Here is a 70,393-nt window from a genome sequence, read left to right as displayed (position 1 = left end):
GCCATTATCATTGTAACAGTTTCTCCTGTGTTTTGTTTTCTGATTTTCTGTGAATCCAAGCGTGTCTGACATTAATACAATAACCTTTGTTTTCTTGTTGCTTGTATTTGCATGTATTGAATTTGTTTTTCTTGTCTATTTTTTCCTACTCTTTTGCTTTCAATCTCTCTGAGAAATGCTATTTTAGATGTCTGTCTTGCACATGGCACTAGCTGGCTTTCATTTTGTGACTCGATGAGCTGTGTCTAAAGGGTGAAATTACCAGGTCAAGGTTAAAGAAAGCTTTTACAGCTCTTGGCCCCCTTTTGTAGCTCTTGTGCTTTTTCACTAGTTGGACCACTTTATCCTGTCACCAGCCCTTTAGAAGAAACTATCGCCCCACCATTGCCAGCACGGCTATTACACTGCTGCTTGAATTTTTAATAGGTGAAAACGGGACCTCATTGTTCTTTCATTTGCTTTTCTTGGCTTCATCAAATTCTACTTTAAGTAGATAAAGATGGAAGAAAGAAGAGGTCAAAACAAAACATTCCTTTTGGGAAATCTCCAGTGAGATTAAGATGGGTGGTGGCATTTCTTATTCCAGGTTCCCATCACATTGGACCCATCCCTTCCCACAGGCTCCTCAGCTCAGCCCTTGGATCTTCCCAGGAGAAACTGCCTAGGTTCCTTCCTCACAACCCCAAAACTTTGTTTCCTTTCCTTCTGTGGTGAATAGGCAATACAACATAATAGGAAGATAGAGGGTCTGGAGCTAGACTGAATGGATTTAAATCCTAGCTCCATCTTTGCCATTTACTAATTGTGTGACCTATCAGAGTTACTTTCCTTCTCTGTGCCTTGGTTGCCTGAGGTAGTAATTCCCAAGGGTGGTAATGATTACAATAGTAACACCTATTAGGGCTGTGGTGTGGAATAGTTAATTTATGCAAAGGGCTCATGCAGGATTATTATTGCTGGCTCTGCCTCTGGGAAACACTCCTTTTCCACTCCAGCTATGAGGTTTTGGTGGAAACTTTTTCCTTCTTACGAGACCCTGCTTCCTTAGCCACTGCCTTTAGTCTTAGACCAGAGGCAGGCTCCTGACACGAGCAAAGCCAATCAGAGTCCTTTCCTGGGATCTGAAATTGGGACACGAGAAAGGCAGCCTTTGGTGCCTCTCAGATTTGAGACCCAGGCTACTGGCAGTCATGCTTCCAGCCTGTGGAGAGAAGCAGACATTACAGATGGAAAGAGTCTGGCGTTGCTGAAATCCTTGGTTCTTGCTGTCCCCAAATGCACCTTATGAGCCTATAAAAATCCTGTTTTCTCTAAACTCACTTGCGTTGAGTTTCTTTCACTCACAACCAAAAAAGAGTTTTAATACACCTCCTAAGGCACTTTGGGACGGTACAGACGGTGAGGTCTCCCGTCTGTCCACCTCTCTCTGAAAAGCCAAAAGCTCTTGCAAACCCCTCCCTAAGACACACACACACACACACACACACACACACACACAGGGTCAAGTCAATGCCCAGCGTCTTGGAGTGAGCTGTGGTTCTGGCCCTGCCCACACCGCCTGCACACATCCCCTCTTTTCCCCACACACCAGAAGACAGCTGCGCCAATGCCCTGTCCTGGGGAACTGCACTTCTAAACAGGATGTCATCCCGGATCTCTGTGCCCTTCTCTGTACAACACTTGTCTTTTTTTCATTGCCCTATTCAGTAACTCCACAAATATATAATGAGCACCTGCCAAGAGCCATGTCAGGCCAGGGGCCCCAGAGAGGCAGCAGACGGTTCCTGCTGTCCAGGAACCCGCAGGCTGGTGGGGCCATCAGGCTGTCGAAAGACAACTCCAAGAGAGACAGGGGGATGAGTGTGGAACAGATGTCAGTGCCAAGTGCTGCAGGCACTCAGAGGAGGCTCCCTCGCTTGTTGCCTGGGACCGTGGTCTGGCCGGTCTACCCGCCTCCAGCTTATCCCCGCCCCAGCTCCCCCTGCCCACTGCTGCCCGGCTGACTTCCTGCACACAGCTCAGCTGTGCCACTGCCTCCTGCTTGCAGGATTGACCCCACATTCCTTAGCCTGGCGAGATCCTAATCCAGATATTGCCTCACCCTGCTTTCTCAGCCACACTGTCCGCTGTTCCCCATTCACGACCTCACCCACAAGTCTAACCAGCCCACTCACTTTTTACGTGTGCCTGCAGCGTTTTCCCACCGCTGCACCTCTCCTCACGCTGTTCCTTCTGTCTTCCAGGGCTGCATGTCTCAACTGTACACACCCTCCAAGGGGTGGGGTAGCAAATGTGTTTCATCCTTCATGCGTCTGCTCGGCTTGTCTGGCTGTGTTGCTGTGTCGAGAAGGATTCTGGGGACATCCCTGGGCTCAGTGAAAGAGTGAAGGGATCAGTTAGCAAAATCTGCCATGGACACCAAAGTGGGTGCACGTTGGGGGGACAGCACACTTAGGGGGCATCTGGACACTTTGTTCCAGGTCCAGGTCTATTGTCACCCCCCCAACCTCCTGAAGACTTCCTTATTCCTCCAAGTGAAATGAACCTCTCTTTTCTGAACTTTTATATCCTTCTCATTAGACCTCTGTGAGAGCCATAGATGGCTTCTTCCTTTTTATGGGCACATCTGTTTTTTTCCGTTTGAAGGGACACATGGCATCCTGTGGAGTGTGGCACAAGACAGGGATTCAAAACGTGTTAACCAAATGGATAGAACAACGTGGAACGCCATTGCCATTTGGCAGGCTGGGTGCAGAGCTGCTGAAGAGCCTCCAGGGGCCCACCCTGAGGCGCTGGCTTTCCCTACAGGGGTCTGCACAGTGCAGACTCTGAGGATAGGGCTACTGTGGCCGCGTTCTTGCTCCTGAACTGATGTCCCGCATTGTTACCTCTGTCTGACCTGTCATTTGCCTTCTTCTTGTGAGTCTGGGGGCACTGAAGTCTGAGCTCCCAGCCTCTCTCAGTCATCCCTTTACCCGTGAAGCGTTATCGATGCCTCCCCAGTGGCCAGCTCTGTGATCGCTGGCAGGACCATAGGGGTGATGCTTGCTTTCAAGCTGATCACCGACTTGGGGATGGCGGGGTAGGGGTCTGAGAAAAGTGTGAGACCTGAGGAATAGGAATCAAGGAGAAGTGATGTGGCCCCAAAGGAAGAGCGGGAGATGCTGAGGGAGAACAGCAGAAGCTTCTAAGGTGGGAAATGAGGGGTGGGGGTGGAGGTTCTTGACACACCCACACTCACCAAATTTCCTCTTCCTCTATACTCCTCAGCACCTCCTAACTGGGTCACCCAATTGCCACGACTGCAAGCTCTGTCCTCCCCAGTCCCAGGACCTGTATAGATGGAGTCAGGGAACACTTCAACAGCCTCTGTATATCCTACCCCCACACCCAGACCCCACCCCGGGCAGACACGCAAACCTCAAGAGCCCAGCAGCAGCACCCTTCCAGACTGGGGGCCTCATGCTACCCACTGGACTCCTTGAGTCTGCTTTGCTTCAGTTCCCACCTGGGGCTCTGGGCCAGGGGACCACCCCGGCTCCTGAGCTGCATGGGGCCCTGGTTTTCTTGTCCCCAGGTCTGGGTGACCACAGTGGGCATCTGTGGTGTCCCCAAATTATTATAGGGGCTCCAGAACTATTGGCAGATTTGCTAAGGCCGCTCTATTCCTCTGTCCCTCTGGGTCTCTGGTCCCTCCACAAGCACCTCCCCCGCTCCTACCCACCCCCCTCTCCCCGACCCATGAACACGCTTGGGCTGCAGCCCCAGCTGCAGAGCTGCAGAGCCCTGCTGGCAGGAGCCGGCTGGCTCCAGAGAGCCGGCTGGAGGGGAATGCCGCGGATCACATTTCTCCAGCTTGCGCCAGATATTATTCAGACGTCGCTTTTCAGACGGACACAAATTGGTCATCCAACAAACACAGAAGGGCTAATCCCAGGACATTTATCAGAGTGGGGAAAGATGAGAGAAAGGATAGTCATGGGAGGCCTTTGAGAGCTGGCCCGGTGTGGCCGGCCTGCGGGGAGGTGGTGAGACTTCCAAGCCCTCCTGGGGTTGTCTCCTCAGAGGGCCTGAAACCCAGCACCGTGGCTCGGGGATTCGCTTTCAGAGTGACATGCGAAGCCTGCTCGAAGCCTGCGTTGCTGCTCACTCTCCCCCGGGTGCACAGTGAGGAAGCAATCTACACGGGCCAGGGTGCCTTTGTGGGCAGACAGACCTCGCCTCAGGTGTCAACGGTCAGGTGTCAATGGTCAGCTGCGGGGACTTCCTCCGCCTCCTGCCTCCTCTGCTGTGCACACACAAAATGCCCTCAAGGCATTCTGTGTTTGTTTGCAGAGTTCTCAGGAGACATCCCTCCTGGCCTGGAATCTCTCACTTCTGGCTGACAGGTGTGAGAGCATGGCTACTGAGAAAGCAGGGCGAGAGACCAGGCTGACCACTCGGCAGGGGACCAGAGGCACGGGGGTCCTCCGTCCACACCAGAGGGCTGGCCAAGCCATTGACGTCTTGGCCAGCCCCTTTCTGCTAGGCCCTTCTAATGGAACCGAGGAGCTTTCTCCTTCAGGGATTCAGCCCAGAAATGAAAGGAACCAGGCCCTGCTCTGAGGCCCAACCTTGGAGGCCGCGGAGAGGAGGACCAGGTGAAGCGTCCAGAGAAGCCTGGGCCTCCACTGCCCTACGCCAGGGTCTGCACCACACAGCAGGAAGGGGAAACCTGGGGGAGGGTGCCTGTTGGCGGGAGGAGGCAATGGCTGGGTCAGGGTAAGGACATGACAATACTCACCGTCTTTTCTATGATCAGGCTCTGTTCTTACTTTTCCCACAACACCACCATGAGCTGGCTGTGCTATTATTGGTACCACTTCTCTGGTGAGGCCCTGAGAGGTTAGATAACTCAGCCAAGCTCACCTAGTTAGTGAATGGGAGGTTTGCGAATCCAGGCTCTTAATGTGACTCCGTCATCCTTGCCTCAGGCCTGTGGAGAGAGGGGCTGGTGTCAGAAATTCCAGTTGTGTGGGAATCCTTGGAGGGTTTGGAGGTCTGCAGTCCCCAGACCTGGGGTGATGGCTGTGAGGCACAGCACCAAGGGAGGACCTGGGGGCTCTATAATTAGGGTGACTAACTCTCCCAGTTTCCCTGGATCTGAGAGGGTTCCTGGGATGTGGGATGTGTAGGTTTAAAACTGGGACAGTCCTGAGCAAACAGGGATAAGTTGATCATCCTATCTGTCACAAAAGGGCTGGGCACGGATCACTGCCGTGGGCTGCAGGACCCACCTGTGTGCCAAGCCCCTCCTCACACCTCGCAGGCTAGGGACTCACAGAGTGGCCTGTGATTGGGACGATGGGCAGAGCAGTAACCACCTGGCAGCAGCTCTTCCCAGATGCTTGGGCGGGGCAGGCTATACCATCAGGTGGCAATAGAGCAGGGACACTGTGGCCCTCAGAGCTTAGTGGGACAAAGGCACCCTCTGGCGTGGCCACTCCTAACACTGTCAGGAAGATTGAGGGGAATTCCCAGGTGAGGACAGCCAGGCAGCAGCAACCTGTTGGCCTCAAATGGAGCCCGAGACAGGGCCGAACCCACTCTGACGGCGGGGAGGAAGTAAACTTTTGGTTTCTGAAGCTCGGTTCCTGCCAGGAATGGCCTCCCCTCTACCCACCTGCCCAGTGAACCTACACTGACCTGCCTTCCTAGGCCTTCTGCCTCTCTGACTCCCTCCACCCCAGCTGGCTGTGTGACTGCGTCTATTTGTCAGTCTCTTTGGTTGTGAAGATCTGACCTCTCTGGTGTAACACCCTGGAAGATTTCCATATAAGGAGACTGGGTTCTGAGGCACAGAATCTGTGGGCAGAAATGCTCCTAGGCCTTGGGAGGGACGGGAATGGGGCAAGAAGCCTCAGGACTGCAGGCAGCGCTCTGCCTTCACTTCTAGGTCCGTTTCTCTTTGTGGTCTGTTGATTCTCCCACCTTCCTTTGCTTCTGTACGTATTGGCAGAACGTGGAATGCTTACATAATTTCAGTTCCAGCCACACCCAAGGACTGACTGACTGTCCTGAATCTTGAATCCAAATTCTCAGGAGAGACTGTCTGATTGGCCCAGCTTGGGTCCGGTGTTCACCTCCGGTCCAAATAGCTGTGGCTGGTGGGTCGGGTCAAGCAGTACAAAAATGGCTACAGAGGACCCATCCCAGGAAGGCCAAGTTTTTAGAAAAAGGAGTCACGATGAGCTAGCTAGACCCTTTCACCCTCCATTATATGGGTTTCTTGGAACTGCCAGGTAACCGGCCTTCTCTTCCCAGAGTTTCTAAAATTTCTTTTGTGGCTCCCTCAGTGCTTGGTTCAATGTTACTCTCCCTCTGGAATACTTTAAAAATCAATTTGGGTAACTGTGGTAAGCTATTCAAAAGCCAGTTCTTAAGCCCTGTGACCCATCTCCTCTTCCTTACATAGCACCCTGTTGCTTTTTTCCTTTGCCTTTCGGCTTAGGGCCTGGCAACTCAAAGTGAGATCCGCAGACCAGCAGCGTTGATACCACCCAGAGCTTGTCAGAACTGCAGAATTCCCCGCCTCCTCCCACCTGTTCAAGCTGCATCTGCAACACGACCTCCCCGGTGAATTACACTGAGGTTTGGCAAGCCCTGGAGGTGCTTCTTGTCTTCTCTCCCACTAGGCAGAACATCCTGAGGGCGGGGCCTCTATTCTCAAATGTCACTTGTACGCTTTCTACGTGCAAAGTATTTGCTTCGTTTTGCAAGGGACAGAACTCCTCAAATGCAGCGACGAGAGGATTTAAAGCTCAGAATAGTGGTTGAAGAGGATAAATTAGTTATATGGCATCCGAGCTTTGTTTTAACATAATCCTGCAAGAGGCAGAGGGAAGGTGGGGGTATAGATGAAGCGAATGTAGGGGGACAGAAACATGAGGATTCATTATACTATTCTCTCTACTTTTGCATATTTTTGAAACTTTCCATAATAAAAATTAAAGGTAGGAATACGGTGGAAGACACTGTAAGAGATCACATAGCTGCTCAAAATAAATTTGTTTCCTGGCCAAATGAAGTGAATCCAAGGCACTGAGAGGACTTCCAAGTGAGATTGCTCAATCCCTGTCTGAAACTTGGAGGACGGGTACAGTAGGAAGAAGTGTGGAACATTGGCCATGTGCAAATGATTTTCTAATTTTGCCAAAGGAAGGGTGGTAGCAGTTTCTTTTTGTTACTTCAAACTGAGTTAAGGAAAAAAAGAAGGGAGGAGGGATTTGCCGGTTCACATGACTGGTAAGTCCAGGAGGAGTCAGATACGGCCGCCCCCCTGCCTCCAGGCTGGCTTCATTCTCAGGCAGGCTGTTGCCACGTGATAGCTGTAGGGGGTTGAATAGTGTACCCCCAAAATTCACGTCCACCCAAAACCTCAGAATGGACCTTATTTGGAACGAGGGTCTTTGCAGATGTAATTAACTCAAAATGAGGTCATACTGGATTAAGGTGGGCCCTATTTCTAGTGATTGGTGTCCTAATAAGAGAAGAGGACACACGGACAGGAGAAGATATACAGAGAGAAGGCGGCCATGTGAAGGCGGAGGCCGATTGGAGCGATGCAGCTACAAGCCTAGGGATGCCAAGGCTGCTGGGAGCCTCCAGAAGATAGGAGAGGCAAGGAAAGGGTCTTCCCCAAAGCTTCCAGAAGGAGCATGGCCCTGCTGACATCTTGATTCCGGACTTCTAGCTTCTAGAATTGCGGGAAAAGAAATTTCTGTTGCTTTAAGCCGTGAAGCATGTTGCGATTTGTTATACAGGTCCTAGAAAGCTACAACATCCTCGGCAACTCCAGGCTGGCCACCCCAGAGGAAAGGAAGGGTTTTTTTTTGTTTTTTGTTTTTCCCAACATTTGCAGCAGAAGTCCTGGGGGAAGAGAGGACCTTTGCTTCTTGGCCCCCTTGGGCCATGTGTTGATCCCTGAACCAATCACTGTGGCCAGAGGGAAACAGTGCTCCGATTGGCCAGATCTGAGTCATGTGTCCGTTGAGGAGCCAGTGATGAGGTTAGCCTATCCCAACCATTGGGAAGAGTGGGCTCTCTTACCAGGAGGAATGAATACAGGACAGACAAAATTAACACCTGTGCTGGACAGGGGAAAAAGTTGATTCCGCCAACTATATTCTCCTTCAAGAATAGATTTTTTAAAGATATAAAGGAAGTGGAGATTGCTCAGAACAAGTCACGGCAAGGACAATCAAATTTCCTTTTTTGACCGGTCTCTGAACTGACAGATCGCAGAGCTGCCCTTGATAGTCTGTTGGCAAACTGGGTCTTCAGCGAGGCCTTTAACAATCTCTGCTGTGATATTCTTGCGGATAAAGTGGGAAATATGGGTTGGATGATAGTATGATTGAGAGGAAAGGAAACCTGATAAATGACTGGAGTGCACCTTTGCCATTATATCCGTCCACTCAGCATGCAACCCCCATCTTATTTTTCAAGAATTTTTAAATAATAGTAATATAGTCCTGGAGGGCTCTAGTGCCCTGGCTCCCACCATGGAAGCAGAAAGGGTAAGATCCTCCTTTCTACTTCCTGGCAGCTAGGGCTCAGGCATGTGAACTGGGCTCAGCCACTCCCATCCAGGACTTTGAATCTTTAGAGGCTGATGCTAAGAGGCAGGGGTCATGGCAACAGCAGCAGCAGCTTGAACAGTCCTGACCTGGTGGTATGGAGTGCTCACTGGCAGTGGTGGCCACAGCAGAGCAGTGTGGTAATTGACTGTTTTGCAGTCAAAAATCCTGATTGGTACAATGACTGTATTTAAGGGATCCAAGTCAATGTGTAGCAGTGTTTCCACTGTTCCAGGATTCTGTCTTCAGCCCTGTCTTTTAGTTTAACATGAACATCAAAAAGTGAATGTTGGGGCCGGCCCCATGGCCGAGTGGTTAAGTTCACGTGCTCTGCTTCGGTGGCCCATGGTTTCGCCAGTTCAGATCCTGGGCGTGGACATGGCACTGCTCATCAAGCCATGGTGAGACGGCATCCCACATGCTACAACTAGAAGGACTCACGACTAAAAATATACAACTATGTACTGGTGGGCTTTGGGGAGAAAAAGGAAAAAATAAAATCTTAAAAAAAAAAGTGAATGTTGTGGGGCTGGCCTGGTGGTATAGTGGTTAAGCTCATGTGCTCCGCTTCAGTGGACCAGGGTTTGCAGGTTCAGATCCTGGGTGTGGACCTACATACCGCTCATCAAGCCATGCTGTGGCAGGATCCCACATACAAAACAGAGGAAGATTGGCACAGATATTAGCTCAACAACAATCTTCCTCAAGCGAAAAAGGAGGAAAATTGGCAATGGATGTTAGCTCAGGGCCAGTCTCCCTCACCAAAATAATAATAATAATAATAATAATAATAATAATGATAATAAAAAGTTAAAAAAAAGTGAATGTTGCATTAGAAGGCATTGAAGAAAACATGACTTTTGGGACTATGGAGGTGGTCAATGGTCCTGCTCTGTTCTGTTGCTCAGACCCCAGCTGGAATGCTGCATTCAGTCCTGGGCACTGCTCTTTTATGAAGGAAAGAGACAGACTGGAGCCTGGCCAAAGAAGAGTGAACCAGACAGAGAAGGAACTCGACCATGAAGCATGAAGAACAGTAGAAGTGATAGGTATTAGTCAGCCTAGAGAGGAGTGGTCTTCAGGCTGGGAGAAGGCACACGTCCGATCTTTTTAAATAACTGAAACCATCAAGTGAAAGAGGACTCAGTTTATTCTCGCTGGCTCCAAGGAACATAGCTAGCTGGCATCACTGCTACTGGTGAGTTTCAGCTTCACAAAGAACATCTTAATTCTTGGGTCAGTGATAGCCACAACAGAACAGGCTATAGGGAGCTCCCTATCACTGGAGGTGTGCATGCAAAACCGGATGAACTCTCAGACAGTATACTGTGTGTGGCAATCATTCACTGGATGAAAGAGGTGGTGTCCTTCTAGGTTCCCTCCAATGCTGAAATCTGACCAAGTCCATAGGGCAGATTGGGAAGGGCAGGAAGCCAGAGGTGGGGAGACCAGAGGAATTGCAAATTGTGAGCTGTTCTGGAGCACAGTTCCCAGCAACCATCCTAGCTCCAGAAAAAAAAAAATGGAATGGAAGATTGCATTTTTCTCATTTCTTCACCACTCCTTCCATCCAATCCCCTTGCCATGTGACTTTGAAGTTCCTCCCGCTAGAGGCAGAATGCATTTTCCTGCCCTGCTGATGTTGGGTTGGTCAAGTGACTTGCTTTGTCTCACAGAATGTGAATAGAAGTGGCCACTCCAAGCACAGTCCCTAAAAGGCATTGGCTTTCTTTGCTCCCCCATCTTGTGGTTTTGCCATCACCATGTGAAAAACATGCCCGTGGGAGGCGTCACAGAAGAGAGACACGTGGAGTAGACTGACCTAGCCAACCTTGAGACCTACAGCCTTAAGCAGAGCTGCCCCAGCCAACCCATGGACACATGAGAGAGGAATAAATGCTTTATTGTTGTCTGGCTCTTGGATTAGGCGGTTATTTGCTATGTAGCATTATTTGGCAATAACTTACTAAGACAGAGGGCATATTCCAACAGACTCAGATACAGTATTGAAGGCAGTTCCCAGGCTTCTGCACTTGAGGCAAAGAACTCATCTCAAGAGATTGTGAGCATATCATGTCCTGGGTGTAGATGTTGCTAGGAATGCATGGCCAAGGTCACCGTGTGGGGCCTAGACCCAGAGATAGAGGCACTTTGTGGGGATTGGGGTAAAGAGGTGAGAGGAGGAGTCTGATTTCACTTCAGGTCACAGGAAGAATTTCAGCTGGGTACTTGGAGCAAAGTGTGGATGGGAGTAGCATCCTGACAAGCAGCTTATTTGTGTTGTGTTGGGTTAAAAATGGCTACCAATTCTTTACCACATCTCTCATCAATAGGTGAAGTCTATTTCCCCTCCTCTTAAATCTGAGCTGGCCCCGTAACTTGTTCTTACTGACAAAATGTGGCAGATGTGTCATTGTATAATGTCCAAGACTTAGCCTTGGATCTTCCACTCCCTCCTATGCATTTGGAATACTCCTTCTTAGAATCTGGCTGCCATGCTGTAAAGAAGCCCAAGCAGCCATGTGGAGAGGCCCACATGGAGGAGAACTGAGACCTTCGGGTACTGACCAATGGGCTCACCCCACTCAGCACGATCTGAGCCAATTAATCACAATGAGTTAGAGATCGAGAAAGGAAGTTTAATGAGATTAGCCGGCTAATCAGAAGACCAGTGACTAATGTCTCAAAAACTCATCTTCGAGGATTTCAGAATCTTGAGGCAGTTATACAGGGAAAATGGGCAGTAAGGAGGGGTCCAGGGATGTTGGTCTCCAGGCATGACAGGCTCCAGGTATCACACTGTTCCATTCTTCTGCGAGCTACGATGGATGCCTTGTAGGTGTGTTTTCCACCTGTGGTCAGCCTGTTCCTGGAGAAAAACTCATAGAACATAGTTTTAATTTTTTTTTTTAAAGATCAGCACCTAAGCTAACATCTGTTGCCAGTCTTTTTTTTTTTTTTCTTCATCTCCCCAAAGCCCTCCAGTACATAGTTGTGTATTCTAGTTGCAGGTCCTTTTAGTTGTGGCATGTGAGATGCCGCCCCAGCATGGCCTGTTGAGCGGCATCATGTCTGCGCCCAGGATCCGAACCGGAGAAACCCTGGGCTGCCAAAGCGGATAGCACAAACCTAACCACTTGGCCACGGGGGCTGCCCCCAAAGTTTTAATTTATCAAGGTATCAGGGAGTACATACGTAAGCGGAGGCCATAAATCAGGAGAGCATGTGAATTTTTTAAAGTACATGCAGAGCAGCGAGTAGTCACACAGAGGAGAAGCTGGGGCCATTTAGCAAAACAAGATGGCCTCACTTTTACTAACTTACACTTCAGCTAACAGCTACAGCTGAATTCCCAGTCAGCAATCAGCACCAACTTTCAGCTATGTGCGGGAGGCCATTTGTACGTTCCAGACATTCTGTTAACTCAGGCAACACTATATGAAGCAGAAAACCACCTAGTTAATACACAGAATTTTAAGAAATACTAAATTGTTGTTATTTTAAGAAATTCATCTTTGGGTAGTTTTTTGAATAGCAGGAGTTGGCAAACTTTGTCTATAAAAGATTAGTTATTTTTTTTTTAGGTTTTGCAGGCAATTTGGTCTCTGTTGCACTACTCAACTCTGCCACTGTAGCACAAAAGCAAACACAGACAATAGGAAGACATATGAACATGGCTGATTTCTAAAAATTTTTCTTTACATAAACAGGTGGAGGGCTGGATATGGCTTATGGAACCTGGTTTGCCAACTCCTGCAATAGGTAATTGAAACAGAAATTGGCACCTGGAAGTGGGGAGCTTCCATAAGAAAAACCTAAAACATAGAGCATTCACTTTGGAACCCAGAAGCTTGCAGAGTCCCAAAGAGTAGCAAAGGAGGATGCAAGCACAGTAAGGAAACCGTCACTGTAGGTTACTGCGGACCTAAGTTCCATACTAGCAACATGCAGTAACATGGATGAGACAAAATGTATCAAATAAACTTGTGGGCTTGCTATGGAGATTTCCAGGCAAAATGTTCAAAGTTCCAGTTGACTCCCTTTAGCAGCCTATGAAAAAATACAGAAAGAAAAAACTCTTGTTTCAAGCAGAATTTAGAGAAACTACAGAGGGCCCAGGACAGTCTCTACAACCAGCAAAAGATACTCAGAGTAAACTAAAACTTAGAGCGAAAAATTAATTCCAGGACACTTCCAGTAAAATTTGGCCTAAACGTCAAGGATATGACTGTATGACTCTTTAAAAATCTCAGAAAGATTTCAAGCAGTGCCTCCTAGACCTCTCAGCTAGACCAAAGTGCTTCTAAGAATCTTAAGGATTTGTCCCATGGCAGCCACCCTGACAGCCTAAAGAAGGGAGGAGCTTATCTGGAGATTTGGGGGTATGGTTTTTGTCTAATCGAGTGAAACTCAGTAAGATTCATGGGAAACTCACAAAGTTTTCTGCTTTTTCCTAAGAGAATTGTACTAGCATAAGTATCACTGACTTGCACTAAAATAGACACAGTTTAAAATGAAATGAAGACACTGGACACCCAGGGAAGCAGCCTGAACGTGTTACCCTGCTGCACAAGGGCTATTTCTTATGGAAAAGGAGGAATAACTCAAAGGATGGAGCCAAGAGCCCAGAGGGTAGAGGTAAGAGCCACCTGGAGCAGGGGGACTTGGTGTCCTGTGTGCTACTGGATCTCAGATTTCCTAAGGACTAGTGACTGTTATGTACCTTTCGTTATCCTCTTTCCAAGTGGGAGTATCTATTGTGATTTTCCTGTCCCTGTCTTCCCATTGTATGTTGGATATGGGGGAGGGGGGTGTGGAGATAATTTACAGTTGCAAGTTTAGTACAAATATTTCTTTGGACTATTTGAGAGTAAGTTTCTGACATGATGCCATACTACGCCAAAATGTTATACGCATATTTCTAACATAACCACAAGCCAACCATCGAAATCAGGAAATTAACATCGATGCATTATTATCATCTTATCCTTAGGCCCCATTCACACTTCACTGGTCGTCCTCAAAATATCCTCTACGGCAGAAGAATCCACTTCAGAATCATGGTGTTGCATGTCATTTTTCTTTAGTCTCTTTCAATGGGGAACAGTTCCTCAGTCTTTCCTTGACTATCATAACCTTGACATTTTTTAAGATTTCAGGATGGTTATTTTGTAGAATGTTTCACAATTTGCATTTCTCTAACGTCTCCCTTTGAAATTACAAGTATTTTGTGGGGTAGGTACCTTGAACTTATGTAAATATTTCATTACTCATCAAACTTTCATGTCTCTTTTATCAGTATGAACTCATGGTTTCCTATTTTATTCAATTAGTTGTAAACTGCTCCTATCAATATTTATTTTAATGCTCAAATAGTTTCATATTTGGCCAATGGGAGCCCCTTCAAACTGATTTCTATGTTCATTTGACATATCCTTATCATTCTTCAAGCTCTTTCTTACTTTCTGGAACAAGATTTTCCAGGCTCATCTTGTAATATCCCTGGTCTATCCCTGAAATCAGCCTTTTCTCCAAGAATATCTAGTTCTTTCTATTGGAAAACAGTGTTTAGAAATCAAGATTTGGGTGCTAGCTGTGCTCATTGCTATTGGCAAGTTTCTGCTCCTAGGCCCGCTCCCAGATATTCACTCATATTCATGTACAAACACACACATCTCTATTTATTTCATTATCGATACATTGAAAGCCATGAATTCACACCGATTTCTCCAATTCCAATAAAGTTTCAAAGAGTTCATTTTAGTTTTCTCCTTTCTATATTTGTAACTCCCTTCTCTGACAGTCAGAAAGTTGGGTAACTCTCATCATCCATATATATAGTTACTTTTTATCAGTCTTTCTGTCTTTAACAATCTCCTTGTCTACCTTGGGCTTCAACATCCTGCACTGGGCTGCCCCACCTCACAGAAGCCCCTAATACCCTAATACCCCATTCGCATTTACTCTTTACTCTGCTTGCATTTTGACACCCTGTGCTGGGCTGCCACCCTCCCCACCTCTCACTCCACGCCCCCCTCCTCATTTGTGTGGGCGTTGACACACTGTCTATGCCCTTTGGCCTCCCACCTTATTCTCCCTACCTAATGGCTTTTGGACTGAATTCCTCAAGAAGAGGAGGAGGGAGAAGGTACCTTGTTTTGTAGTTCATAGGTCCCTGAAGCTGAGGAACCATACCTGGACCTGATTTGGATGATTAGACTCTGGACCTAGAGCCTGAGCCTGAAGTCAAGTTTTAATGGGATGAGCCTTTGGGAGATCTTGGGAGATTAATGCATTTTACACGTGGGAAGAATCCAAATAATTTGTGGCCAGTGGGCAAACCATGGAAGACCTAAAAAGATGGCTGCCAATTCCTTACCCCTCCTCCTCTTGAATCCGGCCTGCCCTGTAACTTGTTTTAGCTAAAATTTCCACGGAAGTGACCTTAAGGCTGGGCCCTAAGAGATCTGCATCTTCTTACTTTGCTCTGGAAATGCTCCTTAGAGGTCCACGTGGAGAAGAAGCAAGGCCCCTGACCCACGACCCATTCTGACCCAGCCCCCAGCCAGCACCAACTGCCAGCCATGTGAATGAGGCCATTTGGAACCTCCAGCTGTGCCAGAGCCCAACTGACTCTAGGTGAAGCTGAACCTACACGACTGTGAGAAATTGTTAGTTTTAATACGCTAAGTTTTCAGGCAGGGGTCGGTGGGGGGAGGTTATGCAGAAGTAGATAAATGAAATAACTGTCTACCCCATGCCAGGCACTATTCTATGCCCTTCTGATCTACTAGGGTGAAGCAGAAATGTGAACTGGGAGGTACATACAAAAGTGCCGTCAGAGGGCAGAGGAAATTCCGCTAACCAGCTGAAGGCGGCCGGCAGGGAGAGGCAGAGAGCTGAGTGATTCCGGGCAGATAAGCCCTGGACGGCCCAGTCAGCACCCCGCCTTCCTTCTCCAGGTGTCTCCGATGGGACGAAGTTTTCACCTGACAGAATTGAGAGCGGAAAGAGCTGAAGGAAGTTTCTTTGGGTCTGTCTCTCTAACACCAGTTCATGTTTGCACAGCTGGATGATGTTATCAAGCAGGTTTCTGACCTGGACCTTTCTGAAGCGAGAAATTTACTGATTCTAGGTACCTCTGGATGGGGGGGCTGGTGAGCCTGGTGTTCAAGATTCTGTGGACTCTGCATGTTCCCAAGGGATAGACAGTTTGCAAGTGTTGTTCCTTTTCCTAGCTTCCTTGCCACAAAGAGGGCCCCAGGATACACCTGGGACCCTAACCTCCCCTCAGCCCTGTCTCCTGGCCATAATCTGAACATATGGAAGACACATCAGCATTCCCCACCCCCTCCTTTTTCAGATGAGGGACTGTTCTGACCCTTCCTCACTCATTGGCCTGACATTTTCTTCTTGGCATAGGTGGTTGGCGTCAGCTTCACCCTCACCAGCTCCCTGGTGGAAAAACTTTTGACTTTTGTGTTCTAAAATAGCTTAGCGATAGTTCTTGCCTTCTCCCCTTCCCACATTAGCAAGACGATCATAAGCATTCATTTAACAGGTGTTTTAACAAATATTTATTCAGTGCCAACTCTGTGCTAGGTTCAGTTCTAGGAGCTGAGGATTCAGTAGTGAACAAGAGAGAAAGTTCCTGCACTCACGGAACTAATTTTCTAATGAGGGAGACAGACAACAACAAATAAATGTATAAGTGTATAATGTTGAGTAGTGAAACCTGTCCTGAAAATAATCAATCAGGTTAAACAGATTTGAGTGGGGGACAGTTCTGAAATCTCTCTCATAAAGTGACATTTGAGAGATCTGAACAAAATACGGGGGAAGAGTATTTCAGGCTAAGTGAACAGCAAGTACAAAGGCCCTGAGGCAGGAAGAAACAGGGCAAATGGAAGGAATAGCAATTAGGTTAGTGTGGCTAAAGCAGGGAAAGCATGGTAGAGGGTGATGGATGAGGATGGGGAAGAGAGATGGGAACCAGATTAGATAGGACGTCTACAGATGGGGATTGTGTTATGAGGATAAATGGCACGATCTGATTTGTGCTTACAAAGACCTCCCTAGAGGTGATTTGGACAATAGACTGGGAGAGCGCATGGAAGAGGTGGAAGCAGGGAGAGCAATTAGGAGGCTACTGTATAACCCAGGGCACGACGATGGTGGCTTGGTCCAGGAGGGTTACAGCAGAGTTGGGGGTGGTTAATTCTGATGGTTTGAAGCTAGAGCTGACAAGACTCGCTGAGAGACTGGAAAAGGCATTTGAGAAGAAGAGCAGCACATGGAGGACACCTTTTGGGTTTTGGGCTCAGGGAACTGAACACTGGTACGATTCTCTGACACAGGTAAGCATGGGAGCGGAGTATGGGGAATAGGTTTTGGGGGCCAGGTGTGTTGAGTTTGATAGACAGTTGAACGTGAGTCTGGAGGTCTAGGCTGGAGATGGAAATTTTGCAGTCATCAACACATAGGTATTGGAAATCACCCCTGGGGGGCCAGCCCAGTGGCGCAGCGGTTAAGTGCGCACGATCCACTTCAGTGGCCTGGGGTTCACCGGTTTGGATCCCGGGTGAGGACATGGCACTGCTTGGCAAGCCATGCTGTGGCAGGCGTCCCACATAGAAAGTAGAGGAAGATGGGCACGGATGTTAGCTCAGGGCCAGTCTTCCTCAGCAAAAAGAGGAGGATTGGCAGTGGATGTTAGCTCAGGGCCAGTCTTCCTCAGCAAAAATAAAAATAAAAATAAATAAAAAATATTTAAAAAAAAAATCACTCCGAGGGAGTCAGTATGGACAGGAAAGAGCACTGCAGACTATGGCTTGGGGCCTACAGCAACTGGCGGATAGAAGGAGCAGCCCACAGGGAAGACAGAAGCAGCCAGAGAAGTGAGGGAGATCAGGAAAGCCTGGCGTCCAGGAAGCCAAGCGAAGAAAGTAGATTCTGTATGATCACAACCAAGTGTCAACTTCTGAGCCTCAGTTTCCTCATCTGTGAAATGGAGACAGTCACAACTGCCTACTTCACAGAGTTGTTAGGCTTGTGTCCTGCTGGCATATAGTAAACTCCCGGTCTATTGTTAGCATCCCCCCATAGCAGCGGTGGCTGCCAGAGCCCTCAGCTCCTCCATCCAGACAAACGGCAGCACCTCGGTGACTCTTCCTCAGGAGTGAGGTGTCCCTGCTCACTCAGGCAGCAGGTGGGCCTGAGGAGTGGCCTCTGGGCCAAATCTGAACCAAGAGACCTCAGCGCCTAAGCCTCTCATCCACACAGCCTCCAGCCTTTTACCTGTAAATCAGAAAGGGGAAAACTTGGTAAATAAAGGTTTTGGAGTCCGAATTCTGCCTCTGCCTCTCACCAGCTGTGGGGTCTTACGCAAGCTTCTTCTCTTCGTGAGCCTTGAACTCTTTACCTATGAGATGGGGACAACTCCCACTTTACAGGATTGTGTCCAGGCCGGTGCAGATGGCAAAAAGGCGCCTTCTCTCCTGCTTGCGGGCCCGCGAGTTAGCGAGGCTCCCTGCCACCCTCCCACTTAGGGCATGTAACCTCGCGAGGCAGGATGCACTAGGAGAGGCACCCCCCCAACACACCCAACACACCGCGCCCTCTGCGGTCCCCCAGCCTGGGCTAGAGGAGAGAAGCGGGGCCTCATGCACTTTCTTTTCCGCAGGGCGCCGGGGAAGGCCCATCTTTCGGCTGGGCCCCCGCAATGGCAGTGGGGCCTAGGGGTAGGAGGGACGGGGCACCGAACGTCCCAGAGAATCCTCCGCCGCTGTCCCACCCTCCACGGGCGTCGAAGCCCATTTCCTGGGCAACCTTTCTCCGCCCCTCCCCCCCGGCCACCAGGCTGGAACGCCGCGGCGGCCCCCAACCCTCAGGACAACCCGCCTGCTCTCCTCTCTGCCCTCTGCTCCGCCGCCGCGCTGCAGGCCCAGCCCGCACCCCAGCCCCGAGCATCCGAGGAAGTGGCGGCGCATCTCGAGGTCGGCTAGCAGGGGGGAGAGGGGGCGCGGCTTTCCAGCGACCGAAGTCCCACGCGAAGACCCAGGAGAGGGGCGGTGCGCCGCCGGGCGGTGGATCCGGAGGCGGAGCCTCCCCTGGAGACGGCCCCGCCCCTGCAGCCCCCAGGGCGGAGGCCCCGCCCCGCGCCCGGGGCCAGAAAAACTCCGCTCCGGCCCCGCCCCGCCGGCGGCCCCGCCCCTGCAGCCCCCTCCCGGCCCTGCAGCCCCACCCGAGGCCCCGCCCCTGCAGCCCCCTCCCACCCCTGCAGCCCCTCCCGAGGCCCCGCCCCTGCAGCCCCCTCCCACCCCTGCAGCCCCCTCCCGAGGTCCCGCCCCTGCAGCCCCTCCCAAGACCCCGCCCCTCTCCCCGCCCCTCCGCCCGCGCCCAGCAGCCCCGCCCCGCGCCCCGGTCCAGAAAACCCCGCTCCGGCCCCGCCCCGCCGGCGCCCCCGCCCCGCCCCGCCCGCGCCTCGGGCGCTCTGCTCCCCGCTCGGTGGCTGGGCAGCCCGAGTCTCCGCGTCCTGCCGCCCGCCCGCCCGCCCGCCGGCCGACGCCGCGCTCCTGCCTGCGCTCCGGCCCCTCCCCCGAGCCCCGTGGTCCGGCAGCTCCTGGCCGGGGGCCCGCGGGCGGGCCGCCCTCCCCGCCGCTGCCCACCCCCCTCTTAAAGCGGCGGCGGGAAGATGAAGCTTCGGGAGTCGCTCCTGGGCGGCAGCGCCGCGATGCCGGGCGCGTCCCTGCAGCGGGCCTGCCGCCTGCTCGTGGCCGTCTGCGCGCTGCACCTTGGCGTCACCCTCGTCTACTACCTGGCCGGCCGCGACCTGAGCCGCCTGCCCCAGCTGGTGGGAGTCTCCACCTCGCTGCAGGGCGGCTCGAACGGCGCCGCCGCCATCGGGCAGCCCTCCAGGGAGCTCCGACCGCCGGGCGCTCCGCCACCGCTGCCTTGGGGCGCCTCCTTCCAGCCGCGTCCGGGTCGTGACTCCAGCCCGGACGCAGACTCCCGTCCCGGCCCCGCGCGCAACTTGACTTTGGCCGCGCTGTCTCCCGGCACAGCAGTGTCGCTGCCCGCTTGCCCCGAGGAGTCCCCGCTGCTCGGTAAGGACCCGGGTCGGCGCCAGTCCGAGGACTGGGACTCCCCTGGATTTCCCCGACAGGGTCCCCCGGACGTTCGCCCGTGCCCTGTTTCGCGACAGCCAGCCTCCCTAATTCCGGATCAGAGTCCCTAATCCCACACGGGTCCCGGAACGGGTGAGGGTGAGAGGTTGGGAGGTAAGTCCCCTTGGATTCCTGTTGGAAGCTGAGGCGGGGGCGAGTAGGGAAGCCGCAGGCCCCTCTGGCCTCAGAACCCGAGAAGGCCTTGGAGACTTCCTCGCTCTGGTCCAAACCTCAAGAAGTTTTGGAGTTTGAGTCGGCTGAAGGCTTGGAGCCGCTTTCACCCTGCTGACCCTGGTAGGGACCAGGAGGCACCTCCGAGTGACTCGCTGCGGTTTGGAGGACTGACTGATGGTGAGGCCTCCAGTGGGGAAGGGAGCTGAGCTCCCAGTTCACATCTCTTGTCTTCCCGTAGCGCCGCTCTCTCCTGAGTGTGGGTTGACTTTCTTCCGGAGCTTTTGGGCAAATGACATCTCCCTAAGCCTCTGGTTTCTCACCTCTTAAATGGGGATAATAAATGGTAACTGTTTCAGGCAGTTGTTTTGGAAGATTAAATGAAACATTGTAAACAAGGGTTTACATTAAGGAGGGTAAGCCCTCAGTAGATTGTCACTGTTGTGTTCAGTTCCTCCTCGGGGTAGATCCCTGCCCTGGGGCCCTCCTCCCCTGCTTCCTGCCCTGGTAGGTTCCCCAAACCTAAGTGAGCAGGGCCCTCCCAGGGGCGGGTGGTGTTTGTAGGAGTACAATGTGTGTACCCTGGGAGCTGGAGTGCTAAACTGGAACCAGTTAGCACCCAGTTGTCCCTTCCCTGGAGCAGCCTGGTTATCTTGCCCAGATGATGTGGACCGTGGCCTCCAGCCTCTCTTTAGGCATGGGCTGGGAGCTTGGGTGGGTGGCTCTGCGTTCCTTACCTCAGGAGGCGGCTGAGCCCCTGCCTGCCCAGACCTTTCCTTGACCTGTAATCCACAGGCGGTCAGACTCTCGGCAGCCACAGGTTGCTCCCGAGGGTACCTGACAGGTGGCTGCTCCTTTTTAGTGCCAGGGTTTAGAGAATGTGGTTCCCAGTGAGGGGCCCTGGCGGGAGGGCAGGCATCCTGCCCGTGGGAACTCTGTCACTTTTCTGCAATGCCTGGCAGACCAGGCCTCCTACACGCTCTTGCTCAATTTCTCCAGTAACTCCTTCAATATTTTCAGACCAAGTTTGGGAGGAAGCTCTTGGAAGTGGTCAGGCAAGAATTGTGGTGTTAAGGGGGACTTTTAATTAAAGCAGAAAGTTGGAGTCCTTTGGACTGGATGGTCAGTCTGAGAAGCAGGCTCATCCTGTAAAATGAAGACAAATCTTTGTCCTGCTGCTGAGTCTTGTACGTCAGGCGTGTCGGAGAGTTTCTCAGAATCTCTTCCTCATGTGGGAAATGGGGTTGTCGATGCTTAACTCACAGGGTTATTTTTAGGACTGAATGAGATTGTGTATGTTAAGTACGTGTAGGCAAATAGGACTTGAAGTTCCATTTTCTCAGACTCCGGTGGAGATAGCTCTGAACAGCAGAGAGAAGAGGGAACAGAGAGTCCCCAGACCCCAGAGAGGCTAGGTTTTGTCCTTTTTGTTTTTAATTGTTGCCTGGACACTGTGCAGAAAGAAAGATAAATTATTTAGCAAATTAAAGTACCCCAAAGTTCATTTGGGGTATGGGATCTTCTCGATGAAGCGTGGGAGGCCCTGGTCACCCTTCCCTGCTTTGTTTTGTTGTCTAATGGTGGGAGCCCTTACTGGCATTTCAGAGGTGATTCTGAATTGGCAGCATGAAAGGACTTCCTGAGAGATAACGTTTGGGAGGGTGAGGAGAGAGGCCCTGGGGCTTCTCTAGCATGGCTGCCTTCGTGTGACGTGCGTGCGGGAGACCATGACGGTTAGGCTGCCGCTGAGGGAGCCCCAGAAAGTGAGGGCTGAGCATTTTTCTGGAGCCCTTAGGTTTGAGTGGTTGCGTGCAGCTCTGGGAGCAGAGGCTCCTGGCCCGGAGGGGCCTTGGAGAAAGCTGAAAGTCACCCTGGGAGAGTGTGGGCTGGGGGATCGAGCCCATCTGTTCGGCTGGGCAGGTGTCAACCGAAGCCCTTGGAGGGTGGTTTTGAGGTTGCTGGGAGAAAGCATCTGCGGGGTTTAGAGCGGTGGCCTTTTCACTACTTGCAGTTCCTTTCTGCGACTCGGCTCTGCTTTCTGGTGTCCAGTGGTCTGGACCAGGTGCTGCGATTCCTCCCAGCTGGCAGGTGGTGACCAACGGGCATGCCTTTCCCCGAAGGAGCCAGGCACCGGGCTGGGCTGCCGGCGGGTCACTGTTTGAGCTGTCCCGGGTTCTTGGAGCCATGGGGTGGACTCCAGATAGACCTGAGCTTGAATCCTGCCTCTGTCTCCCCTATGTGTGTGCTGGAGGAGAGGTGGCAGGGTTTGGAGCCATAGTGGGCCCTGCCCCGGGCACCCCGTCAGGCTGGTGGGAGGCCTTTGGGAGTGCGGGCTGCAGGGGGAAGGTGGGCCTTGCCTGAGGCTTCCCACAAGTTCCGGGGAGTTCTCTGGGGGTTCAGGCCTGCAGCCGCTGTCCTCTTGGCCCTTGGGGTCCGGGCAGCCTCCGCTCGGGGAACATGGCGGTGAGGCTGTCTCCTGGCCGCCTGGGTGTCTGCCTGAGATGTAGTCAGCCTGGGAGGAGCAGCGGCATTGCCGTGCGTTTCTTTTCTCGGAATGTTTATCTCTGCTCAGATTTGGCGGCAGCTCAGCGTGACTTGACTGGCGCTGGCACCGCCAGCCCAGAGAGGGGCTGGGTGGGGGGCAGGCAGTACCTGAGGTTGCACTGCTCAGGGTGGTCGGGGCTGACCTGGGGGCTCAACTGTGGCCCGGGACGGTTGGTGTAGTCCCCTCAAAGGTGCATGGGGGGGTGAGCACAGGACGACTTAGACCCCAGAGGCCCCTCTTGCTCAGTTGTGCTTTGAGAAGATCCTTTTTGTCTGTTCGAAAGAGGACCCTGGTCTGGAGGTGGGCACCAGAGAGTCGTGGGCACCTGGGCCAGCAAACAGCGGCCCTGGGAGAGCAGTGGTCTGTGAGCCGATTTCCCCAGCTTTCGGGGGGGGGGGGGGGGGAGGGGAGGGGGCTGTCAGCCGAGCCTCTGTCTCCCTTCGTGCCCTTGGGCAGAAAAAACACTAGCTGGGTCTCTGCTGGCCTCTTGCTCTCAGGTGTTTCTCCACCAGCACGTGGCCTCCGCCGCCTTCCCCCATGAGCACACATGTGGACATGCAGGCTGTCCTTGACAGAGCATGTTTTGAGGACATCTGTCCTGGCCTTGGCTTGGGAGCGGGCTCTCTCTCTTCTTTGGGGGTGAGTCTTGGAGCCTCATCCTGGGGATTGGGGGAGGCACAGGGAGCCTTGCCTGGGTCCAGATCTTTAAGCTCTGGGAGTGTGGGTAACTAGTCCTTTAAACCAGTTTTGTCCTGTTGCTTTTCCTGGGGAAAATAGTGTACGGCTTCTTGTCTAACAGTCTGAGATTGAGAAATACCCTCCATGCCTCTCTGACTCGCTTTCTTCCACTCGGCCTGGTGGTGGCAGAAGTGATTCCTACTGCTCTGGTTCGTCCCAGACTCTCAGCCGGCGCGGGTGCCTCCACCTGATGAACCAAATGGAGCAAGAGCCACATGTGGGACTGGACTCAAACTGCACCATCCCGGCATGGGACTCTCCAGTTCCCAGGTCCCCATCCCTCATTGTGCTAGAGGCGAGAGGGGTCTTGCCTCGGGCCACACAGCCAGGGAGTGGCCCTCTGGGGCTGGAACCCAGGTATCCTGCTGCCCACTCAGTGCTCTTCCTGGAGGCTGTTGCCGAGTAGACATTTAGTACAGAGGCTCAGGGCCACCTGATGTGGCCTCGAGTTTGGGAAGATCCCTGCTAGGTGTGTCTGTGGGTCGGTCCGTAAGGTCTTGCGTGGTGGCAGCTTGCCTGGATGTCCTTGATGGCTAAGGTATCTGGTGACTTCGTTCCTCCAGTTCCGACTATGTGCCTGTCCTGTGCTGGGCCCCAGAGCTCCAGAGAGGGAGACGACCAGATACCTTCTCTTCAGGAACTCACGATTGAGGCAGAGGAGGCATACCTAGACCGCGCTGATGTCATTTAGGGAAACCAGAGCCTGTGCGTGTGTGTTTAGTCTCTCCGTCTCCTTCTCGCTCTCCATCCCTCTTTTTCTTCTTTTCTTGTTTCTTTCTCTTATTCAGAAACCCAGTGTTGATATCAAAGCTCTCTAGTTCTGGTCTGTATTCGACTGTGTGAAAATGTTCCTCTAATTCCTGAAACCTCGCATGAGCTCTGCTGGGTAATCGTTAACTTGCCGCTTTACGATGACTCTAATGAGACATCAGCAGCCATATGGCCGGGTGTTGCAGTCTCTGGGTAGCAGGTTCCCAGGCTGGGACGAGGCTAATTTACGGGTTGGGAATGACAGAACAGTTAATGTCGAGGCCGTCCCAGCCCTTCCCTGGATTCCACCCTGGGGACCTTCCAGACTTTGGGGGCTCCGCTGGGCTCTGCCCAGTCATCCTGTGATCGAGTCCAACCTGGTGATTTCTCCCGCCACCCAGCACCTCCTCCGCCTTGTTCCCTACTCAGTGTCCGCTCCCTCTTCTGATAAGAAGCAGAGACTGGGATTTTGCTTCAAGCCAGGTCCACCTGGAAATTCCAGTTAAGCAGCAATCCAGTTTTAGGACAAATAGTCCACCCTTTGGGCTTAAATCCTTTGAGGGCCTGGCCCTGTGGCCATTTTACATTTGGCTCTGGCATTGCCCAGGGTGGTCTCCGGGCAAGGAGGTCACTGTGGGGGCCAGCCAGCCAGACCCTGACTCCTGTGGGAACTAACAAGGCGTGGGTTTGGACTTGGTGATCTCCCCAGGGCCCCTCCTGTCCCTTCCTTGGCTAGGGTTCCTGGGAGCCAGGCTGTGGCTGTAATTGCAGAGGCCTCCATGGTGGGAGCCTCTGTGTTTACTTGGGCCCACGCAGGCCACCAGCTTGGGGAGAGATCTCGGACCCTGTTCTAAAGGTCGGAGACTGCCGGGTTGGAAGGTTGTGGTGGCTTGGGGGTAGGGGACAGAGTCTGGCTGGGAGCTGGTTCTGGGTGAACGTGGCCTAAAGGGATTTGTCCTTAGACAGCAGAGGGGCTGACTCAGTCACTCAGTGTTTCAAGTTCCATTTTTCAGCCTGGCCTCGGCCCGCCCCTTCCCTGCACAAATGAAGGCCAGGGGCTGTATAATTGGCTGATGCTGAATTCTTCGGCAGTGATTTTAATGCCTGGTCTGGGTGTGTTACGTAGCTCCTTCTCTATCCCCCTGCCGTCCCTCTGAAGCCCCTTAGAAAGCCCAGGCAGAGAGGGGAGAAGGATTTGCCTCCCTGGGATGCTGGAGGCTGGGGCTGTGGGTCTCTGCTTTTGCCTGTTTTTTTGGGGAGTGGGTAATCTCTTCCTCCTTTTTATAAAAAGTAATGCAGGCTCGTTGAAAATAATCTGAAAAGTTAAAAAGAGGTGTAAAAGCACACCTGTAGTCTATCACCGTATGAAACGTGTCGGGCATCTTTCCTGCTCGTCTTTTTTCTTGTACGTGTTTAAGAAAGTAGCTGATCCTTTATAGATGGACAGAGGGATTGGCATAGATAGGTACGGGTGACCTGGTTGCCCAGCATTTGTCACTTAAGATTTTTGTCACAAACTTAGTCCTACACCTTTAAAAACCACAAAGGCTGTATCGTTGTCAGCCGAATGTGCCGGAACTTTCTTTTATCATTCAACTGTTGTTGGACAAACACACACGCAGAGTTTTTGTTTTTCCTTAGAGGGCCACTGAGGCTCACGCGTAAGGCTTTATGTACTTTTTGTAAGGCTTTATGTACTTTTTGGTTTGTTTCCATAGGAGAGTATTCTGAAAAGGAAAAGGAGTGAATGCGTTTTGAGAAGGGCAAGGTTTTCAAACCAGTCATCCTAAAGGGTAGGCCCGTTGAAAATTAGAGGTTTACTGTGTGCTGGCAGATGAGTATCATTTATTGCTAAATGAAGGATGTGTCTAGAATTCTGATTAAAAAGGAAAGTAGGCACAGGAAGCGCCTGGGGCAGGGGCAGAGGGCCAGGCGGGAGGACAGGCTCTTGGGATGAGGCTGAGCAGAAGTCTGCTGGCAGCAGAAGCGGGAGGTGGCGGGGTGATGCCCCAGGAGTCAGCTTTCTCTGTGACTTCTCCATTTGTCTCCCTGGCAGTTAAGTCCCTGGGCTGGGCCTGTGTGGGCTGTGGCACTGAGGCCGTGGTCCCAGGGGAACCCCAGTTCGCTAACCCAGTGCTGCTGACACACTGAGATGTGACTGTTGCCACAGGAGGAGTGGGAACGAGCCAGCAAACCAGACTGAAACATGTAGCAGGCTCTCCCCCCTGCGGGGGTCCTCAAGTCTGGGGAGGGGCCATGAACTGAGACCCCATAGGTTTCCAGGAGTTCCTTTCAGGAGAACCCTCGGGGACCAGCAGAGCCTGACCCTCTGTTTTGGGGTTTGTCCGGGTGGGTTAGAGCAATGTAGCCTCAGGCCAGTATGCCAGGCTCTTCCCAAAGGGTCTATTTTGAAGTTATTCCAGTTTGAATGTCCTCACTGGGGCTAAATTCTCCTCTTCTGAGGGACACTTTGGGTTTGGGAATCTTCCAGGGGCCATTTGGCACAAGCCCAAGGGTCAGGGGGAGGCTCTGTGAGGGAAGGGGCAGGGTTATGTCAGACCAGCGTGACCAGTGTGGTGTGAGGTCAGGCTCCTTCCTGCACCACCACATGGCTCTGGGAGTCATGGAGGGGGGCCCTGGCAGGCGGTTCCATAATTGCCTGGCCCCATGACAGGGTGCGTTCTAAAAATGTCTTTAAAAATTTCTTCAAAAGTTTCTTCCTGTTTTGCATAATGTCCTTTTGCCTTTGACATCCTGAAACCACAGAGCTGTCGTTGGTGTTTCAGGACACTGCCAGCTTGAAAAAACAGGAAAGGACTCCATGTTCAGGGTGGACCTAGGAACCTGGTCTTTGCATTATAGGAGCTCGGGGGGCTTGACGGTGAGGTGTAGCCTTCAGAGGAGCACTTCAGGAAGCCTAGACAGGGTCCCTGCCTGGCTGAGAATGGGTAGACTTGAGTCTTCACCCCAAATTCAGGAGGGGCCCCAAGGAAGAGGATGAATGGAGACTCATTTGCTCATCCAGTGAACTTTTATTGGTAACTACACTGTACAAAGCACAGGAGATGCACATGGACAAGAGCCGGCCTCCGCTCTTGGGGAGCCCCTCAGCAGTGGACAGACCCTGGCAATATGGTGTCAGAGAGAGGAAGCGTGGGTGCTCCCAGGGCGCTGAGGAGGTGCACCGAGCCAGATGTGTGGTCTGGGCCAGGGCCAGAGGCAAAATGAAGGGCCTCGCTTCTGAACACCGATTTTAGCATCCCTGTCTCTCGGCATGTTTGAACAGTCTCCCTGCTTGGGAAGGGCAGGGGCCTGCTGTAATTTGTCTAGTTGCTGTCACATGGGGAGAATGCCATAGCCGAGATCCCAGCTGTTGCATACACTCCCCAGCAGGGCAGGAGAAGACAGGACGCGGAGGCAGGGTGAAGGGAACATGATGAAAGAGGGAAGCTGGTGCTGGACAGTGGGAGGCTGAGGATAGCTAGACTGAGGGACCGAAGGAAGGAAGGTGAATGGGAGAGAGAGACAGAAAGAGGGGCTTCATGGTCTGCGGAGGGAGGGCCAAGCCTTGAAGGCCACTGGAGTGAGGATCCCAAGGTCTGGTTCTTCTCTAACCCATTACATCATTTTGGGCAAGTCCCGACTCTGCTGGTCCCTTCTCCTCTCTCTGATGTTTGAGTGGGCTGGACCTGGTGGTCTTAACTCCCTTCCTTCTCTTCCTCCTGGAGTCTGCGTTGCTGTAGGGGGACATCCTGGTCATATCTGCAGCATGAAAGGTCTCTGAAATTCCCTACTCAATTCCCATGTCAGGGCTCTTGGGGTGAGGCTTCTGCTGAGGATATGTCATCTCTGCCTAAGCAGGCATAAAGATTTCAGCAGGTGGATGACCTTTGAAACTGACTCAGCATGTTTCCGCCTGTCACGCTGGCTAGCTGATATGAGAAAGTTGTTATCCTCTCTGTGCCTCAGTGTTCTCCCCTGTAAAATGGAGATAATAATAGTTTCTATCTCATCAACGTTGTGAAATTTAGGTAGTAGCCCTGAAAAGGCCTAGAACAGACCCTGACACAGAAAAAGTTCTGAATATATGTCTATTATTGGTAGTACTAATAGTTATTATTTTTGAAGGTTTTGGCTTTTGCTATGTAGGATTTATTCCTTTTTTTCTTTTAGTTGAAAATACAATGTTACCACATTAAATGTTTTTTAAAAAATGTGATTCTCGTACCTACCATTGTAACAAAATGTGCACCTACCGCTGTAACAAAACTTGCCATTGCTTTCCAAACGCCCACATATTTTACTCTATTGCAATGAGAGTGTGAAACTGTTTTGCATTCTGCTATTTTTGTCCATCGTTGTCTTGGAACTGTCATGTGATTTATAATTATCCTAATTATCTTTTGTAGCTGCTGTCTAAAATTCTTACGGATAATCCCTTAGCATTCAACATTCCAGTTTTCACCGCTGTAGATAATCTTGGACGTTTCTGCTGTATGTAGCTCTTTGCTTTGGTTGGATTATTTCCTTGGGATAAATTCCTGGAGAGGAATTTCTAGGCCAGAGAGTATGGTCATCTTGATGACACTGGTTCACATTGCCTCTTGGCTTTCCAGGAGGGTTGGAATACTCCACAGGCTCTAAATTGTAAATTCCTGCACCAAGGATATTGGCTTTTAAAGAGTGTGGATTCCTAGGGAGAGTCAGATATATCTGGGATCTCACACTTAGACTCCCAGCCCTTGTGCATGCCCTGCATGTGTGTATGAGAGAGAGAGACAGTTTGCTATGTAGGACACTATGGCTGCTCAGGACCTGGACGCTCTGGACCTGGACGGGAAGCTTTTCCTATAAGCCATCGCCTTTGGGCATTTCCTGCTGAGGTTCTCGGTATCCACAAAGGAGCCTTATTGGTGGCTCTTTCAACACCTCAAACACCTTTGCCACAAGATAAGAACCTTTCCTTCTTCCTTTACTTGTGAAGCCAAACCTGTAGAATGAGGGCAGATTCTGGCTTTAAAAGCTTGGCTTAAAAATGGTGTTGATCTAAAACTTTCTGTGTTGGTTGCTGGAAACACTGCACGCAGCCATCCACAGAAACTGTGCTAGGTTTTGGTGGGCTAGCCTGGGTACCTGACAATTTAACCCAAGTGGACGAACTCTGATCTGACAGCCCTGATTTGTGGGTTCCAGAAACGGGGCCCAAATGAAGAAATGCTTTTAAATTATATTGAGTGAAAATAAGTTGTTCAATAGTGCAAGGTCTACAAATGTGAATTGCCGCTTCTGTCCCTATAGCCACCCCCTAGGCGCATGCCTCTTCTTTAGATAACCAGGCGCCTGCAGACTTGCGTAAATGGTGGAAGGACTTTAGAGCTAGTGATTCCAGTGACCCAGTTTACAAGGCCAGCAGTCAGGGTGCATTCTACTTGTGACAGCTGCTCCCTTCATCTTATAGCCCCTCCATGTGTCCTTTCTTCTGCATTCCACAGCAGTCAGCTGTGACTTAGAGTACTCTCTGGGTCTCTTTGGAATCAGACCAGAGCTGCTGTCCAGCATATCATTCCTGGGGGACCCGGGGCAAGACTTTCTTTTTGTGTGAGATGGGGAGATAATTCTTAGCTCAAACTGTTGATAAGAGGTTTAAATGAGAATGGGGTATGTGGTAATATCAGTACTCTGCCTTTTCATCAGTACCTAACCCATCCCCTTGGGCACAGAAGGTATACGTTCCACACAGGAGGCTGCAGAGTAAACTTTCCTCCAAATGCAGGTTTTTCACCCCCCATGGGGGCAGCCTTAAGAGGAGGAGGGAGAGGTGTGAGGCTGTAATGACAGCTTAGGGATATGGTGTAGCCTGGAGCCAGGGTTTGTTGGAGTCTGTGGCCTGGGTTATATGAAGAGACCTACCCCAGGCCACAGGGAGAAGGCCTCCATCTTGTGAATCCACAGCATGGGCACCTGGAGTGTGTGTTGCCCTGTGTCAGGTGTGCCAGGATTCTGTGGTGATCCACAGCCTTCTCTTCCCCATTGGCCATTGTTTGTCAGTGTCCTGAGGAGTGGCCATCGTAGACTACAGATAGCTGAGAGGTCAGGAGGAGGAGCTGGAAGGAGCATTGGATGTTTGGTGGAGTCTCAGGAGGTGAGAAGGGATGTGATAAAAAAAATGGGGGCTGGACGTAGGTGGGCTCAGCCTGGGGTGCCCAATGGCCTGTGCCCAGTGTGCTAGAAAAACTTAGGCACAGGCCTGTAGATAGCCCGTCATTACTCTACCCAGAGGCTGGTGTTAGGAGCCAGGATGCCAAGCCCTTCAGCCCAGCTCTGGTGCCAACCTACGGAGTGATGTCTGAGAAGTCACATCCTCTCACTGGGCCTCAGTTTACCCATCTGTAAGATGAGATGGGGCTTTGGCTTGCATGCTCTCTGGAGTCTCTTCCTGCCTGGCATCTGATGTAGGCAGGCGCTCCTGCTCAGTATGGCTAAAGGGCATCGCTGCAGGACAGTTGAATGCTGCCCCCGCTAGGGCCAGCCGTGTGGAGCTGCGGTGACTGTCAGTGGGCCCTGAGAGCCAGGCTTGAGTCTTACTGGACAAATCCACACCCACTACCCCTTCCAGCAAGTCTAGTTTCTAGGCACAAAATCAAAAGTCAAGGGATGGGTGGGTAAGTTGGTCAGTTTGAAAACTCAATCGGTGGGAGCATTTGTGAATCTAGGGTCCTAGGGTCCAGCAACAGCCACGTCAGCCACTCCCACAACAGATAATGCTTGTTCAGCACTTACATGTACCGAGCATGGGGAAGGGACTTCACATGCGTGATTTTTTTATTAACTCTTACAGCAGCTCTTTTTCTTGCCTAATTGCCCTGGTTAGAACCTTTAGCACAATGTTGAATAGATGGAATAAGAGAGGATGTCCTTGTCTTGTTTCTGATCTTAGGGGGAAACATTTTCTTCTGCTATTAAGTGTGATGTTAGCTGTGGGTTTTTGTCAATGCTCTTTATCAGGTGAGGACGTTCCCTTCTGCTCCTAGTGTGTTGCGTGCTTTTATCATGAACAGGTGAAGTGTTTTGTCAAATGTATTTCTGTGTCTATTGAGATAATCATGTTGTTTTTGTCATTTATTGATATGGTGTATTATACATTGATTTTTCACGTATAAATCAATTTTGAATTCCTGGGATAAATCCTCCTTGGTCATGGTGTATAATCCTTTTTATATGCTGCTGGATTCAGCTTACTAGTATTTTGTTGAGGATTATTATTCATAAGAGATTGAGCTGTAGGTTTTTTCCCAGCTTTATTAAGGTATAATTGACAAATAAGTTTATCTGTAGTTTTTTTCTCGTGATGTTTCTGTCTGATTAGGGAAGTGTTCTCTCCTCTTCAGTTTTAGGGAGACTTTGTGAAGGATTTGTATTAATTCGTCTTTAAATATCTGGTAGAATTCACTAGTGAGGCCCTAGGGGCCTGGACTTTTTGATTGCTAATTCAATGGTTTTATTTGTTAAGGTGTGTTCTGATTTTGTGTTTATTCTCGTGTCAGTGTTGGTAGTTTGTATCTCCCAGAACTTGTCCGCTTCACCGAAGTCATCAAATTTGCCAGCATACGGTTGTTCCCAGGATCCCCTTATAATCCTTTTTGTTTCTGTAACGTTGGTTGGGATATACCCTCCTTTGTTCTTGATGTTGGTAATTTGAGTCTTCTCCCCTTTTTTTTTTCTTGGTTAGTCTAGCCAAAAGTATGTCATCTTTGTTGATCTTTTCAAAGAACCAACTTTTGGTTCGTTGATTTTCTCTTCTCTATTTCATTAATTTCTGCTCTAATCTTTAGTATTTTCTTCCTTCTGCTTTTTCTAGGTTTAGTTTGCTCTTCTTTTTCCCCTGTCTTATGGTGGAAAGTTAGGTTGTTGATTGAGATCTAAAGATCGTAGACTATTAACGTTTTGCTGGATGCTGCGTAATTGCCCTCCAGTTTAGGCTATCAGCAGTTGTATGAGAAGTGCCTGTTTCCTGCATCCATGCCCACAACGTTTTTATGTTTGCCAATATGATGGGCAAATGTGGGGGCTTGTTTTAATTTGTTTCTGTGATTACTGATGATGTTGAGCAAACTTTCATGTGTCTGTTGGCCATTTGTATTTCTTCTTACTTGTTCGTGTTTTTACCCTCTTTTCTATTAGTTTTCAAAATATGTTTGTAGGAGCTTTTAATACTACGGATATTACTTCTTTATTATGTGTTGTTTGCAAATATGGTCTCTCCATCTGTCACTTCTCTTTTAATTTTATCTCTGGTATCTCCACATGGAAGTTTGGCCTTTTTATGTATGTAAGTCTGTCTTTCCCTTTGTGACGTCCGGTTCTGTTTACACTTAGGAAGGTCTTGATCATCCAAAGATTATAAATCTTTTCTTTTGTATTCTCTTCCAAACTGGTTCTTTACCATTTTTAGTACTTGTCCCTGATGTAAAGGTGAACAGAATACTTGTTCAACCCTCGTGTGTTGCAAGAAGCCTGTATCATCCCCAAAGGACCCTTTGAGGTCCCAGACTCTTCCTCCAAATCTATCAGTGATGCTGGTGGATCAGAGTAGAAACGTGAAATTTTAGCCACTTGTGATCATAAGGCTGTAATAATCTGCAGGCTTTGAAGTTCTGGGGAGTCAGGGGAGAAGGCAAAGTAATATGTATTGAACATCTGTTAGTGCCAAGCGCTGTGATAAGTGTGTAAATGCGTTATCACATTTACCACCTGAAAAGAATGCGTTATTATCCTCACCCCTTAGAGGAGGAAATTGGAGCTGGCTGCATTTAAAGTGGCCCTGATACCAGAGAGGTATTGCCGTGAGTGCTCGGCTGGCTGACTGTCCAGGTGGCCTATAAGGCAGAAGGCTCTCCACAGTCCAAGATCTGGTTCTAGATGGAGAGAGGATGTACTTATTACCAGCATTGCTGGTCCAGAAATTCAGTCAGGCCTCCAGAACTGATTAGAAGGGCAGCTGACTCAGTAACAAAACTCCCATGAGACTTGTTTACATGTTGGAATGCTAAATTGCTGCTTTACGGGGAAGATTAGAACTGTTGTCGAGTGGCTTAGAATTCTCTGGCTGTAGGCACCCCTACAGGGGAAGCCGCAGTGTAGTTAGGCGGCTCGAGAGTCAGAAGTCAGAGCAGGGAAGTGAGTTGTACTCTCATGTCGGATGGTGTCAGGCTATCATGGCTGATGGATCTGTCCCCACAGAGTTGCAGACCTCCCTCAGGGACCTTGGTCTGGTCCAGAGGTCAGGGCTCCTTTCTCCCCTGTACTGCCGTGGAAGGGCACGTCCAGCTCCATTCTCCACCACTCCCCAATTTATTTTCTTCTGTGCTTTCTTCCTTCTTTCCTTCCTGTCTGTCCAGCCATCAAATGTTATTTCCTGGCCCATAATCATCATAGACTCTCTTGCCTTATTTATTTCCTCTGTCCTGTCTTCGCTCACACTCCATTTCCCAGCCCCACCATGGGCAACCATTCTAATGTGCTTAATACGTGTCTGTTTTTGCTCTTGCCAAGTGGGAGCCGTTGCTTGATGTATGTGCATTTTTAAAGTAAAAAATATTTTTTTAGATTAACATACAGTAAAATTGGCCTTTGCGTGTGTATTTCTATGAATTTTAACAAATGTGTCTATTTGTATAACCACTTCCACAATCAGAATACGGAACAGTTCCAGACCAAAATAATTCCCCTTGTAGTCCCCTTCTCCTCCCACCCATGACCCTGGTCAACCACTGATCTGTTCTCCATATTGTTTTGTCTTTTTAACAGTGTCAAATAAGTGGGTCGTAAAGTATATGTACATGTGTTTTAACTTCGGTGAATGGTATTATTTTATAGCTCATTCTAATTTTTTAACTTCGGTGAATGGTATTATTTTATAGCTCATTCTAATTTTTTAACTTCGGTGAATGGTATTATTTTATAGCTCATTCTAATTTTTTAACTTCGGTGAATGGTATTATTTTATAGCTCATTCTAATTTTTTAACTTCGGTGAATGGTATTATTTTATAGCTCATTCTAATTTTTTAACTTCGGTGAATGGTATTATTTTATAGCTCATTCTAATTTTTTAACTTCGGTGAATGGTATTATTTTATAGCTCATTCTAATTTTTTAACTTCGGTGAATGGTATTATTTTATAGCTCATTCTAATTTTTTAACTTCGGTGAATGGTATTATTTTATAGCTCATTCTAATTTTTTAACTTCGGTGAATGGTATTATTTTATAGCTCATTCTAATTTTTTAACTTCGGTAAATGGTATTATTTTATAGCTCATTCTAATTTTTTAACTTCGGTGAATGGTATTATTTTATAGCTCATTCTAATTTTTTAACTTCGGTAAATGGTATTATTTTATAGCTCATTCTAATTTTTTAACTTCGGTAAATGGTATTATTTTATAGCTCATTCTAATTTTTTAACTTCGGTAAATGGTATTATTTTATAGCTCATTCTAATTTTTTAACTTCGGTAAATGGTATTATTTTATAGCTCATTCTAATTTTTTAACTTCGGTAAATGGTATTATTTTATAGCTCATTCTAATTTTTTTCACCCAACTCTGTTTTTGTTTTCTTTTAATTTTTAAAATGTTTGACATAACTTCAAACTTATAGGAGAGTGGCTAGAATTATACAAAGTGATATCCTCTGGATTCCCCTAAATTCCCCAAATGTTAAAATTTTACTGTATTTGGTTTTTTTTTCTCTCTCTCTTTCCATATATGTGTGTGTGTGATATATTCTGAACCAGAGCCCTTTTACTCCTAAATATTCAATATGTATTTCCTAAAATTATTATAGGGGCTGGAGATCTGACTCCGTCATTCCTTCTATGTTTATTAGTTGGCATTTTCCTGTAAGGGAGGGCTTTCCCTTCTGCCCTATTAATTTGTATGTCAATGCAGACTTAGGGATTCTTACTTTATTCAATAGTTCATAATTCTTTCTTTAGCACTATTTATTTTTGATGCTCAGACTGTCCCACATTTGGCCAATGAGCTCCCCTTCCTGTGTCCTTTTTGACGTGGCCCATCATTCTTTGAGCACTTCCTTCTTTTTAGGCGCAGCAAGATGTTCCAGGCTCCTCTTCCTCTTTCCTTGACTCTGCCCTGGCATGGCCACTTCTCTCTTTAGTAGAGATTGGTATTTAGAAACCAAGAACTGGACTCCAGGTGCTCACTGTTGTTTATAAGTTGCTCTGTGTACATCCAGTGCCCATGGTGTTCGTCTATTTTCTCTCTCCCTTAACAATAGTCTCCCACGCTGTCTTCACAGCTACGCCGGGAGGACCAGCCTTCCCCGTGTCCTTTATGGACCTGTGTGTGTGTGCTTATGTTGATGGGGGAGTGCCAGATACTGCTCCCGAATGGCCGTGCCCATTCACCTTCAGCAGCAGAGCGTGAGTGGCTCTGTACCTCCTCAAATCCTTGGCATTAACCTGCTTCCTGCTTTTTGCCAAACAAATAGATGCACTGGGGTAGCTCTTGTTTGAACTTGCTTTCTCTGATTACAGATGAGCTTGAGCATCTCTTCATATGCCTGATGGCCTTTGTGATTCTTCCTTGGTAAATTGCTTCTTCATAATAAGGCTTCAGCTGTTTTTTCACTGGGATTCTTATATTTTTGTTGATGGTCTGCAGGATTTCACTATACGTCCCTGATACTAACTAATGCTGGTCTCGGCTACCGCGGATACCTTCTCTGAATCTGTCATCTGTCTGTTCACTTTGCCCGTGCTATCTTTTGTTTGAACTTCAGACTCTTTTTCCTTTGCTTTGTGTAGTCTCTCAGCAGTACTCTTTTCTTTCTGTGACTGTGTTTGTACCCTTTGCTCCTCCCTATCTGAGGTGTGCTGGTATAGCTGAACTCGGCTGCTTCTCCTCAGCAGTCTTTCTCTAGGACTCCTTGGCCTGTAGTGAATTCTGTTAAGAATGACTTTGCCTCTTGGAGTGTAAGGCCCACAGGCAAGTGCTAGGCATATATTTAGTCAGCAAATATGTCTTGTAGGCCTACTGTGTGTTAGGCACTGTGCTAACACTGACAAGGTTCAGAGGTTATGAAATTTCTGTGGCTCTTCAGAGGTGGAGCAGGGATTTGAACCCTGACCTGTAACCCTTCCTACTGTACTACTACCCTTAGACATTGCGTTTGGTTCCTATAGAACTTTGTGTCAGATTTCTACATCTTTTCTAACAAATGACATAAGAAGGTGCAGAGTAAAGGGTCCCCCCGCCCCCAGCATCCTGAGGAGGGGGAAGTAATCAGAGAGGACTGGAGGTAAATGTGGCTCCTGCCATCCTGGGCCTGGAGTTCTCAAGAGGCAGGCTCTGAGCTCCCTGCTGGTGACTGACTCCAGGCTGGCAGTGGAGGACACAGAGGAGGCAGGGAGGCTGCCCCAGCCTGCATGGGAAAGTCTTAAAATAGCATACCAGGCTGGGGCCAGCCCCGTGGCCGAATGGTTACGTTCGTGTGCTCTGCTTCACTTAGCGGCCCAGGTTTTGCCAGTTTGGGTCCTGGGCGTGGACATGGCACTGCTCATTAAGCCATGCTGAGGTGGCGTCCCACATGCCACAACCAGAAGGACCCACAACTAGAATACATGACTATGTACTGGGGGGCTTTGGGGACAAGAAGAAAAAAAGAAGATTGGCAACAAATGTTAGTTCAGGGCCAATCTTTAAAAAAAATAAAGAAGAAAACCAGGCTTGTATTCTCTTTTCTGAGAAGCTCAAAGCCATCCCTTCCAGAAGTGTTCCAGTTCTAACAGGACGAGATGCAGCAAGATCTTCCTGGGGCTAACGCAGAATTTCCAGGCGAGTTGGCCTCCCAAGCTTTTCCTGGTGGTGCTAACTGTGGGCAAGGCGGTTTCCACAAATTCCAGCGGAGGGAGGGAAGGAAGCCAGTGTGGAGAAGAGCTGGGGAGGAGGAAATCCGCCTTTGGGCCAGGACCAAGCAAAGCAGAAATTCCTCCTGGGACGGTTTTCCCCCAGAGGACAAACACTGGGAAGCCTGTTTAGTGAGCTGTAAAAGCCTGTGGTCCCCGGCGTGGCGTCCTGACCCCAGGGCCTTGCATCTCTGCGGTTTCACTGCTAGTGGAAACCTTCTCCTCAGGTCAGCCTGGGACAGAAGTGTACTGTCTTGCCCCCAGTTCTGGGGTCTCCCAGAGGTCTCCCCCTGTTCTCTCCTTGCTTCTACTGCCCCACTAAATTTGGGAGCCGTGACCACATGTGGTTTAGAAGTACGCTTGAGAAGGGGTTTAATCAGTGATGTCAAGTAAGACCCACCTGTATGCCACCTTGGATCAGTCGGTGGCTCCCTGGACCCCAAGGTTGAGAAGGATTCTGAGACAGACGCCCCAGGGACACAGCAGGGAGAGTAGAGGGGCCTGGGTGCTGCGATTTGCTGTCCCCTGTGTGGATGCATCCATGAACATCAGAACCCTAAAGGATTCATAAGGGGAAGATAAGGATGGCGTTTTTGCCAATCCAGGGGTGTCCTTGAGGAAGTCTGTCCATCTCCCTGGCCTTCAGTTTCCCTCGTGTGTAACCCTGCGGCTGAAACATGATTCTCAAGGTCCCTCCGGCCCTAATATGTAGGATTCTTCAGGGTTCTGGTTCGATGTGGATCCTGCCCCTTTGAGATGGTTGAATCTGACCTTGGCTCTGCTCCCTTAGGTTTAGGGCTTGGTACCCTTGGTGAGAGGATCCTGGACTGAGGACCACCCAAAGCTTTTCTGACGATCTCACAACCCATATCTGGCTTTGAGCTTTGGGGTTATTCTCTCCAAGAATAAGTGGTATTTGGTGAAGAGCCTGTTTGATGTGGCAGCGTGAGGTTTAGATGAGGAAATGCAACATTTTCATCAGGACGCTGGGCCGTCCATGGCCTCCAAGTCTCAAATTATAGGCCTAGAGCCTCGAGGAAACTTATTTTAAAATTGAGGGTGAAAATGTGTCTGTAAATCATGAATCAGGAGCTATGCTGGAAGCAAGAGGCATCTTTGGAGTCCAGAAAGGAGAGTGGTTTTGCCCTTGGTCACCTTGGCTGTAGGTGTGTCATTGGGACAACACTCTAGATTCTCGAGCATCAAAAACAAGATGGTTTCCTGCTCTGTCGGCTCAGCTTCTTAACTCATAGTTGAACAAGTGCTGGGTGGGTCAACCCACATTCGTGGATCCCGTCCTGCCAGAAGCCGTCCCAGGTACAGGAAGGAGTGGGCCACACCCTTGGCCCTCAAGGCAATGAGGGTCTCACAGAGGAAGCAGGTGGACAGACTGGCGCCCTCACCCTAAGGGCCCGAGTGTAGGCTTGGAGAGGTGGTGACAGCCGTCCGTGAAGGGTGCCGTGGGCATTGGCAGCAGCGACTGACTGGCCCGAGGGACTCTGGGGGAGCGTTGAAGTTCCAAGCTTGAACTTTGAAGGATTGTTACCTTACCTACTTCACAAAGTTTTGAGGTAACTCATGAGAATATGCCCCATAAAAAGGACCGATATAAATAAATTAAAACACGGAAAAGAGAAAATGTAACTTAAGAAGTTAAGACTGGGGAAGAGTTGAAAGTAGATATTCAGACCGTGGGGCCCTTCACAGTTATTACATCCGTCTCTTTGCGAAAGCCAAAAGTGAAACATGTTCTGCCACGTGATGGACGTCATCAGAGGGCAGAAGTACACTGGAGTTCCTGAGAGTAAGTTGTTTTTCTTGGTACCTCACCCTTAAAGAGCTTCATGGGGGTGGGAAGGAGGTGGTGGTTAGTGAGTGGACCTGTAAACCAGTGTTTCTCAAAATACAGCCCAGGGACCCACATCAAAGTCACCTAGAGCACTTGTGAAAATGCAGAGTCGTTGCCCCAGCCCCAGACTTACTGAATCAGAAGCTCTGATGAGTAGGGCCCAGGAATCTGCAGTTTGACCTGCTTCCCCAGGTGATTCTTCTTGCACTCCACAGTTTGAAAGTCTCTGCGGTAGATGGAAACCTCACTGGCACTTGAAAAGCCAGTGCCGTAGCTGGTGAGAGCGCCTGCCTGGCCTTTGGTCGATGGTTGAGTGGGATTTAACGAGGGAGAGAGCAGGGCACAAGAAAAGGCAGAGCCACTGAGGTGGATGGTTCACTGCTGGGCAGGTCATTTTCTGGTCATGTTTGGAAGACCTACAAAGTGTGGCAGTTCGGGCCCAGGGCAGAGCTGCTTCTGAGCACAGAGGTGGATAGAGGAGTGCTTGGCCCACTGTGCCTGGTTGGTCCAGCCTCCCTGTGGCCCCGGGACTCTGCTCTGCACACCTCCTCCGGCAGGCTCCTTTATTTTTTGAGCAAATACTTTGTTTTTCTCTAGGCCCCCAAATGCAGGGTTCTGAGACCACAAATGAGCTCTGCTTCCTGTTGAAAGAGCATTTCTCTCCCCGGGCTTTACTGGTGGCTTGGATGGTGAGTTGGCAGAAAGATCAGAGGGTGTTGAAATTGCGTTCTGTGTGCAGTGTGCCTGAGACATATCAAGTCAACCTTAGGAGTAGATTATTCCTGTTTTCTGGTCTCTGAGTTGTATGTTTTGAAAACTTTTTTCTGAAAGACACTTCCTTGTTGGGAAAGGGACGAAGGAGGGGTCACGTGTCTTGTCCTTGGGTTATGTTTTAAAATAGTTCTTGTTCGATTTTAAAGATATACCCAAAGGTATAAAGAAAAATACCGTGAACATCTGGTTTAAGAAGTAAGTCATTTCTGGTACCTTAGAAGCCGTCATGAGTTAGATCTTAAAACTCAATGAGAAATAGATAACCTGAGACTTGAGGAATCCCTTCTGGTGGCTCTCTGTCCCAGGGTCTTCCATCACGTTTCCTTGAGGTTTATTGAAATCCTCTGTGTTGCTTGCATCAGTAGCAGGGAAGCAGGGAGAAGAGCTGTGCGCCGTCCACTCGGCTTAGATTTGCTCACGTGCTCTGTGCCTGGGGCAGCCGGCGGATACTCAGGACTGAGTGATGAGCTCCTGGAGAGGAGCTGAGGGGCCCCATTGAGGCAGCTGCTTCTCTGCAGAGCTTCCCTTGATGCTCTTCTCTGGCCCGGAGTTGACTCGGCTTCCTTTCTGCCGTTTCCGCCGTTCTCACCTCTGCACACTCACTGTCGTTTACTTTGCTGGCCTCCTTCCTCACCAAGGACAGAGACCTCCTCTTACCCCGCTGTGCGCACCTGGCACCAGCTGGCACGTGGTGTCTGATAACTGGCTGCATGTTTGAATGGATGTGGTGCTGGGAGGACTTCAGGGAGGTGGAGGAAGAGGAAGAACCAACCTAGGGTGGTCCCAGAAGGCTTCCTGGGAGAGGTGATGTTTGAGCCGAGGCCAGGCAGCTGCTGGATTGGTGATTACGAAGTCCTTGGCCAACTGGAAAGAGCTTCTCCTCCCTGAAGGACTGGAGAGAAGGTTTGGGAAGAGCCCTGTGCGGTTGGTGGTGCTTCGCATTTCTAGTCTAAGGGGCCACAAGGGCACCGTGCGTTCATGGGACCCACTGCAAGCAGCTGTCATTCCCAAGCCTGGGGATTTCGTAGCGCCTGGCTCAGCTTCCAGTGCATATCTGGCCTTTGGAAGATGGGTACACAGGAAAACGGCCCAGCCACGTGAGCCTGTGGAACAACACTGTAGTTTAGGGGGAGATAGTTTGAGGACAGTCCGTGGCCCCCGTGCAATGGATGGCAGGACTGATATCTGGGCAAGGAACACAGCATCCCAACTGGTAGATCCACGAAGCTCTGGGCACCCCCTAGTCCCGCAAGTCTCAAATGTTTGAATTTCATTGCCCAGGAAAGTTTCAAAAGAAACTCAGGGGCCTGGCCCATGGCTGCCAAATAAGGATTTTCAAGGAATTGAACTTAAAAAATTAATCCAGAATCAATCTCCACCGTGATCATTTCATAAAAAAAGGACATTTTCACCTTTAAAGAGGAGGAAGCACTTAATCTTGGAAGAAGGACATTCTGATGCGTTGATTACACTCGGCTCAGTGAAGAACATTGTGCATTGTCTACTTTTACCATCTTGTCCTAGGCTGGCGAGACCTTGTCACAGCCCAGCATCAGGCCCAGGGTCATGTCTTAAGCACTGGCCCTTCACTTGGGAAGCCGTGACTAGATGTTCCAGCCTGTTTTGCTGAGGCTGGAGGACGGTTCAGCCCTCAGGAAGGCGCAGCAGGGAGTCCGTGCTGGGTTGGCGCTAGATTAGCAGGGCCGCTATGCAGGGGAATGTGTGTGTTTGGGTTTGCCATGCCGGGCAGTGGAGCAGTGGAATTTGTCTGAGTTGAGCTCACACATTGAAGTTATTGAGTGACTTACACGCAAGGCCGTGACCTGGACTCCCAGCCGAGAGGCCCACGTGGCGGGGCTTTAGCTGGGGGAGCCGAGGACAGGCTCACATCTGCTCCTCTGCTTACGTAACCCTGCTTCCCAGCTCCCAGAGCCAAGAAAACACACAAGGCCAGCCCAGCGGGGCCGAGGGCCTATGGTAGCACACGCCATGCGCCGCACAGCAAGGGAGCCCTGGCTCGGCCTGAGGACTGTCATGAAGCCCTCAGCCCTCTGCTTCCTCCCCTTGCCTCTCCCTGAGGCCCCGGCTAGTGGCTCTGAGACCTGGTAGCAGGCTTGTGTGGTTCTGGGCACAGCTGGTCCCTGCCCTCCCAGAGTCCTAGCTCATTGGACTTTCTCACTGTGACAGAGCCAGGCGTGCAGCAGGGGATGGTCCCTTCAGTGTGGCAGGAGATGTGCAGGGCATTCGGGAGGCTCCTGGCTAGCACTGGACCCAAGAAGGCATTTGACTCCAGGTCTGGAGCTGCCACTGATGGCCAAGTGCTGTCCAATCCCAGAGGGGTGAGCCAGCTGCAGGTTTCTCAGCTGTGGAGGCTTCACAGAGAGAAGGTGCAGAAAGAATTGCCAGACTGGGCAAGGCGGGTAGGTTTGGGGGTCAGGGTACTCTGGATGGGTTGGAGACGTGACGAGGGTTGTGAGAGGGGTGTAGAGGAGCAGGAGAGTGAGAACAGGCTGCTCAGTGATGAAGCTCTCCAGGGAACACTGGAGGAGCACGTCTCTTGGCTAGCCTTGAAGCAGGTTCGAGGCTCAGCCAGGTTCACCTAGGTTCTGCCACATGCTCAGCAGGACCTCCTTGAAGTCCAGAACTGTCCTGTCCATCTCATCACCTCCTCTCCACCCCCTCGAGCTCCCTGGACCTGGCACACAGCTTGGCACACAGTAGGTGCCCAGAAAGTATTGATTGAAACAAATTGAAAGTGGCCTTGACACATACACAGGAAAAATTTGTATTAAACAAACACTTCAGAAAAGACTTGCCTTTGGCATTTGAGTAGGCTCCCATGGATTGTCATTTGCTGTTGACGCCTCCCGTGTGTGAGTGAGTGTGTGTGTGTGCTGGGGTTGGGGGAGGGGGCGGGGGAACAGAAGATGGACCACCCCAGTTATGAGCTCCTGTAATTGGGTGGACAGTGGTGTCAGTTGCTGAGGGACTCTAGAGGGAAAGCTGGTTTGGCCGTAGGTGGTGGTGGTGGAGGGGCTGAGTAACAGTTCACTGGCAGGTTGGGGTCCAGTCCCTGTAATTGACAAATGGGAAACCAGCATCCTCAGAGCCTACTTGCCCAGAGGTCGTCAACAAGTCGCTGGTGGAGCTGAACCAGGGCTCAGGCATCCTTTCTCCTGTTTAGACCACCTTTCTGGAACTCCTGAAGGGGCAAAACAAAGATGCTTTCCAGCCCGCAGGTGTCTCCTCCGGGCGGGGGGGCAGCTGGGCACACCGAGTGTGAATTCCTGTCTTCCGGGTTGGTTTCAGAAAGTGTGAGCAGGTTGGTAGGGGGACAGTCCAGATGCCTCTTGGGTTCCCGAAAATGGAGTTATGTTTAGCAGCATCTTCAGAACCAAGGGTAGGGTGGGGCTGGGGGGCTGCAGATGTTGTGGGGCCCTCTGAAGTGAGAAGAGCCCAAGGACAGACAGGTCTGTTGAGTTTTTCGTGCCTGCACTGTGCAGCAGGGCCTCCTCGAAGCTTTTCCCAGGGTTGGGGAGTCGAACAGCCCAGGCCTGGTGGGCCCTGTGGGGACGGGCGACCTCCATGAAAGCCCTAGGGCTTGTGAGGATGGCTGGTCCGGCTCCCCGTTGTCCACCTTGCCCAATAAGAATCACGTGGGCTCCTGGTTACTCCCCAGGTCCTGCCTAAGATCTGCCCGGGCACACTCTCTGGGGGAGGGGCCTGAGATTCCATGTTTTTACAGTTGCCTCAGGAGATCCTGATGATAGATTGGGGAAAAACTGCTTTAGGGTGACCCTTTACTTAGTCCTGGAGCACAGCACCTACTGACCTGAGGGCCCCTGGGAGGTTGGAGCTGGGTCAGCAGGCAGTCATGTCAGGGACTGATCTGTGAGGCCTTGTCCCTCCAGGGAGGGGCCAGAGCTTTTGGAGCCCTCGGGATCCCACTTCTGTCCCAGGCTCTGTGCTAATGAGGAGAGCGGGTAAAGCAGATCGGGGCTTTGATTTTAAGATTCTGGCCTGGCTCCCAGGGCGGAAGTGCCTGATAGAGGAAAGAGGGAAGGGCATTTCCGGCAAACGGAAGCATGTGGACATGGGCCTGGTTTACAGGGGTGGGGGCAGATAGAACAGAGCCTAGTTGCCATGCTTGGAGGTTTGGCCTTACCTTGTCGAAGGCCGCACAGCCTTAGAGCCATCAGAGGTTTTTAGCAGGAAAGTAATGGGATCAGAGCTGTGTCTCAGAAGAAAATAAGCAAATGGGACCAGGTCCCAGATGACGGACCTGGGTCAGCATCAGAGGGAGGGGGAAGGTGTGAGGAGTCCTGGTGGGATCAGAGAGGGGAGATGGGGAGGAGATGGCAACTCCGCCTGCTGACAGGTGTCATAGCTTCCTTTTCTCGGGCTGTCTCATTTCAGGAGGGCGGTGATCTCTGGGGACAGGGGTGCTTGCTGAGCCACATATAATCGATAAACAGGGCACAGAGGGCTGCACACTGGGCCTCAGTTCTTGCCCGCCTGTTTCAGGTGAACTTGCTCTGAGTTTGTGGTCAGCATTCTCACCTCTGTTCTCTGGGTTCCTTCCTTTCTTCTTCTTCTTCTTTTTTTTTTTTTTGAGGAAGATTAGCCCTGAGCTAACATCTGCCACCAATCCTCCTCTTTTTGCTGAGGAATATTGACCCTGAGCTAACATCTGTGCCCATGTTCCTCCACTTTGTATGTGTGACGCCTGCCACAGCATGGCGTGACAAGCAGTGCGTAGGTCCACACCCGGGATCCGAACCGGCGGACCCTGGGCTGCCAAGCAGAATGTGCAGATTTAACTGCTGCACCCTTGGGCTGGTCCCGTTCCTTTCTTTCTTCTCGTGGCTGGTTTGCTTCACAGGTGAAGCTGGCTACATTAGAGTAACAGTTCCCAAAGTGTGCTCCCTGATAAAATGGTTCTGTGGCCAAACAAATTTGGAAAATAGTGGGTTAAATAAAGTGAAGGGGGTTTCCTGACTGTACAGCTTCTCAGCCCCTTCCTGTACGTCATGATTTTCCAGAAACAGGATTTAGTATGCAGAATTCCCACCCTGATTTGACCAGGGAACATGTTCTTCCATTGGGCATCTTGCTGGGATTACTGTCTCCTGGAACTCACTTTGAGAAAGTCTGGCCTACAAGGGACTACTGAGGACCTGGGTTCGAGTCTTGACGTGTCCACAATTCCCTGTGTGTCCCTGGGCCAGTCATCTTTCCCTGGCCCTCACCGTGTGTGCTGCAGGAGGGTGGTCCCCAGCCTTGGAGGAGTTGGCTTCTCTCAGCTCCACCTGCTTCTACTTAGGAGACAAGGACTTCCATATCCAAATCTGGATCTTGACCTTTGCCCTTCCCTTTGCACCGAACCTGCTGCTAATTCAGAATCCACTATCCAGGTCTCACTGATTTTTCTTCTAAGCCAAGAGCTCTCTTGCTAACTTACTTCACTCATGTGGAGCCCTGTTCTTCCAGGCCAGAAACCTGGGAGTCATCCCTGATTTCTCCTCCCTTCTTCATCCCCTTTGTTAGTACTTGATCCCCTACTTTTATGAAGTGTTCTTCTTTGATGTTCTTTCCAGCTGTTTCTTCTCTAGGGTCTCCTTTTGTCCAGTCACTCCATCAAGTTTATTTCATCTGTGTATCAAGCCCCTTTCTGAGACATGGGTCCCCCAGGCCACTCCCTGCTGCCGTCTGATTTGAGGCTGATTTTTTCAACACTGACCTCCCCAACACACACACATCCCTCTCCCCCAACTAGGCTAGGACCAGGGAGTACCTGTCCAGGGCCACCCAGCTGGGAGGTGGCAGAACTAGGCCTTACCCTCAGGATTCTGAGAAAGTGCTTTTTCATCCATGCTCTCTGATCCTCACCCCTGCCTGTCAGGAAGTCTGAGCAAGAATTGCCCCATTTCTACTTTACAGTTGAGAAACATAGAGGGGAGTGTGTCCTGGGTGGGTGAGTGCTTCCTGGGGTGCCCAGCACTCTGGGTTTGCCCGGCAATGAGGGGTTTCCTGGGATGGTCATGCTACTGCTGGCCATGGTGCCTAGTGCTGGATGTGAGTGCCTCTTCCACTGCCCCACAGCCCCCGGGAGGAGATGTCTCTTGTGGCTGCCGCCTGTGGCCTGGCAAGTTCTGTGGCAGGCTAACTTCTCCTTCCTCCACCTCTCTAGTTGGCCCCATGATGATCGAGTTTAACATGGCTGTGGACCTGAATCGTGTGGCGGAAGAGAACCCGGAGGTGAAGTTGGGTGGCCGCTACACCCCCAAGGACTGCGTCTCTCCTCACAAGGTGGCCATCATTATTCCTTTCCGCAATCGGCAGGAACACCTCAAGTACTGGCTCTATTACTTGCACCCGATCCTTCAACGTCAGCAGTTGGACTATGGCATCTATGTTATCAACCAGGTGAGGTCTGGGAAGATGGAGAGAGGGAGGGCGTGTGTGTGTGTGCACGCAAATACATGAATAATGAGGGGTGAGGGAAGGGAAGTGATTTCCTCATCCTTTGGCATTTTACAACCCCACCACTACCACCCTCCTTATCTCACAGAGTTCACACGAGCTGAGTGCCATATGAGGTGCTCGCTTGTTGCTGTCAACTCTTTTAGGCAAAGGAAATTGCTGGGGGTTTTGATGCTTGTTTTGTTTTTTTGGAATTAGGCTTCCAACAAAATTGAGAGAAAAATGGCAACCCTAATTCTCCCCAAATAAAGCACCAGTTGTTTCCTGTCTTTGGGCAGCTGTGTATTTTCCTTTTAAGAGATTAAAAACACCCATTTAGCTGTCAGACTTTCAGGTAACTTCAAAATTATCCAGTCTTACTGCATCTTCTGGGGGCACCTGCGGGAGACTGCGTGCTTAGTTCAGACCTGAATGCCAGCCCCCAGCAAAATACCTGGGAGGTCTGACTCATCCACCGCTGAGCATCATGAGGACTGGGCCCGGTCTGAGAAAAGAGAGCTTCTCCCTGCGTGTCTGATCCACGTGTGTTTGGGGCTTAGCCCTGCTTAGGACACTAATGTTGAAGATGCGTCAGCTTTCGTCACTTCATCATGACCTGGAGAATCAGATTGATCTAAGAGCTAGTTTTTGGGAAATAACATTGGTTATTTCCAGTCTGCTTGAGAAGCATTATTATTTATCCAAAAATATAACTTTGGTATTTCCCATTTATCCCAAATACTTTAATTTGTATCTTTAGACTGTAATCTCCTAGGTGCAATGACACATCTAACTTACCTGTGTACCAAATTTCATTGAAATTCATCTGAAAAGACTGTATGCCCATTTCTAAAAGGCCCAGTGTCCATTTCATTTCAAGACAAATTCTAGATCTGCTTGAGGTAGTGAGCTTGTTGGTAGTTGACAGCTTCCGTCAAAGTTGTGGGACTTTGTGTGCCTTCACTCGGACCAGAAGGGAAGCGGGAAACAGCAATGTGTCCACCAAGCGTTTCTGAGGACTGCTATGGCATGTTGCTACACCAGTTGCTGCAGAGAGATTCTAAATAAGTGTAAGATCCCAGTTCTACCTGTCCAGAAGCTTCCATCCCCACTTATGGCAAGTGGGGCCCTTCCAGGAGACAATTCGTTAACAATTCCAAACAGCATGTGATTGGATGGTGGCTGCCAAATGCTTTGGAAGCTCAGAGGGAGGAGAGAGCAATGGCCTGGGGAACCAGGATGTGAGCTAGGCTCTAAAGGCAGGAGGGAGACATGGGCCTCTCAGCTGGGGCCAGTGAATGGGGACTTCAAGGCAGAAAGGAGCCAGATCGAGGCACATCGAGATGGCCATTGGGGTGGGAAAGCAGCAGAGCTTGTAGGGCCAGGTGAAGGAGCTGAGTCTGTTAGGCAGGAGAGAGCAGAACAGCCCTGTTATTACAAGGGAACTGAAGCTCAAGGTGGGAGAGCCGGTGGCGAGCAGACCTCTCGAGGCTCTTTGAGTCCCTTGGCCACGTGGCCAAGACCAAGGCCTGGACCAGGGCCCTGAGAAAACCTGCAAGCAAGACAGCGAGACAGTTGTGGCTCGTCTTAGAAGAATGTTGGAGAATGTGAGAGAGAACAGGTAGATGCCCTGCAGAATCCGGGCCACTTCAATCCAACAAGTATTTGTTTAAGAAAAGCCCTGTCCTCAAGGAACACTTGTTTGATGCCAATGAGCACATGTTGATCGTGGCAAGACTCGAGCCCGTTATTAAAGCAGTGGCAGTGAATGCCTGGAAGAGGAAGCCACCATCACCAGGAGCCAGCAGGGATTACAAAGAACAAGTCGTGCCAGCTGCATCTCTTTTCTCTCCTTGATAGTTATTACACCAGTGGATGAGTGATAGACTGTAGACCCAGTGTTGTCACATCTTACTCATCAAGGCAACTGACGGCCTCCGGCAAATCTGCCTGAGAAGAAGATAGACAGCTGTGGTCTGAATGGCATACAAATTAGATTAAAATACATACTTGGGTGAAGAGAGTTAGTGATGATGTCATGTTTTTGAATTTAGGTGACTGTGGTCAAGGAAGACTAGAGGAGAAGATGCTAATGCATAGATACGTTGTATTTTAGGTGATTGGAAGGCTTCCCTGTTTAATTGTAAAGTCAAAACAAATGTTGGACCAGTGAAAGTTAGCCACCATCTTGAATTCCTATGACACGATTTATCTAGATAATTCCCAGGCTTCAAACAACACATTTCCGAATGTCCTATGCCAGCTATGTGCTCCTCTCTGCCCCAGTCCAAGCTGGTGGAGAAACTAAACAAGCCAAGATAGACCATTGGCACCGCTGTGCTGGCTAACACTGGACACTGCCTGAGTTTGGGCTTCTCCAAAAATGTGCTTTCCAAGATGGAGATCTGAGGCCAGATGCATTGGAGGAATGCTGGGTTGAACCATGTGAAGTGGGTCCCACTCCTGCAGGGCTGTCAGTGTGCTATTGTGTGCACGTTACAGCCTCCAGAAGTACTCAGCACGCCGTGGGCTTTCTGGAGCTTGTCTGGCTAGAGAACTGTTTGCCATGAACCATCCTAAGTGATGAATGTTCTGTGGAATCACACTTTGGGGAAAGCAGGCAGCACCCCCCAACCCTCCTGTTCTCCCTAGGATGCTGAGAACCCCTCATTCTTCCTCCTGCCCCACCTGAAACTTAGCATCGGAAATATTTTAGTTTTAGTTTTTCAAACGTATTTACATCTTTTTTTTCTCTAGTCTTGTCAGTTTCATTCCCTCCCCACCCAATCCACATTTTTTTGCCTCTTCATCTTTTCCTTCTCTTCCGAGGGTTAACTTTCCACCTCAGGAGAATCTTTCCCCTTTATCTCCCTCTCTGCTGGTTAACCTTGTTTCTTTTGCTCCAGCTCCACCCTGATTATTTCTTCGGGAAAGTATGGTCTGGCTTTCGGATAACCAAGTCAAAAAGAAACTTGAACTCTGCCCCACCTTTCTGGTAAAGGATAGTATCTGTTTGATAGCTATAAAGAACATGTAATAAAGTGATGACAGGAAACGTAAGAGGTGGAAGGAGAAACACTGGGAGTACACCCATTTCCAATTTAGGAATGTCCCGTGTCCTCTGTTTCATTACTATGCTGTGAAGAGAAAGAAAGGGAGTTCGTAGCATCTGGCTTTGACCTTTGTGTACTGTTCGTTGAGTAGCAGGCATCGTTAGAGCCTCTCAGCGTCACCCTGCTGTCATTTTGAGTCTTCCTTTGTCAGCCCACCCCATTTAAGATGAGAGAGAAAGATGCTTAAAATAGGAGGGGCCTCGAAGACATCTAGTCCAGGGGTTCTCAAACAGGGTTTTAAGAACCGAACCTCCTTCTGCCCCGTTAAAATGCTACACAAACCCCATCTACAGCGGGTCACAGTGGTGCTGTTCTACTTGAAGCGGGGCCTTGTCCCATCTCCACCCCCTGACTTCCCTCCTTCACTCTTGGCTGGAATTTGCCTGGACCCCTGAGGCCAGATAGTGCTAGAACGTCTCCTCTGCTTCACTGGTGAGGAAACTGAGGCTTAGTGAGGGGAAGGGACCGGGAGAGAGTCACATAAGTAACCGTAGGGCTGCAGCTCAGACTCCTCCCGCTGCATCAGCGGTAACTCTCCTCAAGGCCAGCCAGTCGCCTCTTAGAGTGTTTCTCAAAGCCAGTATCCAGGGCGGGGTTCTGGCTCTGCCACTTCCCAGCTTGGTGACCTTAGACTTGAGTTCCCCAGACTTTGATGGTTTCCTTGTGGGCAGGAGAGCAAGGTGTTAGTACTTACTGCATGGGGCTTTAAGCACCTGGCATGCGGAGAGCCCTCAGTAAACATCAGGTGTTACTGTTGATTTGAGCACCCCCCCCCCCCATTCCTCCTGCCTGTTTCCGCCGCCCACTGCTGTGGTGAGACACTCTTTATTGCTCTCCCTGCCTCCTGCTTCCCTCACTCGGTACCAGCGCTGAGACCCTCTCTCGCATGTGTGTGGCCTCCGTGGGGTCAGAGGAGAGTGGATAATGACACAGAACAGAACCGTCAGGTGACAGAATCTCAGGGGATGTAGGGACTTGTCAGGCTACGAGCTTCTTCAGAGTAGGGTCGTGTCTGAAGCCCCACACAGGGCTGAGCTCTCACGTGCTTTTGTGGCTTCTGCCCCTGCCCTTAGTAAGCTGTTAGCCCGCTCCATTCACCAAAACAACTTAGGTCTCACGATAAGTGGGAGTGGGGAGGCTTCCCAGGTACGATGGAGAACAACAGCATTGCTGTGTGTCCTCGGAACTCCACCCTACTCCTGCCCCACCCCCCCCGGTGTTTGAGAATCCCAATAGGGTTCCAGCACGTCCAGCGTCTTGGAGCCAAAGGTGCTTGTCTGAGGCACAGTTGTCCTACCCGAGGGCCAGCACTGGGACCCTGGTGCCAAGGTGGATATCATAGCAGGTTGGCAGGTGCACGCGGCACTTCCTCATACTTTAACCAGGAAAGGAAACTTAAAACCACCCAAGGTGAAGGGAAGGCAGGTTGCCGCCTGGCAGCATTAGCCCTAAATAAGAAATACAGGATGGTTGTGTGATTAACCGTCATAAAAGTTACCCAACGGGTGAGGAATGCAGGCCCAGTTGGCCAGGTGGGTTTGTAATAACCTTGGCAGCCCTTTGCCCCAGAGGAAGCACCCAGGACTGGTCTCTCTGATTCTGTTTGTGTGTCCTCTGACGCCTTTCTAATCCTGTCCATGTCATGCCCTCTCTTTACACCCTTTAGTATGTCCCCGCCACCCACAGGCAAGGGTCTGAAGGGTCTGAGGCCCTGAGCTCAGCATCTAAGCCCCTCTGCAGTCCAGCCCTGCCCTACCTCCAGCCGCTTCCTCCTCAGGCCCCCTTCACACCCTTTATGCCACAGCCACACTGGAGTCTCTGTCTGCACCCAGACACACTCTCGGCCTCCTGCGGCCCCCTCTGCCCTGCTTGCGTCCTTCCGTCTCCTACTTTCTCACTTTCTGGCCACCATTTATGGCTTTCAACCTTTTTAGCTCCGTGAAGCCCTGCAGTGGAGCTGACTTCTCCCTCCTGGCTGCTGCCAAGGCCGCTTGGCGCCTTCCACTGAGGGATGATGAGCTGTGTGTGTGCTCACCCCAGCTGTGTCGCTCAGGTCTGACTCCCTGTGTCTCCCTGATCACACGGCTCTGTGCACAGGCCAGTGCTCCGTCAGGGTTTGGAGCCCCGAGCTGCACCCTGTGGCTTCTGCCCACTTACTTACACCCTCTCAGGAGCCCCTGCTTCTGGTTCTCTGGCAAGGTCTGTGCCTCTTGGAAATGAAGCCTCCTTTCCCATTGAGGCCAGGTCATGACCCTTGGGAACTGCACAGCCCCTCCCCAGGAACTCTCCCTAACGCCTCCTGCACCTTGCTGACCAGAGCAGGCTGCCTGGGGCACAGCCCTCGGGTGACCTCCCTTTTCAGGAAAAATGCAGAGAACCGACTTTAGCCCTGTGGTTGTGGATGGTCATAAAACTTCTTTATGGTCCTTTGGACCGAACCTCTTTCATGGTCCCACTTTGAATTTTGACACTAATCACTGCTCCATGAGGCAAATGGGTGTTCTCATTGTTCCTGCTGAGGGAAGGCTCGAAGGTAAGTAGCTTGCTCTGCTCGGGTCCCGTGATGGCTGGGTGACCGAGCTGGGAATTGCACAGAGATCACCTGAGGCCTAAGGAATGCCCTGCCTGGCCGTGTTTATTCCCTGAACACTCGATTCCCCTCACCAAGCAACAGCTCCACATCCACTGGGCGACGCCTCAGTCCCGCTGGGTCTGGACAGCGGGGCAGCAGCTTTTGAGGAGCAGCCTCAGCACCCACAGGAGGCTTGCCCTGTTGTCATGCCAATAGGTAACCCCTGGCCTGAAAGGCTTGTGGGGAGCAGAGCGGGGACCCAGCTGCTGCCTGAGGCGTCTTTGTCTGACTTTGGAATTTTTTCCCTCTTCCTTTTCCTCTGGGCACTGTTGGGAGGTGGTTGCAGGCTGCTCATCTGGGGCCAGGTGTGGGTGGGTTTGGAGACAGCCCTTTGTACCCTCAGTGAGTGAGAGCATCTGTCACCAAACCCCAGCAGCTTATCTCTGTCACTGGGCCTGGCATCTGGTCCCTAAAGGAGGCCAAGATGAACTGGGGTGAAGCAGACTCATGAGTCCACCCCATTGTGGAGGACAGCTGCCTGAGCCTGTGCCCCATGCTGGTTTGCTTTCTGTCTTGATCATCTCTGTTTCCCATCCCTGTCCCTGCCTTCCATTTCCTCCCCAGCTCTCAGCGCCCAAGTCAATGTTTGTAGGAATGGTGCACTGGAGGGGCGGCACCGATGCTGTCCTGCACACCCCCTTCCTTTGGGCACCGGACCTTTTGGAGCCTGGGGCCCAGGAGGCCTGTGGGAGGGTGCCTGTCCCAGTACTGCTTGTGTGCTGCCCTAGCCATTGGTCATCACCTTTGCTGTGTGTTTTCCTCTCTGTCTGGGCGTCTCTGTTCCCCTGGGGAATGTGTCAAAGCACTTACAGGTACTCACAGGCTGGTAAATTGCCTCCCTGGACTTTGTTCTGGGAAATGCTATTTTCTCTGCTCACCGTTGACTTCGTGGGGGAACGAGGAGTTCGTCTCTGCCCTGGAGCGAGGGTGATCAGAATGGGCCCTTTTCCTTTGCAGTCTCGACACTCTTCTCCCTTGCATCCATCCTTCTCTCTTCTTTCTGTTTCTTTTTTTCCTTCTCTTGGGGGCCTTTCGCCTTTACTTGTTGATTCTGTTTGTAGCAAAGCCAGCTGAAGGAGGAGCTCCTCTCTGTGATCTGCTTATTACTCTCCACCTCCCTCCTCTTCTGTACCCTCCACCTCCTAGAGAGAGAGAGAGTGCCGACCTTTCCACTGCCGTGACTGCTGCTGCTGCCGCCACTGCCGCTGCCACCCTGGTAATGTCCACACGCCCCACGTCACACCCAGATCCCAGGCCCTGCTGGCCAGGGGGAAGCTGTGTAAATAATCCTGCGAGTGTGCCGTCCTCGGGCCCTGGGGTCTCCCAGGCCAGGCCATGGTCTCTGTGGGCTCGCTCGGACGTGCCAGCCCATTGTGTAGAGGTCTAAGGGACTTTGCCTTAAAATTAAGCCTTGGTTGAGCTCATACTGTGTGCACATACTTTCGTTTCCTGCTTTTTTCTTAAATTCTGTATCATCAGCATCTCCCTGTGTTATTTCATGGTCTTCATAACTATCACTCTCCATGCCTTCATAGTCGTTGAGCATGTCGTTCCACCGTAATTCACTTAACCACTCCTATCAGAAACCATTTAGATAATTTCCACTTTCTCACTTGTGTAAATAATACCGTGATGAACATCTTTGAGCTTGAAGCTTATTCTGTGTTTGCTTCTTTCATATTTAGGATCGTTTCCTTGGGCTAGATTTTCAGATGAAGGATTATGGGCTCAGAAATTGTTTTAACATTTCCATGGTTCCTAATATAAATGGCCAAATGGGTTTCTGAAAGAGAAGCCTTTATTTTCTAAAGTGATTCTCTGCAGAAAGTGAGGTCTCGGTGCCTCGGGCCTGGGGAGAGAGGCAGACATCCTGATGTGGCTCCTGTGGAACTGGGGTTCAAGAACTTTCCTCTGTGCTCACCTTGCCCAGAATTCCTGTGGGGCCATTCTGTTAGCTCAGTTCTCCCTGAAGGCAACTTATGACTTCTGATGTGTGTTCTGGGCAGGCAGAGGCCAAGGATATGCTCCTTCTTGTAAGTATTACTTCAGTAAATAGAAGCACTCCCTCAGCTTGGTCCCTGACCCTGGTGGGCTTGTGTCCTTTGATCACCAGGTCAATAGCTCAAGTCTCACATCCAGGTTTTGTTGAAGGCCCTGTCCAAGCTCAGGGCAACCATATTATTATGGTTAAAAACCAGAGGCCCAGCTGCTGTGAAGTCATGGGTGAGTGGATATTAGCCCTCCACAAAGTCAGCATTACTATCATTCCAGGCCCTTCCTGGTAATTCTCTGGGGATCAGCTCCCAGCCAATCTGTCTACCACCCCAAGGTCCATGCTTAGGCCTGCAGGTCGGTCCTGCCACAGGACCACCCAGTCAGAGCTCCCTCTGCTTTCCCATCACCTCCTCGGCCCAGGCCCTTCCTCTTGGTGTCTGAGTGGGCACAGAGAAGCACACTCAGGGTGTTGCCCCACATATTTCCGCCAGCTGCAGACCTGCCCTGGATCTGCGGGGTTGAGAGCCCGGGGTAACTGCAGGCATGGGTGGGTGGTGGCTTTGTGATGGGCCAGAGCGTGTGTGCAGGAGCAATGTTGTCTCTTCCAGCACATAGAAATTCTGATTCTTCGAGTCTTGACTTGGGGTTGATGTTTCCAGCCCCATTGTTGCTGTGTCTTTTGATGGAGGAGGGCCAGGGCTGGTCCTTCCCTAAGCCATCATGGTTGGGGCACATGTCTGCTGGTGTTCATATGTGGTCCTGACCTCCAGGGAAGGCAGGTGTTCTGACAGATCTTCTAGAGATTGCTAAAACTTAGGCTGGGGGGGCCATGGCTTTCTGTAGATGGTCACCTGTCCTCTGTTGCCATCAGGAGAAGGCTGCTCTTGCCTTAACCACACTCAGGATTTGCCTGGGGATTAGACCAGACTCTGGCTTCCTGAAAGCCCCACGGAGGTTGCTTGTGAGTGCAGTGCATGTCCAGGGAGCAGGTGAGGCAGGAAACGGGAGGTGGAGCCCCTGCCTGAGCCCTGTGGGGAGATCTCCTCTACTTGCCCACCGTGGCTGCCCAGTCTCTGATGTCTCTCATGTGAACCATGCTACAGCTTCCCAACTGGGTTGCCTGCCTTCAGCTGGGGGGTAGGGCACAAATCCCTCCTTGACATGAAAAACATAATCCTTATTTAAAACCTTCCACAGGGGCTGGCCCCATGGTCTAGTGGTTAAGTTTGGTGCGCTCCGCTTCAGCAGCCCAGGTTTGGTTCCCAGGCGCAGGCCTACACTCGTCGGTGGCCATGCTGTGGTGGCAACCCACATACAAAAGGGAAGAAGATTGGCACAGATGTTAGCTCAGGGTGAATCTTCCTTAGCAAAAAACAAACAAAAACCTTCCAGAGCTCCCTATGGCCTAAATCAAAGACATAGCCTGACTATTTTAGCAGAAGTTCCAGCCTTCTCTCCCACCATGACTCAGTCCACACCCACCTTTATGTCTGGCTCTGGCTTCCCCATTCTGTGTTTCTTGCAGGTCCTTGAATGTTCTCAATGCAATTGCCTGCTTAAATTAAAACTCCTTAGAAGCAGGGCCTGTGTCTTTTCTGTAACCCTACCGCCCAGCATGAAGTGGACACTCAATGATACGAATGAATGAAAGAGAGAGAGAGAAACAGGGCCCTCTGATCCTCTCCTGTCTCTGGGGCTGGCTTTTTTCTTCCCTTCTTTCTTATTTTTGGTAAACGCTTTATTGAGATATAATCACATACCATGCAATTCACCTATTTAACGTGTATAATTCAGTAGCTTTTTGCGTATTCAGAGTTGTGCATCTATCATCACAATTTTAGAACATTTTCGTTACACCAAAACAGAAACCCTGCACTTCTTAGCTACCAAACCCTCCATTCCCCCAGCTCTAGGCAACTACTAATCTACTTTCTGTCTCTATAGATTTGCCTATTCTGGACATGTCATATGAATGGAATCATACGATATGTGTTCCTTTGTGACTGGCTTCTTTCACTCAGCATGATATTTTCGGGGTTCATCCACATTATAGTGTATATCAGTGCTTCATTCCCTTTTATTGATGAATAACATTCCATTGTATGGACGTACCACATTTTCTTTATCCGTTCATCAGTTCATGGACCTTTGGGTTATTTCCACTTTTTAGCCAGTATGAGAAATTCTGCTGTGGACACTGTGTAAGTTTTTGTGTGGACAGATGCTTTCATTTCTCTTGGGTGGACACCCAGGAGTGGGATTGCCAGGTCATGTGGTAACTCTTGTTTATCCATCTGAGGAACTGCCAGACTGTTTTCCAATATGGCAGCACCAGTTTACATTCCCACCAGCAGGGTATGAGGGTTCCATTTTCAGTAGACATGCTACCTGCTCTGTTATCTTTTGTATAAATGAGGGCTCCAGAGTTTTTGAGAGCCCTAGAGAGCCACCTGATGCTTAAGACATTTGTCTCTGCCACCCAGATCTGCCAGAAGGGCACCGAGTTTGCTGTGGGAAGTATCTGGGGGCAGCTTCTTTCTTCTTTTCTCTCCTCTAGGGAGCTTTGCCTTCATGCCATGCCTCCCACCTCAGGTCTCCTCATTTGACCCCAGGCCAGCATGCCTGACCAAGCCCAGGCTCCTGTCCTTTCTGGACTGGCCATCGTTGGCTCTGCTTGACTGACTGACGCACCCACTCTCAGAATTGTATGCACAATCATAAAGGGTTTACAGGCTTTTCTGTGAGCTTTGGTCAGTGGGATAGCTGCCCTGTCCACCTATGGGAATGTTATGTCGTTTTTGGCCTGCCTTCTTTCTTCCTGTCCTTTCCCACAAGAGGAGCCAAATGCTCTAGAAGGAAGGGAGAAGTCTGACTGTCATCTACCAACATAAGATGGAGCCAGCCCTTGAAAAACTTGGCCTTTCACTGGCTCCCATTGCACAGCTCCTCTTCACCGAGGGGGACTCCCCAAGCATTTCACACGTGTCTAAGGTCTCTCTCTCCTCTGCTGCTATTGAGACTCTAATCATGTGAGCCACAGGCTAACTCACTTAAAACTTAATCCTTTTTAGAAACTCCCCCACCATCAGAGAAGCAGGATTTGGGAGGAATCTTGAAGCTGTTTGGGGAGGACACTCACAAACACCAGCGAAGGAGAAGTCTCCAAGTTGGATCTCTGACCTTCAAGATGGGTGGGAAAACCTGCTCTTGTCACAGTTATGGTAGCTGACGTTTGTTGCCAGGCAGTGTGCTAAGGCCTTTTCATGCATTGTCTCATTTAGTACAACTCAACCTGTTGTCATCCCCATGACCAAATGAGGAAACTGAGGCCAGAGGTGTGATTTGCCCAAAGTCACATAGCTAATAAGTGAAGCAGCTGGCATTCCTGGGATAAAAATGCACCTGTCTGTCACAAATGCGTATGTGGCTTGGCCGGATGGTAGGTGCTTGATAAATATCCACGTGAGTGAATGAAATAGCAGATGCACTGGATGAATGTGCCCAAGGAGGAGGGGCAGGAATGAGGGCTGGGTATCTTCCCGCCCCCCGCACAGGAATGAGCACCTCCTGTTAGTGGTGGCAGCTGATGGACTTGCCAGGGCCTGTCTTTCTTATCAAGAAAGTTACCCAAGGTATTATGCCATTTCACCCAAAGAAGCCTAGAAGCGACTGTTCTGTAATCCCAGGGGAGAGAGGAAGACACATACTTTCCTTATCTACCGTTCTGGTGTCCTGGGGGACTGGTAGGTAATAACACCTGTGAAAGTGTGCCTTGCCCGCCCCCTCTCCCAGGGTCATGCAGGTGAGGCCGGGCTTGGAGGAAGTGTGGGAGGAGTGATAGATGGTTCAGGTTACTTTGGAAAACTGCCCGACTACTTGTAAGTGTGGGCTAGACACTGGAGCGCCTTATTGAGTTGAAGGAGCTGCTGTACCACACGTGGGAAAAGGGGAGAACTTGTCTGCTCCTTGGGTTTCCCCCCCAGGCTGCTCTTGTTCTTGGGGCTTGGCTCCAGAGGTGCCTGTTCATGGTTCCAAATATCCAGTTCCTGGGAGAAGAAGAATGCTTAGTGTGGTCTCAGTCAAGCATCTGCTTCCATCCGTCACGGTCAGCAGGCCAGGTCCTGTGGTTCAGACGTGGCCACCAAGAGCCCCTTGCCCCTGTTACTGGGGAGTGTACCGAGAGAAGGGAGCATTGGGCAGCCGCCCGCAGGGATCCCGCTACACAGGTGTGAAAAGGCTTTGTTGGGACACTGCCCTTTCACTTGTTGGAAGAGTGTTCAGTGGGCTGAATTGTGTTTGAAAATGCTGAGAGCTAGCTCTTCTAGGGTCTTCACGGACCTGCAGGTGCTTTCCGTCTACAGGTGCAGGCTTCTCTCCCCATCACAGGGAGGGAGGAAGGTGTGGGAGGAATAAAGCAAATCTGGGTTGGGGTGAAGGTTGTTACAAGATTGTTGTGATGATTAAATGACAAGCCAAACGTGTAAAACACTTATCTTGTGCCTGGTATCTCATATCCCCCGAATGAATATGTGGTAATAATGACAATTACAGCAACTTCATAGTTTTCATATGCAGTTTTTAAACTTGGAACTACTTTTTGCCTCACAACTTTCACAGAATTAGCTGAAGGCAGAATTCTAAGTGCCTCTTAACTGGTGGAACAGCTAAAGAACACAGTGTGTGCCCCTGGGCGTGGCCTTCTCCTTTGACCCTGCGTGGATGGAAAGCTTTGTCATGGACTGAAGAAAGGAGCTCTTGCATAAGAGTTTCCTTAATTTGGTTACTCTTCTCTTGGCTGTCTTCTCTGACTTCCTGGTACTTGTCTTTCTTCAGTGGTTTGTTTCCCTGAGTCACCCGCCCGAGGCTGGGCAGCTGTGGTGCTGTCTGTGCTCTGAACTCACACAGGCAGCCTTGTGGAGCTCAGTACCCAAGTCTTCTCCCAGCGGCCTGGAGAGAGGATGTGGGGTATCCCACTTTTGAGCTTGTGTAGTGGTTGCAGGGCCTTGTGGGATACTTTTTCCCCCAAGTAGAGGGCCCTGATCTTGTTGATCCCAAGAGGTACTGAGAAAGAACACTAAATGAGGATTCCAGAGTGTTGTGCTCTAGTCCCAGCTGTGTCACTTATGTGGCCTTAGTTTCTTCATGACATTGTTGGGAGGATTCTGGTTAGAATGAACGCACATGTGTGGAAGGGCTTGTGAACTGATAAGTGTAAGGGTGCTGTTACTGTCCTTACTAACCTGGGGCCAGGGGAGTTGGTAAGAGCAGAGACCCATGGTGGTGACCCTGAGGAGCTCCTTTGAATGGAGCTTCCCAAAAGAATTGCAGCCTGCCGTTGTATGTTGAAATGTATCCATCAGTCTACTCATCCATCCATCCATTCCACCATCCATCCCACCATCCATCCAGCAGTTATTTATTGAGCTCTTATTATATGCCAGGCGGTGTTCTTGGTACTTGGTGAATAAAACATAAAAAATTCCAGCCTTTGTTGAGCTTACATTCTAGTGAGGAGACTGAAAATAAACAAGATAAGTAAATAAAATATGAAGCACCTTTGCACCAACAAACTTGGTTCTTCGGGACCGAGTGGTTGGCATCCTGAAGCAGGTGTAGTCCTCTCTCTCTTACACCTTGTTTCTCTCATGATGTGTGTCACTCTGCTTCTCACCCGACATTGGGAGCACTGTGAGGGCATAGGTTGACTTGGGTCCACCACATTGCTCTGGTGTCTAGTTTAGTGGCAGACACCTGAAAGGTACACAATGTGGTGATCAAACCATGGTCAATCATACAAAGAGGGTAGAAGTGGAAAGTGCTATAGGCACCAGTTTCTTGGGTGTCTTTCCCGAAATTAGTCTACTTATAGTATGTAAATAAATGGCACATATGAGTAAATGCCTTTTTACCTAACAATACTATCTTGAAGATCATTTCCTTTTAAAGCTTCCTTATTTTTTTAAAGAGCCCTATTCTATTATATGAGCTCTATTGCATTATATAGGGATGCTGTGGTGTTGTTTGTATCCTTTAGCTGTGATGAACACTGCATGATGAACAACGTTGTTCATGTGCCATTCACACATTTGCAAGTCCTACAGGACAATTCCTAGAAGTGGGATTGCTGACTCAGGGCATACCATTTGGCATTGAATTTTAAAGTGAGGGCAGAAAAATGAGTCCCAAGAATGGACTGATGTCCACATGTAGTGGGCAGGTCACCGGTCCCTGTGAGTATTCTGCTCAAAGGCCTTCTGGCGTCTGATATTGCTGCTTTTGTTTCTGCGCCAGGCTGGAGAAGCCATGTTCAATCGTGCTAAGCTCCTCAACGTGGGCTTCCAAGAGGCCTTGAAGGACTACGACTACAACTGCTTCGTGTTTAGCGACGTGGACCTCATTCCCATGAACGACCATAACGCCTACAGGTGTTTTTCGCAGCCTCGGCACATTTCTGTAGCAATGGATAAGTTTGGATTTAGGTAAGAGAGGTTCACCAGGATCTGCAGAAAACATGTTTGTCTCTTACATGACGACTGGGAAACGCTATTCCTCCTGCCTGGGAGTGCGTCCTTAGGCTCTGAAGGAGAATGCCCCCTCTGAGAACTGGGTGCTTTTTAAGCCCAAATTCAGTTATTATTTGAGGAAGAAAGTGGAGTCCAGAAACGCCTATACCTCTGCACATCCAGGCAAGAGAAGTTTTTAGGTTTGGGGTGGCTCTCATCTTCAGGCTCCAAATAGATGCTGGATTTCCTCACTTTCGTTTCTCTCCCCTTCCCCATCCAGTTTGGGAAGCAAATTGAAATCATTTTCCCCCAGTAGCTTCTTGGGTTTGGATACCTTGGCAAGAGTTCCTTGGCACTTTAAGAAGGAACATGATTCTGTTTGTCAGCAGAGCACAAGCTTCTGCTTGAACATTAGGGCCTAAACTTTTCCACCAAAATGCCCCTAGTGAGGAGGCCAGCTGACGCCTCTCCCCAGGGACAGCAGAATAATCCAAAGCATATTGTCCTAGGTGGAAAATGGCCTTGTAGACCATTTTTTAATCTTAAAAAAAAATAATGTTTGCCTTTTGTTCTATAGTTTATGCATTTGTATTAACATAAAATTGTTTTAAATCACCTGTCAGTGGACTAATCTGACCTTTCTCTTAGTGCTCTAAGTCACCCAAAGCACCAGGAAACCGTGTGCCAGGTACCCTGTGTCCTGGGCGCCCTGGTGTAGGCTGTCCCACAGTGTGGCGGTCTGGGGCTAGCCAGCAGTCCCTTGCTGTAGATACAACTACTTTCTTTCGGGCTCATTTTATTCTCATAATTTCTTTCTATCCTCCGTTGCTGGGAGTCTGAGGGCTGTGAGATGAATACAGGGATGCTATGAAGTCCTTCCCCAAGATCAGCTGTACTCGGGCCCTGAACTTGCTGTCTTAAAGGGGAAATTTGACTGTACACGTCACTCTGCGCCTGCACCCACCTACTTCCCCTGCTCCCTGTTTGTGTCTCTTCCCTTTGGGGACAGGCTCATGCCCTGACCTCTCTTCATTCCTGCCTTGGAGTGGGGTGGTGACCACCTAATTCTCTACCACAGCACCATGTCTGTTTTACCCAGAACCAGTTAGGCTTGGAGGACGGGGCAGGTAGGTAAGAGAAACCAGCAGAGACGGCAAAACCAGATCTTGTCCACTTGGCATGTTGTTGCCCTTGAATGGCTAAGAGTCCATTTCTCTAAGAACCTTACTATGAAAAAACCTTACTGGCCTGGCCACCTCTGGTCCAAACCCTCACATCACAAGTGCAGATTGTAGTGTGAGGTACGCCGAAGGGTGGATGACTTGGTGCCTAAATGGTGACACCTGATTACTGTTAGATTCCCTTTAGGTCATTGAAGCAAGGCCACTAGGGATCTTTGCTTAGGGATACCTGCCATCAGAATTCCTGAATGTATTGGAAAATAATAATTGCATCTTTGTTTCCTATGTTCTGTATGGTTTGGCTGACGTCCCCCTCGAAGTCTGAGTTAGAGTTTGCCCTAATTTGTGTGACGGGTTTTGTTCTCTTCGGGTTCCAGCAAGAGCCTGAGTGTGGTTTTTGGAGCTGTACTCAGCATGATCACAAAACCACAGCCTTTAGAGGACCCACAGGAAGGCCTTTGCCTAGCCTCTGGACACATCCTGATTCTTAACATTTCTCATCGTGCTTCCTCTGCATCCCTCGGGAGTCCACGATTCATAACCACTGAAATGTCAAAACACAGAAGGTTTGGAAGGATGAGAGAGCCCAGATGCCCTACTGCTTGAAAATCAGTCAAAATAGATTCACCATCATACATTTTGCTAAGTCAGGATATGGTAGATATTGCCAAGAAAATTTTATTTTAGCAAATTTTCAGAAATGCTGTCTTGACTGTTGGGGTCAGTGTTCAAGCCAATATACCTCTGGAAGAATGAAAGCTAGGCTAGTAGATGGGATGGGGGTGGGGAGGGTGGGCACAGGGAGACTCTAAACAATCTGAGTTTCCAGGACCCCCGGAGAAGGGCTTCGTGTGCAGGAGCAGGGCACAGGACAAGCAGATTCCGGGGCGGTGCGGAAAGACTGGTGTATGCTCTTCTCACTGACTGATTTTCTAGATAACCGCAGAAGCAACACAGGGTTCTTAGAGAGGTGAAGATTCTACTTTTTGATGTCAGTGTCTTCTTTAAGATAATCTGAGTCTGATATAAAAACCAAACAAAGGAAACCTTCATAAATCTCCAATTAAAAAGTTCCAGAGAAGGGCCGGCCCCGTGGCCGAGTGGTTAAGTTCACTCGCTCCACTTCTGCGGCCCAGGGTTTCGCTAGTTCAGATCCTGGCATGGACATGGCACCCCTCATCAGGCCACGCTGAGGCGGCATCCCACATGCCACAACTAGAAGGACCCACAACTAAAATATACACTATGTACTGGGGGCGGGGAGGCTTTGGGGAGAAGGAAAAGAAAAAAAAAAGAAGATTGGCAACAGATGTTAGCTCAGGGGCCAATCTTTAAAACAAAAAAGAGGAAAAGTCTTTAAAAAAAAAAAAGTTCCAGAGAATAAAAATCACTTTTAGAAGTGTTTATGTTTTGAGCAAGCTTTGTTTTGAAAAGTCACAACCTGCTAACCCCTGGTCCTGTGTGTGTGTCTTTCCCCAGCCTCCCTTATGTTCAGTATTTTGGAGGTGTCTCTGCTCTAAGTAAAGAACAGTTTCTCACCATCAATGGATTTCCTAATAACTACTGGGGCTGGGGAGGCGAAGACGACGACATTTTTAACAGGTAACGGTCTCAACTTTGATCTCCTTCTTCCCTGTCTCCCTTCCCTTCCAGTCTTCCGATCAGTGCTTGGTTATTCGTCAAGGATTGACCCTCGGGAGGGGTACGGCCCCCATTCCCCCGGATTCTTAGGTGTGCCCTGGTATAGGTCTGAAGATGGCTTTAGGACAGTTAGCTTCTGTGATAAAACTTGGGTTCTATGAGTATGCAGATTGCTTATCCAGCGTGAGCTTAGTGAGCGTCTGCTGCGTGCAAAGCACTGTGCCAGGCAGGTCCAATGGGGGGACACTGAAGCCCTGGACAGGGTGTCCCGACAGATGCTCGCTTGCTTCCACAGCACCACAGCTGGCAAACACTGGGCTCGTGTGATGGTGTCCGGGGCTGGTGTGACATCACAGACCTGAATGGTCGGAAAGATTGTGGGGAGGGAGCACTGAGACAGATACCTGAAGGTGGAGGGACTAGAAGGATGCGTGGTTTGGGGAGCGGCTTTCTGGAAAGATAAAGGGCATAACTCTTGCTCTGTACCTACTCACTATGCCAGCCACCAGATCAGCACTGGGGCTGCAGGGGAGTGAGGCCAGAAACTTTGAAGTCGCCCAGGACCAGCCAGTCCTGCCTCTTAAGTAACTATTGTATTCCTGCTGTCAAGGCTTTAGTTTTGGGCTTTTTCCTGCCCCCAAGACCTATGCAGAATCTTCCACCCTGCTCTGGCTGACTCTGGTCTTGTTCCCTGCTCTCCATTTTTACACTGCTTGTCAGAGAGACTTCCCGTTGGCCAAAAACCTTTGGGAAACACTGCGTATTTTATCCCTTTCAGACACCGGCACTGCTGGGTGGGATGCTAAAAACTCTGAGAAGCCCCCCATGATGTAGCCTTTGCCCTTCTTTCCAGCCTCATCTCTAGCCACTTCCTACCTCAGACCCTCTTCATCATCCCCGGAAGCTTGTGTTGTCCCCTGAGGGCGCTGTGCACACTCTCGCCTCCCTACCTTTGCCTGTGCTGTCCTGCTGCCTGAAATCCTCTGGCAGACATCCCTTCATCTTCACAGCTCGGCTCTGCCTGGTCTTGCTCAAGTGGAGTTAGTTGCTTCCCCTCTGTGCCCCACAACCCCAGCTTCCCCTCCTCACCTCCGTCCTGGCACTGATGACCCTACATTCTAAGCTTCCACACTGTACATTCTGTGAGGGCAGATGCCCCCAGAGCCTGACACGGAATCGTCACCAACACAGACTGCAGAACCATTGCTAAAAGGACACGGGGGCTGGAGTTGAAACCAGGGCCACTCCAGGCTGCGGTCTGGGCCGAGTGAGACCAATCAGCAGGATGGTGGATGGGCACAGTCTGGCAGCTGGGGCTCTGGGACCCAAGCTGGTGGCAGCTCTATGATGCTGACTTGTCCCTTCACTGCTTGCAGGTTAGTTTTTAAAGGCATGTCTCTATCTCGCCCAAATGCTGTGATCGGGAAGTGCCGGATGATCCGCCATTCGAGAGACAAGAAAAACGAGCCCAATCCTCAGAGGTGCGTCCTGCTTTCGTTTACATCCCTCTTCCCCATTGAGGAGGGGGCGGGCTGCAGGAACAAGGCTCTGGAGGCCTCAATCTCCAGGCCTGAGCGGGGAGTGGGGAAGGGGTCAGTCCATGGGGCAGGGGAGAGTAGAAGGTAGGGGGGTGGGCAATGAAGTACAGACATTTAATGTTTTTTCTTAAGATTTTTGTTTTGACACCAACCCTTTGCCTTTTTGTGGCTTGCAGGTTTGACCGAATCGCACACACAAAGGAGACAATGTTCCTTGATGGTTTGAACACACTTTTCTACAACGTATTGGACGTACAGAGATACCCGTTGTATACCAAAGTCACAGTGGACATCGGCACACCGAGCTAGCATTGTGGTACACTAAAAGAGACCTGAAAATGGCCGGGGACCTCTACTACGTGTCTCTGTCAGTCTGCTGGGCTGGTCGCTCTCATTCTTCCCAGTCAGAGTGATAGGGCTTCCCAGCTCATCATTCAGATGCCTTTCCAGATGACCGGAACTAGCGGCATATTTGGCCCCCAACTTGGCTCGGCATGTGACTTCTTAGCTCTGCAAGGTGTTTGTCAGTGTAGGAAACATCAGCCTTTGGGGGGTTCTCAGCGTGTTCCCGGTGTCTCCCCAAAGAATCAGAGCTGTACACAGCCCCAAATTTGGTGACTGTGGGACTCCTTCCCAGCGCTAAACTGCTAATCTGTTGTGAAATACGTAAGAATTTTGCTTTAAATTGTGGTATTCTTGTTACTTTATGAAAAATTGGAGAGTGCTGCTGAATTGGATTGTTGTGATGTTTTTTGGTCGTCACATTTTAACAGAAAAACACACGATGTCAACCATTCTCATTTCACCCCCTCCCCTACCTTCTTTCGGTGGTATGCGACTATTACAATCACTGAGTCACTGTGTGCGTGTGTGTCTTTTCTCAGCAAAAGAATTTTAAAACTTGAGCCTTAGACCTTTGGTCCAGCTAATGTGGGAATTCCCGGGCAACTTTAGCCATCAGAGCATAAGCCTCGGGTGTTCTCACATTTAGTGGCCTTTCTCCAAATTGTCTGATTTCTGAATGTAAAGACTTTTTTAAAATAGCAGTTTGTAGTATTTTAAAGAAAGAACAAATCAGGTTCTAATTATGACCTAGCTTGATTTTGTGTTGATCCAGATTTACATAGCTATTTAGTCTTAAGTCATGGCAATTTATTGTTCTGAGCATGCTATGTAAACTTGAATTTCCTATGTATTTTTATTGTGGTGTTTTAAATGTGGGCAGGGGACTGAACACTTTTTAGGGGAAAAAATACTGTATGCTGTAACGGCCACTAACGGGCCTCTGATGTAGCTGGCAGGCTAGGTTTTGTGAAGAGCAAAGTCTCCTTTGGGCCCTTTGATGAGGGCAAGGCTTCTGGTCAGGCCGGCAGTACCCTGCCCTGTTGGACCTCTGGGGACACTGGGGCCCCAGCCTGCTGGCCAGAGCTCTCCCCCTCCCCACCCTCCCCAGGCGGGCAGGGCAGAGGGAACCGCCGCCTCCCGGACTGACCCTGGGACCTCCCTTCAGGGCCCTAGGCTGGGGGGTTGTAAGTGATAGCACTCAGGTTGTTTACTGGCCCTCAGCCTGGGGAGGCGGAGAGAGCCTCGTTCTGGCCCCTGGAGCCCTGGGCCCCCCGCTCGGCTCTGCTGGCCACGCCGCCCGGCCCACCTTGCAGGACCCGCTCTCCCTCTTCTCCCCTTCCTCCCTCCCCATTTCAGTTCCTTGGCCTCTTGCCTGTTCCCTAAAACTTGCCTATGGCACTGAGGGTCAAATAGACTATTCATTCTCCAGCAGGAATGTGCCTTTTAATTAGAGATCTAGAAAGAAGTTCAGCTGAACCCCCTACACTCCCCGAGGACCACTCTGGTGCCTGAGGCCTCCCATTCCCCCTCAGGTTTGCAGCAGGTGCTTCCACTCCTGGGAGGCTGCCCACGGCGTGCCTTCCCCAAACCCACCTCTGCGGGGCGAGGTGTGGACTGCCTGGGGTGAGATGTGTGCGCCAGTTCTTAGCCCTGGGCGCCCCTGCCGGCTTCAACCTGGGCTAAGGATGGAAGATTCACCTGTCTGATCCCAGGGCTGACCTTTCAGCTGGTGGCAGCCCGGACCCCACCACTGCCCTCCTGGGAAGCAGGTGTCAGCGTGGAAGCTGAGCTACTGCCCAGCCCCAATGTCACCTGTGCCTTTATCGCTCTGAGCATCTCAGATCCTAACTTGATTCTTTTTCCAGAAGCCTTGGTATTGGTTAAAAATTATTTTCCACTGCAGTAGCAGCTGGGCTATGCAAAGAGTATTCCCTCTGTCAGCGCCCCACTCCTTCATAGCGATGTTAATAAAACTAAGAAGGATCGCCCGGGGAGGGAGTTCTAGGAAATACAAAGAATGACGGCCTCTCTTTCTGTCCCCAGATCCTGACTTTTCCAAAGTGCCTTAAAAGAAAGCAGACGAATACCCTAGGGGGTAACTTCTTTGTTACTTACTTTATTCTTAAAACAAAATTCTGACTTTTTTTTTGTTTCCTGTCACGTTTCCTTCATGTTCCATTGGAATAGTTAAGTATGTGGTTCCTTCTCAGAACCAAGGGCAATCCTGCTTCACTGGTGTGCCATTTGCTGACCTTGTGGTGCTCTCAGGGGCCGCCTGGGCCCAGGGCGAGGCCTCGACGCCTGCCGGGCTCGTGAGATGCTGCAGGTCCTCTCCCCTCCCTGGGCGGTTCTGGGCTGAGGGTTCAGGGAGCGTTTCCTTTACCTGGAAGTTGTCACCATGAAGTTGTCACGTGCTGTGTCTTTCTCTTTTTCTCTCCGTCCCGTTGCTGGTGCCCCTGTAAAGAGGCTTTTGGGAACGAGTAGAGGGCAGAGGTGGCACAGGAGGGTAAAGGATGTGCTGGTGCTGGCTCAGCCTGGCAGGGGCTCTGCTGACCTCAGGGCCGGGCACAGCCAGGATGGCTGTTTTCCTGTCCCAGAGACCTGTTGTGCTGTGTTATTTTGATTTCCCATTTATGCAAATGTATGTATTTACAATTGTAAAAGGGGGGGGATGTCTGACCTTAGTGTTCCAAACAGAACTGTATTTTTGCCTTTAAAATCCAGTGATATAACTGGAAGGTGAATAAATGACCTTATCTTTGTAACTGCACGTGGTTTCTCTTCTGATTTAGGGGGTTCGGGCTCCTCCAGAGCCGGGGGGCAGTGATGGGGCTGCCTGTGGGGAGGATCTGAGGAGAACAGAGGTCTGGCTCCGGGCCTGCCTCGCTCAGGGGGTGGCCTTGGGGACACTGGGCGGGGGGGAGGAGGTGGCATCTCGCCTGGCTGTGTTCCACACGCCCCCCTGGGGTCAGCCATTTCCCATCTGGGCCTTATTTTCTTACCTGTCACATGGGAATAATAACACATTGAGCCTTTTTGAGGCTTAAAAGATGTGATGTCACCTGAAATTACACAGTGTTATAAACCAGTATGGCCTCAATAAAATGAAATTTTGAAAAAATTAAAAAATTAAATTAAAAAATTCATTAAGTTAAAAAAAGTGATATGTCACAGGTACTCACCACGTGGTAGCCAGCACCACTTCAAAGACCCTTCCACAGAGTTCTCTGGCCACACTCTGCTGTTTTCAACAAATGCCAGGATCATTCTGAGCGTTCTCAGAGGCATTTATACAAGGTGTTCGTAGGGTAACTCAAACAGTATTATCCAAAATAAGGTTTCTTGTCAGCCCCAGGACATTTAACCCCCTGTTCTAAAGGGTCTTAGTTGTGACCTAAAGACTTGAGACAGTAGGTGCCCTGGGCGCCCCCACCTCAGTGCCCCGGGGGTCAGCACCAGCAGCCTCTTACGTGCTGGTTGGACTGAATTGGCATCTGGAAGAAGTGGGCCAGAGGAACCCAGGGGGCGGGAGAGGTCGCCCCTGCTGTCCGGGCTCCGGGGGCCACTGGCCCTGCTAGGATGGAGCTGCGAATGTGGGACCGGTGGGACCGGTGGGACTGGTGGGACCTGGTGGGAAACAGGAGCAGGAAGGGCAACCCCTGGTAGTGCCCTCCAGGGCCATCTGGCTGTCTCTGCCTATCCCTGTGACTGCTGGACGGCTCCCTAGTGGCCTCAGGCTTGAGGGAAGGGCAGAATGATGGGGAGCCCAAGGCCGGATTCTGAGAGCAAGTCATCAAACAGAAGAGTAAACTCAGGCTCAGAGAGGGAAATCGACTTGCCTAGAGTCACAGAGCAAGTAGGAAGGCAGAGAGAGCCAGAAGTAATGATCATTGTCTGTATGGCTTCTTCTTGGCCATCTTCTCCAAACCCCTTGCTGGTGACTTGGCACCCATCTTGCTCAAGCGCAGCTGTCCTTGGAGTGCCACAGTCCTCCAGCTTCCAGTTCATCACTCCCTGGGACAACCGTGCCCTGCAGGTTCCTCTGCCTCACAGCCTGGATACAGGACCAGGAGCCCAGAGGAAGGCAGCAGCCACATGTCCTGCCTGGGGACTCCGCCAGAGAGGGAAATGAGGCTTGGCTGGCACAAGCCGCTCAGCCAGACCAACCTCATTTCCTGACCGGGTAAGAACTTCAGTTCCAAGGAGAAATCGGCCCCCAGGAATGTCTGAAGTCCCACCTCCTGGAAGAAACAAGAGGCGGGGAGCCTGGGGGTGTGGGGAGACTTGGTGGCACCTAGCACTTGCCGATCTTCTCACCTCCTTGACCACTCCCCCACCCTCCCCACACACAGCTGCTCTGTCACCAGCAGCAGACACTCCCACCTGGGGAGGTCCCACCCACACCCACCTCCCCGGGCACCATGGCCCGGCCTCCAAAGGACACCTGTGGGGCAGTGATTTGGCAGCCAGGTCACATTCTTCCATGGAAAAGAGGTACAAAGTGTGGGGGTCTGGAGCCCATCCAATCCACACTCACGACGTCTGGGCTCTGCCTGGCTCAGACTTGGTCTGGGTCCCGTGTGACACGGGAGAGACTAGAGACAGCAATTCTCAAAGAAATGCCCAACCCCAGGAGCCTGTCTTTGGCCCCCTTCCCTCTACCTTCTTCCCTTCCTGGCCCCTTGGAGCCTACCAAGGGGGTTCGAGCCCCCTCCCTCCCCAAGGTAGCCATTCCAAACACCTGGGCTCAGGTGATGCAGGGGGGTGGGGGGGAATGATGGGGAAACACCACTGGTGAGGTCCTGGGCATCCCAGAAGAGGAGCGGTCACTTACCCTGAGGTTCACCCACCCAACTGCCACACAGTTAAGCCCCAGAGCTGTGCCCTCGAAGAGGAACCAGGAGGATCCCCAGTATACCCGGCACGGGCATGTGTCTATGTGAGTAATACATGCATGGCAGTGTGTGTGGTCGTGTCGGCACGTGTGCCCACATGTATTTCAAAAAATTGAACAAACATTTGTAACACATATAATGCTTAGGATGAGCCAGGTATGTTCTCAGTGTTTTATAAGTAACTCATTTGACCTTCATAACAACCCTATGAAACAGGTACTGTTATCCCCATTACACAGATGGACAAATTGAGGCACAGAGCAGCTAAGTCAATTTGCTCAAGGTCACAGAACCAGGAAGAGGCAGCAGTAGGATTTGAACCCAGGCATTCTGGCGTCTCATAGGCTCATGTCAGGTGTGTTGCGCATGCTAGCCTGTACGCAGCTGTGCAGCCAGGCGCATCTTTGGGGAGGGAAGGGGGCTCCACTTAACGCAGATCCTACAGCTCACAATGCTCTGGAAGGCAGCACTGCGTCCAAAGAACCAGAGTCCTCTGTTCACAGGTCAGATCTGAGCCCCAGGCCACTGTGTTTCGTTGGTTCGAATCC

At 50.4% G+C, this 70,393-nt stretch overlaps 1 protein-coding gene across 1 annotated transcript; it reads left to right on the top strand.

The window, feature by feature from the left end:
• Window positions 1-19,073: 19,073 nt before the first annotated feature.
• B4GALT1 (beta-1,4-galactosyltransferase 1) lies at window positions 19,074-67,715 on the top strand. Its single transcript, XM_014857497.3, has 6 exons — window positions 19,074-19,723; window positions 45,731-45,966; window positions 60,034-60,221; window positions 62,906-63,028; window positions 64,444-64,548; window positions 64,782-67,715. Exons 1-6 carry the CDS (start codon window positions 19,312-19,314, stop codon window positions 64,912-64,914), a joined length of 1,197 nt encoding a protein of 398 aa, XP_014712983.1. The 5' UTR covers window positions 19,074-19,311; the 3' UTR covers window positions 64,915-67,715.
• Window positions 67,716-70,393: the final 2,678 nt, after the last annotated feature.

This window comes from Equus asinus, chromosome 23 (genome assembly GCF_041296235.1).
Source record: "Equus asinus isolate D_3611 breed Donkey chromosome 23, EquAss-T2T_v2, whole genome shotgun sequence".
NCBI classification, from domain to species: Eukaryota; Metazoa; Chordata; class Mammalia; order Perissodactyla; family Equidae; genus Equus; species Equus asinus.
This window is presented reverse-complemented; position numbering and strand designations above follow the sequence as displayed.

Coding starts and splice junctions, on each gene's coding strand:
- B4GALT1 (XM_014857497.3), top strand. CDS start 19,312: ATGAAGCTTCGGGAGTCGCTCCTGGGCGGCAGCGCCGCGATGCCGGGC. Junction 19,724..45,730: donor CGAGGAGTCCCCGCTGCTCG/GTAAGGACCCGG, acceptor CCACCTCTCTAG/TTGGCCCCATGATGATCGAG. Junction 60,222..62,905: donor ATGGATAAGTTTGGATTTAG/GTAAGAGAGGTT, acceptor GTCTTTCCCCAG/CCTCCCTTATGTTCAGTATT.